This window comes from Salvelinus fontinalis, chromosome 20 (assembly GCF_029448725.1).
Source record: "Salvelinus fontinalis isolate EN_2023a chromosome 20, ASM2944872v1, whole genome shotgun sequence".
Classification (NCBI taxonomy): Eukaryota; Metazoa; Chordata; class Actinopteri; order Salmoniformes; family Salmonidae; genus Salvelinus; species Salvelinus fontinalis.
In genome coordinates, this window is record NC_074684.1 from 28,659,599 (window position 1) to 28,731,687 (window position 72,089).

The 72,089-nt window shown below is 42.4% G+C and overlaps 3 protein-coding genes and 1 pseudogene across 12 annotated transcripts in view; 1 reads left to right on the forward strand and 3 right to left on the reverse strand.

Moving 5' to 3' along the window:
- Nucleotides 1–1,633, forward strand: part of LOC129817650 (transmembrane protein 151B-like) — a 10,664-nt gene extending 9,031 nt beyond the window's left edge. The window contains exon 2 of the mRNA XM_055873102.1: nucleotides 1–1,633. This exon is cut by the window's left edge and continues 3,756 nt beyond it. The gene's annotated coding sequence lies outside the window, so the exon portion shown is untranslated.
- Nucleotides 1,634–7,901: 6,268 nt separating this feature from the next.
- Nucleotides 7,902–22,559, reverse strand: LOC129817653 (dynein regulatory complex subunit 5-like). 4 transcript variants are annotated; one of them, XM_055873114.1, is made up of 10 exons: nucleotides 16,562–22,559; nucleotides 16,349–16,455; nucleotides 15,871–16,061; nucleotides 14,370–14,461; nucleotides 13,018–14,026; nucleotides 12,435–12,640; nucleotides 11,766–12,334; nucleotides 10,836–10,987; nucleotides 10,210–10,507; nucleotides 7,902–9,138 (listed from the first exon to the last, which is right to left on the reverse strand). In XM_055873114.1, the coding sequence occupies exons 6-10, from the start codon at nucleotides 12,613–12,615 to the stop codon at nucleotides 8,968–8,970; spliced, it is 1,371 nt and encodes a 456-aa protein (XP_055729089.1). In that variant the 5' UTR covers nucleotides 12,616–12,640; nucleotides 13,018–14,026; nucleotides 14,370–14,461; nucleotides 15,871–16,061; nucleotides 16,349–16,455; nucleotides 16,562–22,559; the 3' UTR covers nucleotides 7,902–8,967. The 4 variants fall into 4 exon arrangements, with proteins under 4 accessions (XP_055729089.1, XP_055729088.1, XP_055729087.1 ...); XM_055873113.1 differs by having other exon boundaries at nucleotides 15,871–16,074; XM_055873112.1 differs by having other exon boundaries at nucleotides 15,871–16,455; nucleotides 17,861–22,559.
- Nucleotides 22,560–24,232: 1,673 nt separating this feature from the next.
- On the reverse strand, nucleotides 24,233–45,804 carry LOC129817651 (E3 ubiquitin-protein ligase rnf8-like). Of its 7 annotated transcripts, none has more exons than XM_055873103.1 (10): nucleotides 45,577–45,804; nucleotides 42,450–42,503; nucleotides 31,474–31,602; nucleotides 30,936–31,384; nucleotides 30,262–30,475; nucleotides 27,343–27,432; nucleotides 27,161–27,250; nucleotides 26,923–27,030; nucleotides 24,908–25,112; nucleotides 24,233–24,676 (listed from the first exon to the last, which is right to left on the reverse strand). In XM_055873103.1, exons 1-10 carry the CDS (start codon nucleotides 45,700–45,702, stop codon nucleotides 24,474–24,476), a joined length of 1,668 nt encoding a protein of 555 aa, XP_055729078.1. In that variant the 5' UTR covers nucleotides 45,703–45,804; the 3' UTR covers nucleotides 24,233–24,473. The 7 variants fall into 7 exon arrangements, with proteins under 7 accessions (XP_055729078.1, XP_055729080.1, XP_055729079.1 ...); XM_055873105.1 differs by lacking the exon at nucleotides 45,577–45,804 and adding an exon at nucleotides 42,690–45,553; XM_055873108.1 differs by having other exon boundaries at nucleotides 24,538–24,671.
- Nucleotides 45,805–59,023: 13,219 nt separating this feature from the next.
- LOC129817655 (NACHT, LRR and PYD domains-containing protein 3-like) lies at nucleotides 59,024–69,474 on the reverse strand (annotated as a pseudogene).
- Nucleotides 69,475–72,089: the final 2,615 nt, after the last annotated feature.

Consider the following 72,089-nt stretch of genomic DNA (forward strand, 5'->3'; position numbering starts at 1 on the left):
GTAAATAACTCTTTAAATGGTTTTGAAGGTAGCGGTCAAAGGGCTTTGTTGCTGTGATCAAACTAAAGCTAACCCTAGGAGCTGGAGTCAATATGGCCCGGGATAAGAGCTAAGCTGACAGCTAGCCAGTCACTTCTGGCCCAGAGGCCTCTGCTATTTAATAGAAAACAACTCTGATGAATTCAGGGTGACGGCAGAGCTCAGTAATCTATGCCCAGGACTCACACTTACAATTCACACATTGTTATTAGATCTATATACACAAAGGATAGATAGGCCTTTCTCCATTTTATGTATCCTGCTGACCTCAGATTCTCACAGCAGAAATGACTAGAATTATTGACTGATGTGGATATGTGATTGAATTGACTGTAAACATTTGATTGACCACTTAATAATCTAATGCTGTCAAAGATAAACTCATTCTGCTCATTTTGAAAAAAACATACACCTATTTTGTGAAATCCGGTGATCATCCCATGAACAAAAATTGCATTAACAATATACTGGTAGATCTCTTGCAGAAAGTGTAATAGCATTTCTTTCTCTTGATGCGTTTCTTCCTTGCACCCTACTACCTTTATAACGTCACTTGCCACTGGCCATTTTCGGGAACTAGATGCGACGCAATTAAAGGAAGTTGGTCCACCTCAATCCCATTTTCTCGACAACAAACCAAAAACACTTCATCTATACAATAAAGCAGCCAACAAAAAATACACACCAGTCATAACCATAAGACACAGAGTCCTGTCTGGTTAGTTGTGGCTCACCTCATCTAAAGCGCATCTATGCAACCCCGATAACCAACTCAGGAGTGTAGTCAGGATATCCACCTTACATTTGTCATAAATTCTACCCCTTAACCTTTTCTTATTATCCGTGTCAGCTGACTTGACAGTGCCGTTTGATTTGTTTTCCAGATAGGAGGCTATGAGGATGCACTTAAGTGCCCATATTCACAGTCTCAGAGTAGGAGTGCTGATATAGAATAATTTTTGCCTTTAGATCATAATGAAAAAGGGGAGACCTGATCCTAGATCAACACTTCTTGGTGTAGGTCTGCTCTGCAGTTTCTTAAAGTGTCAGAGGCTTTGACCATGTGTATCAGCTGAAATGAATGGTGTCCTTTATGGTGTTTTAATCACAGCATGTGATGCAGCTCTGTAACCATACTGATGCTCCTATAGCAGATGATGGAAGGAAGGTTATTCTAGCCTAGCTGGAGGTCACACACGTCATGGGAAGCACAGTTCACTCAGTCACAGAATGCCCTCTTTTTCATTAGAAGACTTTCAGAGTTTTGATGAGCTCTCTTTGTTTAGATCACTTCTATTATGTCTGAGATGGGTTGAAGTTTGGAAACAACAGATAGTGAAGAGTTTTAGATTTCAACAATGGTCAAAAAAAGATAGTGATACCGGCATTATATTACCAACATTTACATTACAGACTCAATAGTCCATTGCTCACTGACCAGCCTCTCACTAATAAAAAAAAAGTTCAGTTAATGTAGATAAAACAGTTATATCAGATGGCTTCACTGTGATATGTAATTGTGTACAAATAAAAGTGTTTAACAGTGCTATGTTTACTAACCATAAAACAATAAATAGTATACAAGTACAGAAAACCAAGGTTATCAAACTGAGTTTTTTAGTGACAATTCAGAAAACTGAAAATCTTTTCCTACCAGACTGTTGACTTCAAACCCTTTATAATAATGTAACATAGAACTAGGCTTGCAAAATTCCGTTAACTTTCCCCAAAATCCCGGTTGGTAGATTCCCAGAAACAGGAGGGCATAACCAGGAAATCCTGAATCTTCCAACCAGGATTTCTGAAAAACCTGGGAATTTTGAGAAAGTTAGCAGAATTTTGCAACCCTACATGGAACCCTTTATTGTGTGTACAAAGTGGAGTAATACCTTATAATACTGTATGTACTCTCACACCCAGAATGCTTTTGGGGCTCCTCTTTTTATAATGTTGTATAATTTTGTGGCTTAAAACAGGATTGCAGGAGAACGATTTTGTACTGTAAGTAATACAGAGATTGTAGGTTAGGACTGTTGTCGTGTTTCTTGTGCTTAGTCGATTGTTTCACCAATAAATGCATAAAATGTGGTGTTTTATTCACAAACACTGCTAATCCTCAAATGTACTCGACAACAGGGAAGTGTTTCGGGTTTGCAGATCAACAATCGACACATTTCTATATAAAATGGTGTTGTACAAGGAAAATGAATCTTGTAAATACAGTACAATTTCAATTGCAGACCCTGCGGCCAATCTGATGCTGTATGAGCTATACACTTACTTTGCAATGGCAGAGCACTGTTGATTCTTTCCTTCGACGTTATTGATTCGTTGTAACACTCTTTCTTGATAGGGGAAAGGCTGGAAGAGATTACACATTTTTGTATGGAGGTCAAAGCCGCAGATTTGAGTGCAGACAACCTTTTACATAAGGAAGCCAACCGCTGACCTATTTGATCAATATTCCACTATCTTAGACTGTCATTCAGGCTAGTTACATGGGTTACGTCCCAAATGGCACCCTATTTCCTATGTAGTGCTCTACTTTCAAACATATCCTTCTGGGTTTGCAGATCTATGTGTTCTGGGCCTTGGTCAAAAGTAGTACACTCTCTAGGGAATAGGGTGCCATTTGAGACACACCTATTGTTAAGTTTATTCTGATCATACTGAGAACATTGCCCTGCCTGCATTATTCTTACTCTCTCAATGTCATAGATTGCTGGTCCTTGCAGCAAGATCTACAGTCAGGAAACATGTTTTGTACTGCCTAGGTAAGGTGTATCACAGGTTGAGTGTGTGACTACTAAATAATAAATATAGGGGAAAACTGCAAGTTTGCATGTACAGTTGAAGTCGGAAGTTTACATACACCTTAGCCAAATACATTTAAACTCAGTTTTTCACAATTCCTGATTTAATCCTAGTAAAAATTCCCTGTCTTAGGTCAGTTAGGATCACCACTTTATTTTAATAATGTGAAATGTCAGTATAATAGTATAGAGAATTATTTATTTCAGCTTTTATTTATTTCATCACATTCCCAGTGGGTCAGAAGTTTACATACACTCAATTAGTACTTGGTAGCATTTCCTTTAAATTGTTTAACGTTTTGGGTAGCCTTCCACAAGCTTCCCACAATAAGTTGGGTGAATTTTGGCCCATTCCTCCTGACAAAGCTGGTGTAACTAGTCAGGTTTGTAGGCCTCCTTGCTCACACACGCTTTTTCAGTTCTGCCCACACATTTTCTATAGGATTGAGGTCAGGGCTTTGTGATGGCCACACCAATACCTTGACTTTGTTGTCCTTGAGCCATTTTGCCACAACTTTGGAACTATGCTTGGGGTCACTGTACATTTGGAAGACCCATTTGCGACCAAGCTTTAACTTCCTGACTGATGTCTTGAGATGTTGCTTCAATATATCCACATAATTTTCCTACCTCATGATGCCATCGATTTTGTAAAGTGCACCAGTCCCTCCTGCAGCAAAGCACCCCCACAACATGATGCTGCCACCCCCGTGCTTCACGGTTGGGATGGTGTTCTTCGGCTTGCAAACATCCCCCTTTTTCCTCCAAACAGAACGACGGTCATTATGGCCAAACAGTTCTATTTTTCTTTCATCAGACCAGAGGACATTTCTCCAAAAACTACAATCTTTGTCCTCATGTGCAGTTGCAAACCGAAGTCTGGCTTTTTTATGGTGGTTTTGGAGCAGTGGCTTCTTCCTTGCTGAGGAGCCTTTCACGTATGTCGATATAGGAGTCGTTTTACTGGGGATATAGATACTTTTTTACCTGTTTCCTCCAGCATCTTCACAAGGTCCTTTGCTGTTGTTCTGAGATTAATTAGCACTTTTCACACCAAAGTACGTTCATCTCTAGGAGACAGAACGCGTCTCCTTCCTGAGCGGCACGACGGCTGCATGGTCCCATGGTGTTTATACTTTCGTACTATTGTTTGTACAGATGAACGTGGTACCTTCAGGCATTTGGACATTTCTCCCAAGGATGAACCAGATTTGTGGAGGTCTACAATTTTTTTCTGAGGTCTTGACTGATTTCTTTTGATTTTCCCATGATGTCAAGCAAAGAGGCAGTGAGTTTGAAGGAAGGCCTTGAAATACATCCACAGGTACACCTCCAATTGACTCAAACGATGTCAATCAGCCTATCAGAAGCTTCTAAAGCATGACATCCTTTTCTGGAATTTTCCAAGCTGTTTAAAGGCACAGTCAACTTATTGTATGTAAACTTCTGACCCACTGTAATAGTGATACAGTGAATTATAAGTGAAATAATCTGTCTATAAACAATTGTTGGAAAAATTACTTGTAACGTTCCTGACCTGTTTTATGTTGTTTTTGTATGTGTTTATGGTCAGGGCGTGTGTTTTGGGTGGGCAGTCTATGTTTTCTGTTTCTATGTTGGTTTTGGGTTGCCTGGTATGGCTCTTAATTAGAGGCAGGTGTTTTGCGTTTTCCTCTAATTGAGAGTCATATTTAGGTAGGGTGTTCTCACTGTTTGTTTGTGGGTGATTGTCTCCTGTGTCGTCCAATGTATGAACCATACGGGACTGTTTGGCTGTTCGTTTCGTTTTTGATGTAGTCTGTTCCTGTCCGTGAGTTTTACGTTAGTTATGTAAGTTCATGTTCAGGTTTTTCGTCTACGTCGTTTTCTTGTTTTGTAATTTTGAAAGTGTTTTGTTTTTCGTGTTGCCATCGTCGTTACAAATAAAGAGATGGCTTATTTCCCTAATGCTGCATTTTGGTCTACTGATCCTTCTCTCCTCTCCTCGTCCGAGGATGAGGAGAACGACAGCCCTTACAGAATCACCCACCACGCTAGGACCAAGCGGCAAGGGAAAGCTCAACAGGGTATACAGGACTTATGGAGTTGGGAGCAAGTATTTAACGGAGAAGGACCATGGGCTAAAGTAAATCACCGTCCATGGGAACAGCTGGAGGCACTGAGGAGAGCAGAGGCTACCGGAGAGAGGAACCGGAGTTATGAGGGAACGCGTCTGGCACGGAAGCCCAAAAAGCCCGTGAGTAACACCCAAAAATTTCTTGGGGGGGGGCTAAGAGGTAGTGGGCCAAGGGCAGGTAGGAGACCTGCGCCCACTTCCCAGGCTTACCGTGGAGAGCGGGAGTACGGGCAGGCGCCGTGTTACGCAGTAGAGCGCACGGTGTCTCCTGTACGAGTGCATAGCCCAGTGCGGGTTATTCCACCTCCCCGCACTGGTAGGGCTAGATTGGGTATTGAGCCAGGTGTCATGAGGCCGGCTCAACGCGTCTGGTCTCCAGTGCGTCTCCTAGGGCCGGCATACATGGCACCTGCCTTACGCATGGTTTCCCCAGTTCGCCTACATAGGCCGGTGCGGGTTATTCCACCTCCCCGCACTGGTCGGGCGACCGGGAGCATTCAACCAGGTAAGGTTGGGCAGGCTCAATGCTCAAGAGTGCCAGTACGCCTCCACGGTCCGGTATTTCCGGGGCCACCTCCCCGCCCCAGCCTAGTACCTACAGTGCCTACACTACGCACTAGGCTACCAGTGCGTCTCCTGAGCCCTGTTCCTCCTCCACGCACTCTCCCTGTAGTGCGTGTATCTAGCCCGGTGCCTCCAGTTCCGGCACCACGCACTAAGCCTCCTGTGCGTCTCCAGAGCCCTGTACACACTGTATCTTCTCCCCCTACTAATCCTGATGTGCTTGTCCTCAGCCCGGTGTCACCAGTGCCGGTACCACGCATCAGGTATAGAGTGGGCTTTGAGAGTACAGTGTGCCCTGTCCCTGCTCCCCGCACTAGTAGGAAGGTGCTTATCCTTAGCCCGGTGCCTCCAGTTCCGGCACCACGCACCAGGTCTACAGTGCGCTTTATCCGGCCAGAGCCATCCGTCTCACCAGCGCCATCTGAGCCATCCGTCTCCCCAGCGCCGTCTGAGCCATCCGTCTCCCCAGCGCCGTCTGAGCCATCCGTCTGCAATGAGCCTGCAAAGCCGCCCGTCTGCCATGAGCCTGCAAAGCCGCCCGTCTGGCATGAGCCTGCAAAGCCGCCCGTCTGCCATGAGTCTACAGAGCCGTACGCCAGACAGGAGCCGCTAGAGCCGCCCGCCAGACAGGATCTGCCAGAGCCGCCAGCCAGACAGGATCTGCCAGAGCCGCCAACCAGACAGGATCTGCCAGAGCCGCCAACCAGACAGGATCTGCCAGAGCCGCCAACCAGACAGGATCTGCCAGAGCCGCCAACCAGACAGGATCTGCCAGAGCCGCCAACCAGACAGGATCTGCCAGAGCCGCCAGCGAGCCATGAGCAGCCAGAGCCGTCAGCCTGCCATGAGCGTCGAGAGCCGTCAGCCTGCCATGAGCGTCGAGAGCCGTCAGCCTGCCATGAGCGTCGAGAGCCGTCAGCCTGCCATGAGCGTCGAGAGCCGTCAGCCTGCCATGAGCGTCGAGAGCCGTCAGCCTGCCATGAGCGTCGAGAGCCGTCAGCCTGCCATGAGCGTCGAGAGCCGTCAGCCTGCCATGAGCGTCGAGAGCCGTCAGCCTGCCATGAGCGTCGAGAGCCGTCAGCCTGCCATGAGCGTCGAGAGCCGTCAGCCTGCCATGAGCGTCGAGAGCCGTCAGCCTGCCATGAGCGTCGAGAGCCGTCAGCCTGCCATGAGCGTCGAGAGCCGTCAGCCTGCCATGAGCGTCGAGAGCCGTCAGCCTGCCATGAGCGTCGAGAGCCGTCAGCCTGCCATGAGCGTCGAGAGCCGTCAGCCTGCCATGAGCGTCGAGAGCCGTCAGCCAGCCATGAGCGTCGAGAGCCGTCAGCCAGCCATGAGCGTCGAGAGCCGTCCAGCCAGGACCTGCCAGAGCCGTCCAGCCAGGATCTGCCAGAGTATCTCAGCCGGGACCTGCCCCTTGTCCCGGTGCTGCCCCTTGTCCCGGTGCTGCCCCTTGTCCCGGTGCTGCCCCTTGTCCCGGTGCTGCCCCTTGTCCCGGTGCTGCCCCTTGTCCCGGTGCTGCCCCTTGTCCCGGTGCTGCCCCTTGTCCCGGTGCTGCCCCTTGTCCCGGTGCTGCCCCTTGTCCCGGTGCTGCCCCTTCTCCCGGTGCTGGCCGTTCATTTAGGGGGTTTTAGTTGGAGGGTGGTCATTGGGAGGGGTAGACAGAAGCGGGGAGTGACCATGGTGGTGTGGGGACAGCGTCCAGAGCCTGAGCCACCACCGTGGTCAACTGCCCACCCAGACCCTCCCCTGGACTTTGTGCTGGTGCGCCCGGCGTTCGCACCTTGAGGGGGGGGTTCTGTAACGTTCCTGACCTGTTTTATGTTGTTTTTGTATGTGTTTATGGTCAGGGCGTGTGTTTTGGGTGGGCAGTCTATGTTTTCTGTTTCTATGTTGGTTTTGGGTTGCCTGGTATGGCTCTTAATTAGAGGCAGGTGTTTTGCGTTTTCCTCTAATTGAGAGTCATATTTAGGTAGGGTGTTCTCACTGTTTGTTTGTGGGTGATTGTCTCCTGTGTCGTCGAATGTATGAACCATACGGGACTGTTTGGCTGTTCGTTTTGTTTTTGATGTAGTCTGTTCCTGTCCGTGAGTTTTACGTTAGTTATGTAAGTTCATGTTCAGGTTTTTCGTCTACGTCGTTTTCTTGTTTTGTAATTTTGAAAGTGTTTTGTTTTTCGTGTTGCCATCGTCGTTACAAATAAAGAGATGGCTTATTTCCCTAATGCTGCATTTTGGTCTACTGATCCTTCTCTCCTCTCCTCGTCCGAGGATGAGGAGAACGACAGCCCTTACATTACTTGTGTCATGCACAAAGTAGATGTCCAAACCGACTTGCCAAAACTATAGTTTGTTAACAAGAAATTTGTGGAGTGGTTGAAAAAACGAGTTTTAATGACTGCAACATAAATGTATGTAAACTTCTGACTTCAACTGTATATTGACAATATCACAATGTTGCCTTGATGTTGCATAATACAGTTACAATGACCGCAAACCAAATCTGTGTATCTAAAGTGGAAAAAGGCTAACTCAATAAAACAGCTTGTAAAATTGTTGAAACATAATGTGTCTTTTTACATACGACTAATAACATGTACACACTGAAACCCATGTGGTAAAAGAATATAAATCCTATATTTACCAGTATATCCAACTTTCCAACCTAATTTATATGCTAATTGGCTGACAGCCGTGGTATACCACGGGTATGACAAAACATTTATTTTTACAGCTCTAATTGTTGGTAACCCATTTATAATAGCAATAAGTCACCTTGGGGGTTTGTGGCATATGACCAATATACCACGGGCTAAGGGCTGTATCCAGGCACTGCGCGTTGCGTCGTACACAAGAACAGCCCTTAGCCGTGGTATATTGGCCATATACCACACCCCCTCGGGCCTTATTCCTTAAATATATAACTCCACTTTGTACATTTACTAAACAGTGAATACAAACAATGAGTAGCCTACATACAGTGAAGGTGCCCCATAGCTCAGTGGTGGATCTCAACAACCTGAAGTCATCCCAAAATAACACCTATGTCACTATTCATCCCTGACCTTCGGACCAAGCCCATTTATTACATCCTAATAAACTGGGGTTATTTTCCATGGGCCAAAGGTACAGTGGTGTAGCCTATTTAGCTATCTTCTGATTTCAGTGGTAACACATTACAGACATCGCTACATTTAATAACTTTGCAGATATGAAACAAATAGTAGGCATCCTGTCTACAATATATGACAAAGTGGCACTTTGGTGAACATAAATGGGCTGTATGTTTATATGAATGAATGAAAATGTATTTTCATGTCAAATCACCAGCTGGCAACCCATCCCTTACGGGATTAATTGACACATAAACAAACATTACAATAATTCACTGTGATAATTCAGTGATGATTCTTCTTTGTATTTAATAATGCTCTGAAGTTTAGGCTAGGTTCTCTTCTGTGTTGTGTTTCCTGTGTGCTTGGTTCTGATTGTTGCGTACCACCTGGCTGATGCAGTAGTCGCTCTCCTGGCCCACCTCTGTCAGGCGGATATCACACTCCACCATGCTGCTGTTGTGACACATGCCCTCCTCCAACACTTTACCACCATCCTGAATGAACACAGACAACACAAACAAAACACAATGCACACGGCAGTTGGTTAATACACCACAGACATTGTATGATGCCATACGCATCATCATCACCACAGTTTTTGCTCAGCACTGAAAGTGCGCTATCTTGAAAAGCTGACATGGACACTTTTTTAGGATTGTAATAACAGTGGACTAACACTAAAATATAGTTTATTTAAGTCAGATTTTCACTTAGTCTCCCACTGACATCAGTGCATTAAGCGGGAGTTAGGATTCTCACACTGCCTGACATCACACCGTAATCTCACTCTGGAGAAACTTGGAACAGCTGGGGTCAAGGCTACATAGTATGTAATAGGACATGAAGGATGCCTTGAAACCCCTGGCTGAATGTACTGTGGGCTACAGTGTCATACAAGGTCTCTCCAATGGCCTATTGTACTGTCAACAGTGTTTTATTGTCATGTCTGAGACGAGCGTTTTTCTATTTCAGCGTACACTATACCAAGGTCAGGCAGACATTTTGATGCACGTGACAGTTTTGCTATGCGGTTGATTTTTCACCCTGTGCACTCCAGTTCCACTTCCTGGGATGAAACTGACATCTGAAAGGGGAAGCTGCACGAGAGAGAGGGAACAATACATCCCATTGGAAAACAGCTCCTACTTAGCTTTCCATTATTGTGTATTTCTGGCATGCATATGAATAATTGAAGATGCAAACAGCTTGGATTGTAAAGCTAACATTTGCCTGTTTACTTTCCCATTGGAACCAAGTCTGTATAATATGCCCTCTCTTTGTTGCATGTTTGATCCGTTATTTGTAGTTGTTGAACTATAGTACCACCTTAAAGGTGTTTGCAGCAGATATAACGTGGATGCTTCGTTAAGCCTACCATATTACAACTTGACTTTCTGTTAAGTTAGTGATATGTTAAATGTTGAATCAGTAATGTGTTTCACTGAATCTAAAGTTGAATGATCTAAAATAAAACAATGCCAACCTTTAAAACAGTACAGTACTATACAATACAGCAGACAGATCATACGATGTAGTTTGTGTCTGAGGTAAGCGCCAGCACTCACCATACCCAGCCTGTTACAGGACAGGTTGATGCTCCTCAGCGTATTATTCTGGACCAGGACTTGGGAAAGGACCGTGGCTGTGGGCTCTGTCATTCCGTTGCCTCCCAGGTGCAGCCATTTCAGGGTGCGGTTCTTCAGCAGGGCCTGGGCGATGGCCTGGCCCCCCTCGTCCCCCAGCCGGTTCAGACGCAGGTTGAGGGACAGCAGGCTGGAGTTCTTGGCCAGGGCGTAGGCTATAGCCTGGGCCCCCGGCCCCCGAATGTTGTTGTCGTAGACAGTGAGGCTCTCCAGCTTACTCCTGGTTAGTTTCATTTCATTAGCAATAATTACAGGAGAAAATGTGATAAAAGGGAAGGATGAAATAGTATGAAAACATGCATCAAAATAAAGTTTTTAATTAAAATATGTAAATCGTTATTTGAATATGTTGGAAACCCGTTGTATAAAAGTGATAATGCCCTCGAAGCCGGTGTTTGGAGAATATATTGGCACGGTTTGCCAGACCTCGACTTAATCTTGGGCCTAACAACACCAGTGCCATTATATCCTCCTAACACCGGCTTCTCTGGCACTATCACTTAAAGGGAACACATGCAGTTGAGGTAGGCAACCTGACAAAATCACACCTGTTGAGCAGCTTGCCGATGGCCCGGGCTCCCCGGTCCCCGATGAGGTTGTGGGAGAGGTTGAGCTCCTTGAGGGACGGGTGGTCCAGGAGGTTGTTCACAAGCTGACGACACTTCTCGTCATCCACTTTGCTTTGGTGGATCCTCAGCACCTGCGACGATAGCATAGTATGGGGCGGGTAGATCTACGTGTTAAAAAATATATATAAAATAGCAAGCTGGAATCAAACGTCAGTCTTTCCTCTGATAGAACAAAATGTGATGATGTGGGCTATTATCTTTTAACAGTTTTGCCCAATTCATTCTGATCAACCTAGCAATTACGACACACCCCTCACTATTGTCACTGGTTGCACTAATTTAACTGTTTGTCTACATAACCTGGTTCAAGCATTCATGACATTACCCTGAAGAAGGCACAGTGATGTCGAAACCTTGGTGTTTTTTTACCCAATAAATGACTGGGAGGATATACATATGGATTGTGCGACTCTCTTTGTTTTTATAGCTTAGTTAATTTTCCATTAGTCAGCACCTCTACACTAAATAATTTGCTCTGGGTGTGCGCCAGCTCATAATTTTTTATGTGGTATTATGTTATGCCAAGTAGCCAAGAAGCAATGAATCCCTGTGCTGTAGCATAATAACAGTTGTGTCATATAAGGAAAGGTGTTTAGGGTTTCAGCCTCAGGCATTGTTGTACTTCCTTTGATGTAAGTAGAGAATTATAATACGTCTGTGATACTGCAGTTTGTTTCACCTCATTTGAAACAGAATCTTTGTTACGGATGCTTACTGAGGAAGTGTATGACACAGAGCAGAAGAGAAATGCCCCAGACAACCTGACTCCATCCTGTATAGGAAAGCAGAGCAACAAAGCCAAAGGGCACCATGCCAGTGAACACTGATAGGGAGTCGATCGATACTCACCCTCAAGGTCTTACAGGACTTCAAGGCCTTGGCCAGCGACTCGCAGTCGCGGAAGGTGAACTCAAAGAGGTTCCACTCAAAGTTCATGCCGCATCCCTTGACCCGGTAGACCACGTGAAACTCCTCCAGATGGCTCAGCTTGTCCAGCAGGATGCCAAAGTCAAAGTGGTCCATGGATGGCCCATCCATGCCCATGTCGCTGGCCGAGTCAGAGTTGTCGTCGTCCTCTGACTTCTGGGGTTCCTTGATTGGCGGCATCAGCTGTGAGATGTCCAGCCTCTTCACGTAGTTCCGGCACAGAGGCACCATGCCCAGCACCGTCTTGGGGTCAGTGGCATCAGGAATGTAGAGCTCGATGATGTTCTCCAGGTGCCTCTCAAAGAACATTCGTTTCCAGCTGTGGCCATATGAGGAGACGTCACACAGGCCCCAGCGTTGTTTGCAGCAGCGCTTCCAGTAGCCGTCGTCGCTGATCAGGTTGGCAGTGACCTGCAGGGGCAGGGACGGAGAGAGCCTCTCCAGGACATAGTCTTTGTGCCTGGGAAGAAGTTCTTCCAGGATGGGCTTCTCTGTGACCAAGATATAGAGGTTGAATTATGTGATCAAATAAACAACTGACTTGATTAATTGACTGAATAAATAACATAGAACATATATAATAAAACATACCCTCAAAGTTTCTCACTATGTGTTGCAGGCAGAGGTTGGATAAAAGGGGCACTACAGTGAGGGACCACTCTGGATCTTCTGCAATGATCCTGCGCATCTTCCTGGGGTCTGCAGCCAAGTTGAGTTTTGCTATTGGGGGATACATGCCAGCCCCAGGAGACTTGGACATTGTTGCAGTCATGCTTGGGAATTTTGGGGGGAATTACCTGTTCAATATAAGAACAGAGTTTAACCAGAGAGAATTCTCAAAATGCAATGTTAGAGTTTGCAAATAAACCATAGTAAAATATAGTATTACTGCCACATTAATTGAAATATATCACAAACACTTTTGAGCAGGGATTCTGTAACTTGTTAGGCCTATCTATCAGCTACCTTGAACTAATGCTGGCATTATCAGCCCTTCCAAACATGAGAGCTAACGTTAGCCTAACTAAATTAGTAACTTATCAGCTAGCTAGCTAAGTTACTTGACATAGCAGTATAGCTAACGTTAGCTAACCACTGCAATGCATGGCTACCTAAATGCTGCAAATTCTCTATTTATCTGATAACGAGTGGACATGTTAGCTAGCTAGCTTACCTTGTTTTGCCTTTGGTCGACCGACGTTGCCGTGGTTACAAACAAGCACACTTGCTCGTGGGAGAACGCCTCCGGTGGGAAGTGGTTTCCACTAGGATCCACAGCCATAAAGGCAAAATTGGCTATATCGTAAAAATGTATGAAAAAACATTTATGTCTAGTGTTAGGCATACGTTTAGCAGTGTCGTTAGGGTTAGGTTTCACATTGAATTTTAAGAATATAAATTGTAGAAGTAGGCAGAGTTTAGCCATAATTAATACTTTGTTGCATCAGGACAGTCAAGCAGGCACAATCTGGGCATTTAGTTGCAATGCGCGTAATACATCCATATACTGAGTGCATTAATGTTTACCTATTATTTTATTATTTCCAGAACCAGAATTATGCATAATTGTTTTACTTCAACATAAAAGTAACAAATCCCAATTCTTAGGGGTGACCAACATTTATGCAGTAGCCAACAGCAGATGTCCCTCCTGTCTCCATGGTCCCCCAGGAGTCTGCTTCAGTTTTGATGCCAGCAGCCAAAAATAATTTGATTCCATGTGCATAATTTATATTTGCATAAAACATTTTAAATTGGTGGTAGAAGTACTTGCTAGTTACCAGGGGTAGAAAAACCAGTACAAGATGTTGATACCATGTTACCCTACAACCCCAACCTACATCCCTTAATGAATGTAGCCAGTAGATACAATAATTATCATTTATTTTATTGACCTGTCTGTTTTATGAAATCAACAATGAGGGGGTCATGATTCCCCATTCGTGTACATATAATGCATTCACAAAAAGTGTACAATCCCAATCTCAGTAGTTAGGCAAAATGTAATTCAAAAGAAAATCTTGTGAGTTTGGCTTAGATGGCTATAGACAACAGTATTTGCCAGTGTTTCCCTTGCCATAACGGGTTATTGTAGCCGGAGGTCAGTTGATTTCCTGTGGCAGTGAATGACTCAGCCATGTTGGGTAATGTCAACGGCAACCAAGTGGTGTCCATGGGACCTGCTAAAAGAAGAGAAAATCGCAACTTCAATATCTTACTCTCAGGGTGGTAACACCAAAGCCACACAATACCAGTGAGCAGGAACAATGTCTCAATTCAATTAATGGTATAAAGCTGACATCCAGCGTGCCTTTGTCTGAGAATGTGATGTCATGACTGATGATAAACTGTGGACAAAATGTCATGTATTGATAGAAAGTGAACAGTGCTAGCTGCTCACACACTATATGTGTTACGTCTGGCACATATTGTGGCACCTGGTCGTTGACCTTGTTATCCGGCTTGGATATCTTGGTGAGTTTGATCATAGGAAGGAAGTGAGCCTGCCTCGGAATAAAGGGGTACCTCAGGCCGTCGGTCTTCAGACACTTAGTGTGCATGTGGTCACACTTATAACCATAAGGAAAGCACTGGACACCATCCAGACAGCACACGCTCTAGGAAACAGCAATATACAAGTTAATGTTTTGATGTTACACATTTTAAGTAGAAATATTTAACAATGCTGTTTATAGAAATATGCCTAACTTTACTGTGTAGTTACTAATGTAAGTAGAACGTAGCAAGCATTAATTACATAGTAGCCTAATAACAAAACTGAATATCGACAATATATATTTACAATATATATTTATCCTGTTATCCAAGATGTAAAGTTACAGTAGACCAGGGGTCTCAAATTACCGGCCCAGATTCACAAAACACGCAAAACCGACTTACGCGAAAACCATGTAATGACCTTGGTTATATCTAAGTTATAAAATACTTTTATCCGTAGGTTCTTTTCCAACGTGCTACCACCTTTAATAACATAAATGCCAACGAACAAACAGCATGCGACTGAATCCTAAGTAGCCATGCCCCCCCCCCCCCCCCAAAAAAAATGTCAGTTAAGAATACATTTCTTCTTAAGGAACAAATCAAACATTTATTGTGGAACTCGGATTCCTGGGAGTGCACTCTGATGAAGATCATCAAAGGTAAGTGAATATTTATAATGCTATTCTGACATCTGTTGACTCCACAACATGGCGGATATCTTCTGGCTTGTTTGGGCTCTGAGCGCTGTACTCAGATTATAGCATGGTGTGCTTTTTCCGTAAAGTTTTTTTTAAATCTGACACAGCATTTGCCTTAAGGAGAAGTTTATCTAAAGTTCCATGTGCAATACTTGTATCTTTTATCAATGTTTATTATGAGTATTTCTGTAAATTGATGTGGCTCTCTGCAAAATCACCTGATGTTTTGGAGGCAAAACATTACTGAACATAACACGCCAATGTAAACTGAGATTTTTGGATATAAATATGAACTTTATCGAACAAAACATACATATATTGCGTAACATGAAGTCCTATGAGTGTCATCTGATGAAGATCATCAAAGGTTAGTGATTAATTTGATCTCTATTTCTGCTTTTTGTGACTTCTCTCTTTGGCTGGAAAAATGGCTGTGTTTTTCTGTGAATATTTGCTGACCTAACATAATCAGATGGTGTGCTTTCGTCGTAAAGCCTTTTTAAAATCGGACACGGTGGTGGGATTAACAACAATTTTATCTATAAAATGGTGTAAAATACTTGTATGTCTGAGGAATTTTAATTATGAGATTTCTGTTGTTTTGAATTTGGCGCCCTGCACTTTCACTGGCTCTTGTCATATCGATCCCGTTAACGGGATCCCAACCATAAGAAGTTTTAAGAAGGTTTTGTGAATCTGAGCCCTGTGGGCCAAATGCTGTCCTCTGGACTTTGGGGAAGAAGATCAAATGTGGCCCGAAGGCGAAATTAGTTTGAGACCCCTGAACTAGACAATGAAGCCAACATACAAGCAAAAAGACTACTCACAGGGGAAAATAGACAGTAGCTCCACCCGCCCTCGGGGTGACGGCAGCAGGGCAGATATTTGAGCAATCACAGTGCACCATAGAGACAGAGCTCTCCACTGTTGCAGAATTGCTGCAGCATTGCTCTGGGATGATATCAGACTCAAGTGGGGGAAAGACAGGAGAGCGTGGTTCCTCTGCAGCCACCTTGTTCTGCATGGGCACACTACTCTATGGTTGGTAATATTTCACACACATCTGTTCCGTGGTGTTGCAGCTGTATCCAGACAGGCAACAGTGGGTTATGTTAGAGCAACACTACTTACAAACATAGTGAAAATAAAAGTTATGAGGTGATCTGTGAATACCTTGTAATTCATATGTAATGAATCTCTAATACCTCTCAGTGAGCTCTGATGAGGTTCTTCGTTTTGACCGAAAAGTTTATTTCACCATTGAAGAACTACATTTACACTAGTGGTGTCAAATTAGTTTCGTACCCATTCAGGGAAGGGACAGCAGGCGTATCCTCCATTGGTCATACAGCAGGTTGACTGATCAGAGCAGACCCTGCCACCACTAACACCAATGCAGCAAAATTCCACATCTAAGGACAGAGAATAAAATGTTATAGAAGCATTGTGTAATATGCCAAAATTGAAATTAATTATATTGTGACATACTAAATTATTTCAAATTGCAATTTCACTTACCAGGTAAGATAAGCCTATGAAACAACGTAAAGGGCGACTCCTCAAACAACGCAATTAAACAACGTAAAGGGCGACTCCTCAAACAACGCAATTAAACAACGTAATTAAACAACGTAATTAAACAACGTAATTAAACAACATAATTAAACAACGTAATTAAACAACGTAAAGGGCGACTCCTCAAACAACGCAATTAAACAACGTAAAGGGCGACTCCTCAAACAACGTAAATAAACAACGTTAAGACAGACTCCTTAAACAACGTAATTAAACAATGTGAAGGACGACTCCTCAAACAACGTAATTAAACAACGTAAAGGGCGACTCCTCAAACAACGCAATTAAACAACGTAATTAAACAACGTAAAGGGCTACTCCTCAAACAACGTAAATAAACAACGTTAAGACAGACTCCTTAAACAACGTAATTAAAAGGACGACTCCTCAAACAACGTAATTAAACAACGTAAAGGATGACTCCTCAAACAACGTAATTAAACAACGTAATTAAACAACGTAAAGGTCTACTCCTCAAACAACGTAAATAAACAACGTTAAGACAGACTCCTTAAACAACGCAATTAAACAACCTAAAGGGCAACCCCTCAAAAACAACACATCTTTTTAAGCTGCATAGTAGATTTAATCCAACCACTTTTAATAAGGACCTAACCTGATGTCAATGATACTGACCTCAATTAGGGCTAATTTCTTTATCCAGTGTGTTTTTAAGTTGCCGACACCATTCAAACCAATGAGGGTTTGGAACGTTATAGCCAATTATCTCAGAATTATATTTTTGCAGATAAAACCTTATAGTCCCAATCTTTCAAAATTGGTTATTGATGAATATCAAATGTTCAATTATGCAACAAGGATATTCCATTGCCCTCATTAGTTTAACTGGGTGAGGATTAAAGGTGAGGTGAGGATTAAAGCCTAAAAGCACTATGAACAAGACAATTTCAGCCAGTAGAGCTGATTCTCGTCAGCGAAAACCTTTTCCCTGATTTATATTCAGCTGAAGCTTGGCTGGCAGCTCAAAGACATCCCTGCAGGGAACCTGCACGGTCATGTCACGCCACGTCTCACAACAAAAGACTATACACGTGTAATTACAATTACTGTCTGCCATCTTTGTTTCTGTCTGTAATGCAACATTATATAAATTACCTGCAAAGCACTCGTTTGAGTAAATTACTACTATCCAATCATGTAGACCTACTGCTCTTATTAAAACAATGATTTGATTACATCACACCAAGCTACAATGTATGTTATAAGTATTATCAATCTTACTCAGAGGCTGCCTTAGCAAGGCAATTGGGAAAGGTGAAGAAGAAAAGGACAGGGCTTGGGCAGTGAGCTGTGCTTGGTGCAGAGTGGAGTGGACAGAATAGCTTACCCTGCATGCTACGCAACACATACTGTACACACTCAACACACAGAACTGTAGAGGCAGTGCAGCTGTGTGCCATGATCCTGCTGTGTGGACCATTTGTGAGCTAGCTGGCAGATGGAACGAGGATTTTGGATAAGATGCATTTGGAGAGGATCCATCATCCATCCCAAAGCATCTAAACAAGCAGATTCTCTAGTCTAAAACCGTGGTGGTTACTACAACACATTAATGTCTTGCTGCTGCAAGAAAGGCTTTATCATGTGTTGAATGAAAGAATCACACACCAAAACATAACATATCTTAAATCTAATCAAATCTACTCAAATTTTATTTGTCACATGTGCTGAATAGAACTGGTGTAGACTTAACCGTGTAATTCTTGCTTACGAGCCCTTCCCAATGATGCAGCAGAGTAGATTTGACAAATAATAATACAAATGAAAGTAACACAAGAGGAATAAAATATCATACACAAGAATGGAATAATATACAGGAACTACCAGGAAAGATTCAATATTTATTTTAATTTTATTTTACCTTTATTTAACTAGGCAAGTCAGTTAAGAACAAATTCTTATTTTCAATGACGGCCTAGGAACAGTGGGTTAACTGCCTGTTCAGGGGCAGAACGACAGATTTGTACCTTGTCAGCTCGGGGATTTGAACTTGCAACCCTTCGGTTACTAGTCCAACGCTCTAACCACTAGGCTACCCTGCCGCCTGCAAAGGTATGAGCTATTTGAAGAAGATATGTACATGAAGGGTAAAGTGACCAGGCATCAGGCTATATATATAATAACAGAAAAATAAAGAGCAAAGTACACGTTTTTTTTGTACTTACACGTTAGTACAAAAACAAGAAACACACAACCCAATAATGATGATCGATTCAGAGCCATGAAGCCTATCTGAAGAGTTGGACAATAAAACCTAAACAGGGGAACTTATGTTAAATCACTTTAAGGTTACACTTTACATACTATACATTCTCCCAGACACCGCAGAATATATAATGAATTGCAGTCATGAAACACAAAAAAAAACAGCTAGATCAGCCTTAGCCTTACAAAATCCCCCAATTATGCCATCCTCAGCCTATAACAATAGTCACCAAGGCCTGGAGTTGACCGTCTATGACAGGAGCCAGTGCTAGTAGGTCTTATCATCAGTTGCAGCACTAGGGAGGCGCCGGAGAGGAGGGGCTGGGACAATAACAAAAAGCCGATGGGTCCTAATGTTCTGTCTGTTACCCTCATCTGGAGTCTGTGTAGCTACCTCTCCCAGATTCCCCCTGCACTCTGTTCTACTGCAGCTACGGTTCATTGAGTGGAGCTTGTTTCTTCAAAGGGTTTGCAGCGAGTTCAGAGGCATGTCAGTTTGGCACAGTAGCACTATGCTGATTCTCCCAACAGCCCCAAGCTAATATAGAAAAGTCGTAATAGTATGTTTACTTAACTTAAAGCTTACCATTTGACAGTATGCATCAATGACACGTCATATACACATTCCTATTAGTATTTAGGTTCTAAAATATAGGACTAAATTATATGGAATGGGGGAAGGGGTTAGGCAGGGGGAAATGCTTTACTTTATCATGACACTGAAAGCCTAATGACATAATATGGTGTATTACGAGGATATTCACTTAATTATGTAATAAGATGTGTAATCCTACTTAGTAACTTAATGGGACATGACCGGTCACATGGTGCGACCCAAACGCTTCAGCATGCCAAGGGGGGGGGAGCAAGAGAGAGAGGGTAACTGTTCTTTTCATGACACATCATGGTAGAAGCTCCTGGAGGAGGGATGGAGTGAGGGTAGCAACGACTCTGACTAGGGCCCCGGGGCTGACCGTCACTGTCGCCCTGGTGTAACGCAGTCTGACAGACACACGCTTTCCTTGCTCTTGGCTTCTACTGGACTGGCATAACATGGGCCTTCTCCACGGAGCAGTGGGTCTCCGGAAGCAGGCACTGAAACGCGCTCGGGATATCAACCTAGTGGGGGGGGGTGAATCAGTGTTGGGGATCCCAGGCTGCATCTGCTCTAGCCTGGAACTGAAGAATAATGTGTGGGGAAATCCAGTGTCATCTATGAGTCTTGCATGGCTTAGTGATGTTGTTAGTTAGGCTTTGCTCTTTTAGTGCAACCTCTTATCCCCATTGCTTTGTGTCTGAAGAACCCAAAAAGATCTGTAACACAGTGGGGAAAATCTGCATGTTGATAAGACTAATCAAAGTAAATTAATTAACAAACCATATAACCACAATTTATGTTGGTAGTTAGAGTAGAATTGACAGGGGACACATCTATGGTTGAAGTGCAGCGATAACACTGACTGCATTCTCTATTGACAGGTTAAAATATGAAATGCCCACACATTTCCAGAAGTGCTAATGTCATTACGTTCCCAGTTAAAAGCCAATTTAGGCTGAATCCGAAAATGAGGTGGAGGCACCATATAGATGGTCTGACACAATCACAGAGCCTCTGGAGGCGTAGAGTGCAAATTGAACTCCATACCACAAATGTTGCAACAATGGGGAGGGGGCCCCGTATAACTACGCATTGACATGACCGTTTATACAGGACCAAATGTCAACCACACTCACTTCACAACAGCTCTGCGTTGCTTGGCAAAGCGCAAGAAGTTTGAATGCCTTGATTTCTGCAGAGGCCGTATCACCATAAACGCTTCATGGCCACCGCAGGCGTCCAATTGACCATGTGGCACCTTTAACAGTGCAGGGTTCCCCTCTGCTGCATCATACAACACAGTAGGATATTGGCCCATATATCTCACCTAGTACTGCCTGTTTCATACAGAAAAGAGCTTTGCTATTGGAAAATGCAGTAGATGCCATCTTTACTTACAGAATTTACAGTGCCTTGAAAGTGTTCACACCCCTCTACTTTTTCCACTTTGTTATTACAGTCTGGATTTAAACTGGATTAAATTGAAATGTGTGTAGAACAGTGACACAAATACCTCAGTCATAGTGAAATTATGTTTTCAGAAATGTTTAACAATTAAATTCAAAAGGAAAAGCTGAAATGTCTCAAGTCATTAAATATTCAACCTTTTACACCAAGCCTAAATAAATTCACAAGTAAACATTTGCTTAACTATGCCCATAAGTTGCATGGACTCACCGTGCACAAGTGTTTAACAATCTTGAAATGACTAACCCCTCTGTACCCCACATACAGAATTGTACAAGCAGTGAATTTCAAGCACAGATTCAACCACAAAGACAAGGGAGGTTTTCCTATGGTTTGCAAAGAAGACTATTGATTGTTAGATGGGTAAAAAAAACATTTAATATCCATTTGAGCATGGTGCAGGTAAATTGTACACTTTGGTGTACACCCAGTCACTACAAAGATACAGGCGTCCTTCCTAACGCAGCTGCCGGAGAGGAAGGAAACTGCTCAGGGACCTTACCATGAGGCCAATGGGGACTTTAAAACAGTTAGAGTTTAATGGCTGTGCTGGGCAATAACAGAGGATGGATCAACAATATTGTAGTTATTCCACAATACTAACATAAAATAACAGTGAAAAGGAAGCCTGTACAGAATAAAAAATATTCCAAAACACATCCTGTTTTCAATAAAGACACTATAGTAATACTACAAAAAAAATGTGGCAAAGAAATACATTTTTTTGTCCTGACTACAAAGTATTATGTTTGGGGCAAAGCCAACACATGACAGGGTACCACTTCAAATATTCAAGAATGGTGGTGGCTGCATCACGTTATCAGTATGCTTGCCATTGGCAAGGACTAGGGAATTTTGGGGGGGGATAAAAAGTCAGGTAAAAGCGCTAAGCACAGGCAAAATCCGAGAGGGAACCTGGTTTAGCCTGCTTTCCAACAGACACTGCGAGACAAATTCACCTTTCAGCAGGTCAATAACCTAAAACACAAGGCCAAATACACACTGGAGTTGCTTACCAAGCCAACATTGAATGTTCCTGAGTGGCCTAGATAGTTAACTTAAATTGGCTTGAAAATCTATCGCAAAACTTGAAAATGGCTGTCTAGCAATGCTCAACAACCAACTTGACGATTTGTTTTTCAAGAACGGATATATATTGTACAAACCTAGTGTGCAATGTGCTTAGACTTACCCAGAAAGACTCAAAGCTGTAATCACTGTCAAAGGTGATTCTAACATTGACTCAGGGGGTTGAATACTTATCTAATACACTGCTCAAAAAAATAAAGGGAACACTTAAACAACACAATGTAACTCCAAGTCAATCACACTTCTGTGAAATCAAATTGTCCACTTAGGAAGCAACACTGATTGACAATACATTTCACATGCTGTTGTGAAAATGGATAGACAAAAGGTGGAAATTATAGGCAATTAGCAAGACACCCCCAAAAAAGGAGTGATTCTGCAGGTGGTGACCACAGACCACTTCTCAGTTCCTATGCTTCCTGGCTGATGTTTTGGTCACTTTTGAATGCTGGCGGTGCTCTCACTCTAGTGGTAGCATGAGACGGAGTCTACAACCCACACAAGTGGCTCAGGTAGTGCAGTTCATCCAGGATGGCACATCAATGCGAGCTGTGGCAAAAAGGTTTGTTGTGTCTGTCAGCGTAGTGTCCAGAGCATGGAGGTGCTACCAGAAGACAGGCCAGTACATCAGGAGACGTGGAGGAGGCCGTAGGAGGGCAACAACCCAGCAGCAGGACCGCTACCTCCGCCTTTGTGCAAGGAGGTGCACTGCCAGCGCCCTGCAAAATGACCCCCAGCAGGCCACAAATGTGCATGTGTCTGCTCAAACGGTCAGAAACAGACTCCATGAGGGTGGTATGAGGGCCCGACGTCCACAGGTGGGGGTTGTGCTTATAGCCCAACACCGTGCAGGACGTTTGGCATTTGCCAGACAACACCAAGATTGGCAAATTCGCCACTGGCGCCCTGTGCTCTTCACAGATGAAAGCAGGTTCACACTGAGCACATGAGCACATGTGACAGAGTCTGGAGACGCCGCGGAGAACGTTCTGCTGCCTGCAACATCCTCCAGCATGAGCGGTTTGGCGATGGGTCAGTCATGGTGTGGGGTGGCATTTCTTTGTGGGGCCGCACAGCCCTCCATGTGCTCACCAGAGGTAGCCTGACTGCCAATAGGTACCGAGATGAGATCCTCAGACCCCTTGTGAGACCATATGCTGACACATGCACATTTGTGGCCTGCTGGAGGTCATTTTGCAGGGCTCCGGCAGTGCACCTCCTTGCACAAAGGCAGAGGTAGCGGTCCTGCTGCTGGGTTGTTGCCCTCCTACGGCCTCCTCCACGTCTCCTGATGTACTGGCCTGTCTCCTGGTAGCACCTCCATGCTCTGGACACTACGCTGACAGACACAACAAACCTTTTTGCCACAGCTCGCATTGATGTGCCATCCTGGATGAACTGCACTACCTGAGCCACTTGTGTGGGTTGTAGACTCCGTCTCATGCTACCACTAGAGCGAGAGCACCGCCAGCATTCAAAAGTGACCAAAACATCAGCCAGGAAGCATAGGAACAGAAGTGGTCTGTGGTCACCACCTGCAGAATCACTCCTTTTTTGGGAGTGTCTTGCTAATTGCCTATAATTTCCACCTTTTGTCTATTCCATTTGCACAACAGCATGTGAAATGTATTGTCAATCAGTGTTGCTTCCTAAGTGGACAGTTTGATTTCACAGAAGTGTGATTGACTTGGAGTTACATTGTGTTGTTTAAGTGTTCCCTTTATTTTTTTGAGCAGTGTATTTATTTCCTGTTTAATGAAAAAATATATATAATTCCACTTTGACAGAGTATTTTTTGAAGATCATTGACAAAAAAATACAATTAAATCCATTTTAATCCCACATTTGGAAAAAGGTAAGGGGTGTGAATACTTTCTGAAAGCACTGTAAATTGTCTTAATATCTTCAAAGATCCCTTTGTGTAAAGGAATTCAAAACCCAGCACAGAGAGAAAGACCACCCATCCGTTTATCAATGAAGAGTGCCGGCAGTATTTCCTGCATTATTGTTGGGATGGTGGCACAATCACACTTCTCTATTTGCCTCCATTGCATTAGCTGCTAGGCAATGTGGCAGTGTGTAAATTGCCAAAGAGTAGGTGGAAGGTGTGATTTGAGAAGTGGAATTTACAAAAAGATAGATAAACCAGTTTCACACCCACAAAAATAGTATATATTTTTTTACTGGCGCCACCTTGTGTCCATTTCTGTGCAGAGACATTGTGACACTTCAAATTAATGAAGAAACTTTATTCTGTTTCAATGGGAAAATAAATGAACACAAAAAGAAAAAGACACTGTTACCAAATATATGAACACTAACGTAATTTAATTGTACAATATTGAGTGCCTTAGTTTCCTGTCAAGGACTGGCTTTTTCCTCTGCACTCCCCACGGCCGTCTGACAACCTTACAGGACAATGCGTGTAACAGAAAAAAGAAAAAAAGTTACGTGAAACACCCAACGTCAAATTGGCTAAAGATCAACATTGTCCACATCTGAATCATCACTGATATAAGATGCAGGGCTGGAGCTCCAAATGACGCTCCCTTCCAGGGAGATGACGGAGCTGAAGCTATCCATGAAGAGGTCACTGTTACTGCTGCTGCTGCTGCTGCTACTACTACTGCTGCTACTACTACTACTGTCGTCGATCACCATCACCTCCTCTGGCTGGGCTGTGTGGAGAGACAGTAGTAGAAGGCACCATGAGAGCCCTTCAGACCCACACTGACCTGGGTCGTGTTCGGTAAGGCACTTGTTGACTAACTTTGATTTGACTTATCACTCACAAACATCCATCCATCCATCCGTCCTTCCATCCATCCACCACATCTTCACCCATGAGTTCCAAGGCTTCCCCTCAACAACTTCATCAAACTTAGGAGTGGGGTGAACGCACCTCTCACCTTTCCTCTCAGTGATGAGCACCAGTCGTCTCTGCTTCATGTCTGGGCTGAGCTGCTCCACCATGCGATCGATGCAGTTGTCCAGCACCAGCGAGCGGGTCTGAGACAGGATGGCCTGCCGGCAGATGGGGCACTCGTCCTTCCGCTTGCGCCACTCACTGATGCAGTGCAGGCAGAAGCTGTGGGCGCAGTTAAGGGTCACTGCCTGTAGGGAATATATGAACAAAAGATCGAAACATAACAGCTCAGATTAAAGGCTCACAGCATTCCAAATTCGGTTTAACCTGTGTTTTGTATCATATTAAAACTGTAAAAGTGTTAGTTTCTGGTTAAAAATAGGACTAGGCGATATATCAAATTGTTTTAGCGCGATGTTCCAAATGCCTGTATTGTATTTTTTTTTTTTTTTATGAGTGTTCTGTGTCTTTTTGGTCTCATCCTTAGCTCCTTCTGTGCACCTTCCCACTTGCAGACACGAAGCCCCTTGCCCTGCCACTCACAACAATGACGAAAGATGACCTTCTTCCTCTCTGACAACAAGCAGTATAAGGGATACATTGGGATTTTGGCACTTTCCCAGAGTCAGATGAACTCGTGGATACCAATTCTATGTCTCTGTGTCCAGTATGAAGTAAGTTAGAGGTCGTTTTTGCGAGCCAATGCTAACTAGCGTTACCATAGACTTCCAGTCATTGCACTAGCGCATGTTAGGAACGACCTTCAAACCTCACGCAGAGAAATAAAAATGGAATCCATGAGTTCATCTGATTCTGGGAAGTAGATTAAGGGCCTCATTGCCAAAATCCCTTTAAACTATTTGCATTGGAGGTTTGGTCAAACAAAAATCAGTCATATGGACACCGAAATGCTTTGACATTATTTTACTGTAACAGTTAAGAACTTAAAAAGGATATCGTTAGAAAGGTTGTGTTTCAACTCCCAAAATGTAGAACAAAGCTGACCCTACTAAACCAAGATTATCAATGAACATGATTGCTCAGTTTGTCGTGCATTGCAGTACTGCTAGCAGCATTTTAGACAGACTTATGTGCTAGCTATCTAGTCCGTTTTATAAAAATGTGCAATGAGCATAAAAACATACATTTAAATGAGGAATTGGCAACTTGTTCTCCTTCTGAGAAATAAGCATCTTCTTCACTAGGTAAGCCACTTGATTTCAATATCTGAAAGTGAACAGGCTGTGTTGTTCAAACAGTTGGAGGCGGACAGGAGGGTGTATTCATAACAGTTCAACTGTTCTACCTTATTATCAAGCAAATGGATCCAAATTGGCAAGACTTTAAATATGAAAGATTAGCTGTCTACTCACTAGCACGTGGGCTTTTACTTAATAGATTTATTATGAGACCTATGTACATTTTCTAGAATGCCTGCTACAAGTTGGTCATTATTAGTGGATGTGCATGGGTCTGGTTACATTTGTAACAAAAATAGCATTTTCATAGAGACTTGAAAGGTAGATCAGTGCTGGGGGCGTCACTAGACCCTGGTTCGATTCCAGGCTGTATCACAACCGGTCGTGATTGGGAGTCCCATAGGGTGGCGCACAATTGGCCCAGCGTCGTCCGTGTTTGACCGGGGTAGGCTGTCATTGTAAATAAGAATTTGTTCTCAACTGACCTACCTAGTTAAATAAAAAGTTAAATAATTAATATTATACACATATATATAGTTTTAAAATCAGCAGGTTTAAACGGGTGGAGTTTTGGCTTGTCCGGTGACATCAACAAACGGTATAAGTTAATAGAAAAATAAAGAGTTCCAAGCCTCTCTGCCAATAACAGATAAAAATGATTTGATATTGCGATAAAAACAGCCGCATTGGGACTTCACCATAAGCTTTCGTTGTGATAACATTGGAATTACAGATTGAGATTACAGTACAGCGTCTTCCAGTCAGTAGCTATACTCCCAAACAGAGATGTAAACTTAACTGTACATGAGACTGTTATTGATATCCAATGGGAACTCGATAAAACGGTCAAAATATTTACCCTAATGAAGAGCTCAGAACAAATGATGCATTGAAGTTCGTTCTCCAGCACCTCCGTCATTTGTGTTACCACTTCCTCCTTTTGAGTTCTCGCCCTCTCCTTCTCTTCCTGCAAGACAACACATTGGTTTGAAACCTCACCAATTTATTTTAATCCAGGCATCTCAAGTGAAGACCGTTTCATTCAAACGAGTTAGGAAATTCAATTGAGTGAGGAAGTCACGCTGAAGGTAGCTTACCTTTGTCACCTCCAGCTCTTTGTCTTTGGCCTTGAGGACGTCCTCGAAGCCTTGTCGAGAGAGTGCAAGTTCCTCTATGACTTTTCTTTGCTATACGGATTGCAACAGATTCAAGATTGGTTACACAAATAATAGAGTTGTCAGGCCTTTAATACAAGAGCTTAATGTTTTATGTTGCTTACCTCTTGCAATGCCTCCTCCAGCTGCTTTTTCAAACCCTTCTCCTCCAACTGTTTTGTCAAACCCTCCTCTTCATGCTGTGTTTTTTGCACCTTTAAAAACAACAAACACATTTGCCAGTGTTAAATTAGTCATCATTCTGGAGCACACCGTGATCATTATCAAATACATATTTGCTCTACTATACACTCAAATACATTTGTGTAAGATTCCTCCTGAAAGGTCTTGTCAAAGTAGTATAATATATGCAGTGCCTTCAGAACGTATTCATAACCCTTGACTAAATCCACATTGCCGTTACAGCCCGAATTCAAAATGGATTAAATGTTTGTTTTCTCTCGCCCATCTACACACAATACCTCATAATGACAGTGTTTTTTGTTGTTGACATTTTAGCAAATTTATTGAAAAAGAAAATGCAGAAATCCCATTTACATACAGTAAGTATTCATACCCCTTTGCTATGACAATCCAAATTGAGCTCAGGTGCATCCAATTTTATTTGATCATCCTTGAGATGTCGCTACAACCTGTGGCCAATTCAATTGTTTGGACAAGATTTAGAAAGAAACACACCTGTCTATAAAGGTCCCACAGTTGAAAGTGCATGTCAGAGCAGAAACTATAGCAATGAAGTCCAAGGAACTGTCCGTAGCTCTCCAAGATAGAATTGTAATGAGGCATACAGGACCAGTCTCAAGTTTGGACACCAACTCATTCAAGGGTTTTTCTTTATTTTTACTATTTTCTACAATGTATAATAATAGTGAAGACATTAAAACTATGAAATAACACATATGGAATCATGTTGAAACCAAAAAGGTGTTTAACAAATCCAAATATTTGAGATTTGAGATTCTTTAAAATAGCCACCCTTTGCCTTGATGACAGCTTTGCACTCTCTAAGCACTCTCTCAACCAGCTTCATGAGGAATGCTTTTTCAGTCTTGAAGGAGTTCCCACATATGCTGAGCACTTGTTGGCTGCTTTTCCTTCATTCTGCGGTCCAACTCATCCCAACCCATGAAGAAACTTTATTCCGTTTCATTGGGAAAATAAATGAACACAAAAAAGAGACATTGGGTTGAGGTCAAGTGATTGTGGAGGCCAGGTCATCTGATGCAGCACTCCATCCATTTCCTTCTTGATCAAATAGCCCTTACACAGCCTGGTGTGTTTTGGGTCAATGTCCTGTTGAAAAACAAATGATAATCCCACTAAGCTCAAACCAGATGGGATGGCATATCGCTGCAGAATGCTGTGGTAGCCATGCTGGTTAAGTGTGCATTGAATTCTAACTAAACCAGACAGTGTCACCAGCAAGGCACCCCCACACCTCCATAATTCACAGTGGGAACCACACATGCGGAGATCATCCATTCACCTACTCTGCATCTCACAAAGACACGGTGGTTGGAACCAAAAATCGCAAATTTGGAGTCGGACCAAAAGACAGATTTCCACTAGTCTAATGTCCATTGCTTGTGTTTCTTTGCCCAAGCAAGTCTATTCTTCTTATTGGTGTCCCTTACTAGTAGTTTCTGTGCAGCAATTCAACCATGATTCACACAGTCTCCTCTGAACAGTTGATGTTCAGATGTGTCTGTTACTTGAACGCTGAAGCATTTATTTGGGCTGCAATCTGAAGTGCAGTTAATTAACGATTTCTGAGGCTGGTAACTCCAATGAACTTATCCTCTGCAGCAGAGGTAATGCTGGGTATTCTGTTCCTATGGCAGTCCTCATGAGAGCCAGTTTCATCATAGCGCTTGGTTTTTGCGACTGCACTTGAAGAAACGTTCAAAGTTCTTAATTTGCTGGATTGACGGACCTTCATGTCTTAAAGTAATGGACTGTCGTTTCTCTTTGCTTATTTGAGGTGTTCTTGCCATATGGACTTGGTCTTTTACTAAATAGGGCTATCTTCTGCATACCAACCCTACCTTGTCACAACTGATTGGCTCAAACGCATTAAGGAAAGAAATTCCACAAATGAACTTTTAACAAGGCACACCTGTTAATTGAAATGCATTACAGGTGACTACCCAATGAGCTGTCATCAAGGCAAAGAGTGGCTACTTTGAAGAACCTCAAATGTATTTTGATTTGTTTAACACTTTTTTGGTTACTACCTGATTCCATGTGTTATTTCATAGTTTTGATGTCGTCACTATTATTCTACAATGTAGAAAATAGTAAACAAAAGAAAAACCCTGGAATGAGAAGGTGTGTCCAAACTTTTGACTGGTACTGTATAACTGGGAAAGGGTATAAAACAATTTCTAGAGTAATGAACATTTAAGAGCACAGTGGTTTCCATCACTGGTAAATGGAAACGTTCCAACAGGACAACCAAGCATACAGCCAAAGCAATGCCGGAATGGCTTCAGAACAGTGGCCCAGCCAAAGCCCAGACTTGAACCCCATTGAAAGACTTGAAGAGTGCTGTTGATTGCCACTCCCAATTTAACTTTACAGACTGTGCGAAAATCCACAAATCCAGATGTGCGAAGCTGAAACAGATACCCAAGACGACTGAAAGCTGTAAACGCCTCCAAAAAGGTGCTTCTACAAAGTATTGAATGAGGGCTATGAATATTTATGTAAATTTCATATTTATGCATTTCATTTTCAATATACATTTAATATAATTTCTAAAAACATGTTTTTACTTTGTCATTATGGGCTACTGTGTAGATGGGTGAGGGAGGAAAAACTATTCAATCCATTTTGAATTCAGGCTGTAACACGTGGAATAAGTCAAGGGGTATGAATAATTTCTGAAGGCACTGATCACAACAACAAAAAATAATAAGGCTAGCAACGGGGTATAGGTCTGTAAATTTTATGTGATTGGAGGATAATCTTATAAAAAGCAGGAATTCTGGATGAATCCCTGATATCCCCTTACTGAGGCTCACCTCCAGGCGGTTCTCAGTCTCGCTGATGGACCTCTCCAACAACTCCATCCTGTGCAGCTGGCCCCTCAGCATCTCCAGCTGGCTCTGCAGCTCCCTCACCTGCTCCTCCCGGTGAGGGTCGTCCCTCTGTCGCCGCCCCTCACCCTCCAGGGCCTCCACCCGCCGCTGGGTGAAGTTCATCCGCTCCAACAGCACCAGCATGTTCTGGCTGTACCTAGCAGCCAATCAGTACATTTTTGTTTTTCAGTCTGGATGTTAATAATGAGAACACCTGGCCTTTTCTACAAATCTGTCCTCCTTTCTTCTTTCATCGTGCTGATCTAGGGTTGCAAGATTTTGCTAACTTTCACAAAATTTCCCAGGTTTTCCAGAAATCCTGGTCGGAGGATCCGGATTTCCTGCTTATTCCCTACCGACTCCAGAAATCTTCCTAACAGGATTTCTGGAAAAGTTACCAGAATTTTGCAACTCTTTGCTGATCAAAATAATTGACCTGGTGAAAGCCAGCCTAATGATGAGCTTCCATCATATTGTTTCACCTGTCAAGTCTTTTCCAATCAGTGCTGACAAGGAAAGGAAACGAGGACTGATTTCTAGACAATTGAGAAAGAGACATTCTTTTATATAGAACCTGCCCAATATGTTATAAATGTAGCAGCAGGAGACAGACGTACATTTGCAGGCTGGACAGATTCCTGCTAGGACTGCTGGGTCTCTCTATAGGCGAGTCCAGCATCCAATGCTGCCGCACGCTGGGCCCGGCCTCCTCCCGTACCCTGGTCCCTGGCCTGTCCCGGGGCTCGTCTGTGGGGCAGGGCTGGCCCTGGGACTTTTCTGTGGCAGAGTGGCGGTAGAGCTTGGATTTAGATGAGGTTGAAGGCTCCAGTTCAGAGTTAAATTTCCTCTTCGTCTTCTTGATTCTGGATGTGGCGCATGCCCCTTCACTAGGTCCCGTCACTAGATAGGGTTTGATGTCCTCGAGGCGCTGCCGAACAAGTATGTACTCATACTCCACTTTGGTGCCGACGATGGGCACCCCCAACTTTATCGAGTCCCCAAGCCTCAGCGGGTGAGCTTTGTCCACAGGAATTCGTTCTCCATTCACCCACACACCATTAAGGCTCTGGAAAAGGAATAAACTGCTCAAACTTTTTTTTTTATATAATAAAAACACCATTTCATTTTAAAATTGGATATATGGAGAAGCTGTACCTTCTTATCGGTCACCGTCCATTGGCCTCCGTCTCGTTGCTTGAACATACAGTGCATTCTGGATATCATTAGGGGGCAGCTTGGGGACACGAGCTGGTGAGTGACATTTAAGCCACGTCCAATTGTGACCTGAGACAAGAATGGAGCTTAGGGCATTTCATTCACACAGTAGCTGGTTATACTTTTTTTGCATAATGTTTACAATACTATTTATTTGCATAGAGTAGAATTAGAGTCCCTAGTTCTCTGTATGATAGAATAACATCACTAGAACATTTCTCTATGTGACATCTGGCGACCCGCCATTCAGGGCAAGTCGGGCCAGTTTCGTATGTTATTTTAGCATTAATAGATGTAATATCAGTTTGCAAACAATGTAAAGCCACATACAAAAATGGTCTCTTTTTCTTGAGTAAAGCATCTCCAAAATGCAGGTGTTTCAACCTAGCTCAGAGCTTCTATGGTGGTGGAGTAGCAAGTGCAAAATATGGAGCGTAAGGGTTGGTAACAAATCAAATTTGATTTGTCACATACACATGGTTAGCAACTGTTAATGCGTGTAGCGAAATGCTTCTGCTTCTAGTTCTGACAATGCAGTAATAACCAACGAGTAATCTAACCTAACAATTCCACAACTACTACCTTATACACACACACAAGTGTAAAGGGATAAAGAATATGTACATAAAGATATGAATAAGTGATGGTACAGAACAGCATAGGCAAGATGCAGTAGATGGTATCGAGTACAGTATATACATTATATTAAGTGGCATTGTTTAAAGTGGCTAGTGATACATTTTTGATCAATTCCCATCAATTTCCATTATTAAAGTGAGCTGGAGTTGAGTCAATATGTTGGCAGCAGCCACTCGATGTTAGTGGTGGCTGTTTAACAGTCTGATGGCCTTGAGATAGAAGCTGTTTTTCAGTCTCTCGGTCCCTGCGTTGATGCACATGTACTGACCTCGCCTTCTGGATGATAGCGGGGTGCAGGCAGTGGCTCGGGTGGTTGTGGTCCTTGATGATCTTTATGGCCTTCCTGTGACATCAGGTGGTGTAGGTGTCCTGGAGGGCAGGTAGTTTGCCCCCAGTGATGCGTTGTGCAGACCTCACTACCCTCTGGAGAGCCTTATGGTTGTGGGCGGAGCAGTTGCCGTACCAGGCGGTGATACAGCCTGACAGGATGCTCACGATTGTGCATCTGTAGAAGTTTGTGAGTGCGTTTGGTGACAAGCCGAATTTCTTCAGCCTCCTGAGGTTGAAGAGGCGCTGCTGCGCCTTCTTCACAACGCTGTCTGTGCGGGTGGACCAATTCAGTTTGTCCGTGATGTGAACGCTGAGGAACTTAACTTACTACCCTCTTCACTACTGTCCGGTCGATGTGGATAGGGGGGTGCTCCCTCTGCTGTTTCCTGAAGTCCACAATCTTTGTTTTGTTGACGTTGTGTGAGGTTATTTTCCTGACACCACACTCCGAGGGCCCTCACCTCCTCCCTGTAGGCCGCCTCGTCGTTGTTGGTAATCAAGCCTACCACTGGAGTGTCGTCCGCAAACTTGATGATTGAGTTGGAGGCGTGCATGGCCACGCAGTCGTGGGTTTATAGGGAGTACAGGAGGGGGCACAGAACGCACCCTTGTGGGGCCCCAGTGTTGAGGATCAGCGGAGTGGAGATGTTACCTACCCTCACCACCTGGGGGAGGCCCGTCAGGAAGTCCAGTATCCAGTTGCACAGGGCGGGGTTGAGACCCAGGGTCTCGAGCTTGATGACAAGTTTGGAGGGTACTATGGCGTTAAATGCTGAGCTGTAGTCGATGAACAGCATTCTCACATAGGTATTCCTCTTGTCCAGATGGGTTAGGGCAGTGTGCAGTGTGGTTGCGATTGCGTCGTCTGTGAACCTATTGGGGTGGTAAGCAAATTGGAGTGGGTCTAGGGTGTCAGGTAGGGTGGAGGTGATATGGTCCTTGACTAGTCTCTCAAAGCACTTCATGATGACGGAAGTGAGTGCTACAGGGCGGTAGTCATTTAGCTCAGTTACCTTAGCTTTCTTGGGAACAGGAACAATTGTGGCCCTCTTGAAGCATGTGGGAACAGCAGACTGGGATAAGGATTGATTGAATACGTCTGTAAACACACCAGCCAGCTGGTCTGCCATCTGGGCCTGCAGCTGGGGATGCCGTCTGGGCCTGCAGCCTTGCGAGGATTAACACGTTTAAATGTTTTACTCACGTCGGCTGCAGTGAAGGAGAGTCCGCAGGTTTTGGTAGCGGGCCGTGTCAGTGACACTGTATTGTCCTCAAAGCGAGCAAAGAAGTTATTTAGTCTGTCTGGGAGCAAGACATCCTGGTCCGCGACGGGGCTGGTTTTCTTTTTGTAATCCGTGATTGACTGTAAACCCTGCCACATATCTCTTGTGTCTGAGCCGTTGAATTGCAACTCTACTTTGTCTATAGTGATGCTTAGCTTGTTTGATTGCCTTGGAGGGAATAGCTACACTGTTTGTATTCGGTCATGTTTCCGGTCACCTTGCCCTGGTTAAAAGCAGTGGTTCGCGCTTTCAGTTTCTCGCGAATGCTGCCATCAATCCACGGCTTCTGGTTTGGGAATGTTTTTATAGTTGCTATGGGCACGACATCGCCGATGCACTTTCTAATGAACTCGCTCACCGAATCAGCGTATTCGTCAACGTTGTTGTTAGACGCAATGCGGAACATATCCCAATCCACGTGATCGAAGCAGTCTTGAAGCGTGGAATCAGATTGGTCGGACTAGCGTTGAACAGACCTGAGCGCGGGAGCTTCTTGTTAAAGTTTCTGTCTGTAGGCTGGAAGCAACAAATTGGAGTCGTGGTCAGCTTTTCCGAAAGGAGGGCGGGGGAGGGCCTTATATGCGTCGCAGAAGTTAGAATAACAATGATACAGGGTTTTACCAGCCCTGGTAGCACAATCGATATGCTGATAGAATTTAGGGAGTCTTGTTTTCAGATTAGCCTTGTTAAAATCCCCAGCTACAATGAATGCAGCCTCAGGATATGTGGTTTCCAGTTTACATAGTCAAATAAAGTTCGTTCAGGGCCATCGATGTGTCTGCTTGGGGGGGGGGATATACGGCTGTGATTATAATCGAAGAGAATTCCCTTGGTAGATAATGCGGGCAACATTTGATTGTGAGGAATTCTAAGTCAGGTGAACACAAGGACTTGAGTTGCTGTATGTTGTTATGATCACACCACGTCTCATTAATCATATGTTGTTATGATCACACCACGTCTCGTTAATCATAAGGCATACCCCCCCGCCCCTCTTACCAAAAAGATGCTTGTTTCTGTTAGCGCGATGCGTGGAGAAACCAGCTGGCTGCACCGACTCCGATAGAGTCTCTCGAGTGAGCCATGTTTCCGTGAAGTAAAGAACGTTACAGTCTGATGTCTCTCTGGAAGGCAACTCTTGCTCGGATTTCATCAACCTTGTTGTCAAGAGACTGGACATTGGCGAGTAGTATGCTAGGGAGTGGTGCGCGATGTGACCGTCTCCGGAGCCTGACCAGAAGACCGCTTCGTTTGCCCCTTTTACGGCTACGTTGTTTAGGTTCGCCGGCTGGGATCAGATCCATTGTCCTGGGTGGAAGGTAAAACACAGGATCCGTTTCGGGAAAGTCATATTCCTGGTCGTAATGATGGTGAGTTGACGTTGATCTTATATTCAGTAGTTCCTCCCGACTGTATGTAATAAAACCTAAGATTACCTGGGGTACCAATGTAAAAAATAACACGTAAAAAAACAAAACACTGCATAGTTTCCTAGGAACGCGAAGTGAGGCGGCCATCTCTGTCGGCGCCGGAAGGACGTGTCAAGTGGATGTTCTCTAGTTGCGCCGTGATTGGCTCAGTGTTCTGCCACTCATTATGGACATTACCTCACCTCAATCTACGGGTAGAGCTCGAAAATTCAAGCCCCTTGAATGCTGCCATAGAGTTACATTAGAAGTGCACATCCAAGAAGCCTCAAGGTCATTTGCCACAGATAAAATGACATCAATTCAGTTTACATCTACCGTAGCCTTGATTGGACTTATGTCCAACCTCATACTCCTAAAATCTTAGCTAGCAAGCTAGAAAAGCAGTCATCGTCCTGAATAAAGTCGACAATCTACTGGCAAATCCTTTTCAATCCTTGTCATATGAAGAGAAATTACAGATAAAACGTATCAGTGCTCATCGGCAATAAACATTACACAACAAGCTGGAAATCTCAAATACAACAATGAGTGGAAGGAATCAGTGGCTAACTGCAAGCGTTGCAAAGCAAATCACTAGCCTACTATTAAGCGGAGTGGGTGTGTGGTCCAAGTCTGGGTTAAAGGGTCTCTTTCCTAAACTTAAAATAATAAACATGCAACACCATTGGCCATAGAAGGTTGAATACATTGGCCATGCTGTTAATCCAGCATGACTTCTGCCGTGTTCAAAACACTTGGAAACTCGGAATTGGAAAATCTCCAGACTTCGGTGAGTTTAAGCCAACTGGGAACTCTGGGGGTGGGAGAGCTCCAAATCGGGCCTCTTTCTAGAGCGCCGGCCTGAAGATCACTGACGTCATGATTCAACCTTGTTTATGTTGTGTAGTAAGCTGTCAGTAGCCCATGTGCCTCCCCCTAATAATTTGTTGCACTACATTAAAAGTGCTGAACAAATAGTTATTAACTACGTCTGTCCTAGCTCGCTTATTGTCTTAACCGAAATTACAGATCGCCTCTTATTCAATCGACACCTTATGCCATAATTTGTACATCAATTGTCAGTAGAAAACACATTTGTTTAAGCAGGTCAGCCATATCAGCTATGTTTTTTCATAAGGCAGAAAATGAGGCTGAATGAACTGTTTTGCTGCCAGACAAGGCTACGCTAGAAGCCAGGTGTAGTAGTGGTAAGGATTCACTCCATGGTGCTGAAAAGTAAGCTCTGCTGTTGGGACAGCTTTATGTAGGCTCTAACAGTTTGTGGGCGCGGTTCGCCACCGTTATAGTGCAATTCAAGTATTGTTTAGTGTTGTGGCTTTGCTGGCATGCAGTGGTGAATTGAGCATGTAAATCTTGGCGGGGCAAACGCCCACTTTTATGCATGCCAACAAAGCCACGACACTAAACAATACATTAATTCCACTATAACGGTGACAAACAGTGCCCACAAACTGTGAGCCTACATAAAGCTGTCCAAACACTAGCACTGCTACACTTGACCAAATAACCTAGTTAGCTAATAAAAGTTTATAATAGTTTTCCTATTGATATCTGGATCCTGTGTCGCAGTTAGCATTAACGCTTCGACCGCTGATATATGTCCCGGGATCCATGCTCAAACAAGGTGGTACCACATTGACAAAGGATCTAGCTTAGCTGTTAGCTATAAAGCTAGGCAACCTGGTCTACTTCTGCTGGATAGCAAGCCCGCTAAGCAGTTAGCCCTTGTGGCTAGGGCGGCACGTCGATTGTCTTGGGCTTAGGACAACTTAGGATTTCTAGAGTGTTCTCCTGCCGGCGTCATTCATTTTACGGAGTGAATAGCGGGCTCGCCCTACTATTAGTACTTCTATGCCTCAGAAAAAAGACGAGGATCATATCTGTTAGGCAGTTACATGAACTCATGAAGAAGCAGAAAGTATAAGGAAACTATACTTCAGCAGGAAAATAACTTTAAAGCTTCATACAAATTTGGTATTTTATTAGGATCACCATTAGCTTTTGCAAAAGCAGCAGCTACTCTTCCTGGTGTCCACACAAAACATAATACAGAACGACATAATACAGATCATTAGACAAATGATCATGGAGTCTACCAACAAACGGCTGGAGGACCTGACTAAAGATGTACAAGACATTAACACAAGCCTTCAGTTCACACAGAATGATGTGGATGTATTGAAGACAACATAGGATACACTTCCCAGAAACTGTTCCTCTATGCAGAATGAAGTCACCACAGTCAGGGAGGGCCTCCAGAACATGTCTGGGAAGGCTGATTACATGGATGGACAATCGAGGAGAAATAATCTTGTAATACATGGTATCCAGGAGAAACAAAGTGAGACACAGGCTGAATCAGAGGAGAAAGTATGAAAGCTGTTTTCCGAGGAGCTACAATTGGATCAACAGGTTGAGCTGGAACGTGCTCACCGGTATGGGAAACCAGAGGGCCCTGGTGGTGTCAATGGAAGCAGACCCAGGCCAATTGTAGTGAAATTCCTCAGGTTCAAGGACAAGCTTGCAGTCTGAAAAATCCAAACGCATCAATGAGGATTTCTCTGATGCAATCCGTCAAAGAAGAAAGGAACTAATACCAGCTATGAAGGCTGCAAGAGAACGAGTTGACATAGCATACCTGAGGTATGCTAAACTGATTGTTCACCCTCACTCCCAAGGAGTTCTTCTTTTGAGGCTGCCGAGATCTCTCTATACATGGATACAATTTGTTCAGGAGGGACAGAAATAGATATGGGGTGGAGTTACAGTTCACATCCAGAGTCATATTCAAGCAAAACAACATAAGGACTTAATGTTGAATTGATTAGAGGCACTTTGGGTACAGGTGCATTTACCACTGTTGGAATCAGCTAAACTTTGATCATTGAGATAGTAAATGAATAATAGGAAGTGAAAGAGACTGGGTTATGTCAGAAGTTAATGGTTCTGAAGACAGATGGCTTCGGAATGTGAGGAGAGCAACGTGTGGAACAGGGGAGACAGAAGGACATCTGTGGATTAGATGAAGGAGGGGTTGAGGTGAGGACAGATTCTCTTAACTTCTTATGGCTGAAGGGGCAGTATTGAGTAGCTTGGATGAAAGGTGCCCATTGTAAACGGCCAGCTCCTCAGTCTCAGTTGCTAATATATGCATATTATTATTAGTATTGGATAGAAAACTAAAGTTTCTAAAACTGTTTGAATTAAGTCTGAGATTAACAGAACTCATATGGCAGGCAAAAACCTGAGAAGTTCCACTTCCTGTTTGTATTTTTTCTGGGGGTGCCATATTTTCAACCAAACTCTTATTCAAAATACAGAGACATATGGATGAGTTTTCACTTCCTACGGCTTCCACTAGATGTCAGCAGTCAATAGAACTAAGTCTGATGACTCTAATGTGAAGGGGGGGACGAAGGAGACAGAATTTAGTATGAGGTGCCATGCATTCAACACGCGCGTTCACGTGAGAGGCAGCTCTGTTCCATCTCTCAATTGAAGTCGATGTAGTTCTCCAGTTGGAACGTTATTCAAGATGTATGTTAAAAACATCCTAATGATTAATTATGTACTTAGTTTGAAATGTTTCTTCGACCGGTAATATCATTTTTTGAAGTTATCCGATATAACGCTGACCAGAATTAGCGTTTGGATATGTAAACCAGACACGCTAACAAAAGAAGGTATTTGGACATAAATAACAAATTTTTCCGAACAAAACAAACATTTATTGTGGACCTGGGATTCCTGGTGTGCTTTCTGATGTAGATCAAAGGTAAGGGAATATTTATCATATATTTTCTTGTTTATGTTGATGCCATCTTTGCGGCTGTGGTGTTTTACTTTTGAGCGCTTTCTCAGATTATAGCGTGGGTTTCATTTTCCGTAAAGTTTTTTTGAAATCTGACACAGCGGTTGCATTAAGGAGAGGTATATCTATAATTCCATGTGTATAACTTGTATTATCATCTATATTTATGATGAGTATTTCTGTTGAAACGATGTGGCTATGCAAAGTCTTGATGTTTTTGCAACTAGTGAATCTAGTCGCCTCAATGTAAACTCAGATTGATATAAATATGAATTTAATCAAACAAAACATGCATGTATTGTGTAACATGAAGTCCTATGAGTGTCATCTGATGAAAATAATCGAAGGTTAGTGATTAATTTTCTCTATTCTGTTTTTTGTGAAGCTATCTTTAGCTGGAAAAAATGGCTGTGATTATTGTGGTTTTGTGGTGACCTAACATAATAGTTTGTAGTGCTTTCGCTGTAAATCCTATTTGAAATCGGACACTTTGGTGGGATTAACACAAGATTACCTTTAAAATGATATAAGACATGAATGTCTGAGGAATTTTAATTATGAGATATGTTTTTTTTTATTTGGCGCCCTGCACTTCGACTGGCTGTTGTCATATCGATCCTGTTAACGGGACTTCAGCCATAAGAAGTTTTTAAGGCAGTAATAAAGGTTTGTTATCCTGTTAGCCTCTATATTAGCTTCCCGTGGAGACAAACTAAGGATTGGAGAAGGAGTGTTTTAAGTAGGATGTACAACTGTGAAGTGAGAAATGTTTTGCTGTCCGATTACAGCTGTACAGAACCTTTGGGAAGAATTAAACTTGGTTAAAGGTTTTCTAGTGTCCGTGAGTTATTTACTCTGAAAAATAAGAACCTAACACCACATTAGAAACATATACTAGTTGGTTGCTGCTATAGGGCACCTAGTGCTGATGTGAAATATCTTGATGTAATATGCGAAATGTTGGATTAGATATCTGATGAAAATAGGTAAATATATTTTTGGGGAGAACACCAACTGCCAAATAAGAAACACACTTCTGTTGCCAATGTATGTAACCTGACCCAAGTTATGACATTTACAACAGCAGGGGTGGAAAAAGTACCCAATTGTCACCTTGAGTAAAAGTTTTGATACCTAAATAGAAAGTTACTCAAGTAAAAGTCACCCAGTAAAATAATACTTGAGTAGAAGTCTAAAAGTATTTGGTTCTAATTAACTTAAGTATCAAAAGTAAAAAATAATTTCAAATTCCTTTTATTAAGCAAAGCAGATGGCACCATTTTCTTGTTTTTAAAATGTACTGATACTCCAACATGATTTACAAACAATGCATTTATATTTAGTGAGTCTGCCAGATCAGAGGTAGTAGGGATGACCTCCTGTTCTCATAAGTGCGTGATTTATAATTTTCCTGCCATGCTAAGCATTCATCATGTAAAAAGTACTTTTGGGTGTCAGGGAAAATGTATGGAATAAAAAGTACATTATTTTCATTAGGAATGTAGTGAAGTAAAAAGTTGTACACATTTATAGTAAAGTCATGTACAGATACACACCAAAATACTTTTGTACTTTAAAGTACTTTTACACTACTGCCAACCAGAACGTTCACTAATAGGTCCGTTATCACATCATCAACTTGTATCGATCACATTTTTACTAACATGGCTGAACATTGTTCTAAAGCTGTATCAGTGCCACTAGAATGTAGTGATCATAACTTGGTTGCACTCACTAGGAAAACAAGCTACCGATGGTCCTACAGAGGGTTCAATCAGGGATTGAAAAGGGATTCAATCAGCACAAAATAAATGTGTGAAGGGTGATGGGGAAAAACTGGAAAATGTTGAAGGCCATTCTGGGTAGGAATTCTAACATGTCTGCCTCTGTTGAATCAGAGGGTATATTCATTACAAAACCACAACATCGCAAACTACTTTAATATTTTACAGGCAAAGTGGAAAAGTTGAGGAATGCTATGATTCCAACTGACGGCTCCATGTCATACACCCTAATAAAAGATTGAATCATGACGGAGAGGCAATGCATATTTAAATTTCACCAAGTATAAAGGGGTAGAAAGGATGCTGTTGTCTCTCACCTGGTACAGATAATCTTGACGCCAAATTGCTTAGAGTTACAACTAACCAAAAACCTACCCCAATCTCTCAGTGCTTGATGTATGGGGTGTGCACAGAAGTCTGGAGAGAGTCAAAGGTTATTCCACTAAGGATTAAAAAAATCTGCATTCACTCACTGGTCCTAATAGTCGTCATATAAGCTTGCTATCTGTGTTGTATCTGTAAAAATCAAGGATTATTTCTCAAGTAATGGTCTGACAACAGGTTTCCAGCACGCATACAAAGGGCATTCTATAAGTACGGCCTTAACACAAATGACAGATGACTGGTTAGAGTATGGATGACAGGAAGTTAGTGGGTGCAGTGTTATTTGATTTCAGTGCTGCTTTTCATGTAATTGATCACTAACTGTTACTAGGTAAACTCAACTGTTATGGTTTTAAGTCTACAGCTCTATCCTGGACGGAAAGCCATCTATCCAAGAGAAGGTAAAACATGTTCTTAAATTAGTAGATTTTCAAACAGTAAAGATATACACTGTAGTGTTTCTCAAGGAGGCTGCCTAGGCCCACTTCTCTTCTCTAGCTTTACCTTCAGTAATGAACAAAGCAAGAGTGGTAATGTATGCTGATGACTCTACAATGTATAGCGAAACATCAGAACGTAATGAGCTAACAGATGTACTGAGTAGTGAACTAAGAACTGATGTGAACAAATAGGTGTTGAACATTTCTAAAACTAAATGTATTGTATTTGGTTCAAGATATGCTTGCTGATGAAACCCAATTGAATTTGTCGATGAATAGATATCATGTAGAGCAAGTGAAATAAACAAAACTACTAGGCGTCATGTCGGACTCAGCTTTACAGCTTTATCATGGTCAGAACACATAGATAATATTATTAAGATGGGTAAGGGAATTGCTGTTACAAAGAAAAAATTCAGAGTACGTAACATATAGCACTCAATCAGGTGATTCAATCCCTAGTCCTATCACACTTAGAGTACTGACTGTCCAGTTATATGGTCATCTGCAGTAATAAAAATATTAAAAAATATATTTAATATTAAAAATATTAAAATCAGGGCTGCCAGATTAGCCCTATCGGTATGAATATTATCCAAATGCACCAGAATCTCTCATGGCTTAACATTGAAAACAAATTACTATCCAGTCTTCGGATTTTCTTTTTAAACAGTTTTTTTTTCAGGCCAGTTAGTACATACTAGTGACATGCATAACCAACAAACCAGACAGGTAATTCAGGGCACTTAAGACAGTGGTTACCAAACATTTTATAGTCCCGTACCCCTTCAAACATTCAAATTCCAGCTGCGTACCTCCTCCTGCACCAGGGTCAGCGCACTCAAATGTTTATTTTTTGCCATTGTAACCTGCCACAAAAACACAATACATTTATTAGACATAAAAACTCATTCTTATGTCACAACCCAGCTTGTGGGAAGTGACAAAGAACTCTTATAGGACCAAAGTGTAAATATAATCAATAATTTTTCTCTATATTTAGCCATCTTACATATAAAACTTTATTTGTTCATCGACAATTGTGAATAACTCACCACAGGTTAATGAGAAGGGTGTGGTTGAAAGGATGCACATAACTGGAGAGTCAGTCTTAAATCATTTTCCATACACAGTCTGTGCCTGTCTTTAGTTGTCATGCTAGTGAGGGCTGAGAATCCACTCTCACATAGGTTGTGGTTGCAAGGGGTATCAGTGTCTTAACAGCCGATTTTCCAAGGCAGGATACTCTGAGCGCAGCCCAATCCAGAAATCTGGCAGTGCCTTCGGTTAAATTAAATTTTCACAGAACAGCTTGTTGCAATTTCGATGAGGCTCTCTTGTTCAGATATCGGTAAGTGGACTGGAGGCAGGGCATGAAAGGGATAACGAATCCGGTTGTTTGTGTAATTCGTTTCGGGAAAGTACCTGCGTAATTGCGCACCCAACTCACTCAGGTGCTTCTTCTTGAAAATAGTTGGAGTCCCTGTAATCCTAGATTCAGATCGTTCAGGCGAGAAAAAACATCACCCAGATAGGCCAGTCTTATGAGAAACTCATTATCATGCAAGCGGTCAGACAAGTGAAAATGGTCAGTCAATGGTCAGTCAATACCCTTGATGACCAGCGCACTTCTGTATGTTGTAAAAGCGTTATATGGTCGCTGTCCATATCATTGCATAGTGCAGAAAATACACGAGTTCAGAGGCCTTGCTTTAACAAAGTTACCCATTTTCACTGTAGTGTCCAAAACGTCTTTCAAGCTGTCAGACATTCCCTTGGCAGAAAGAGCCTCTCGGTGGATGCTGCAGTGTACACAAGTGGCGTCGGGAGCAACTGCTTGCACGCATGTTACCACTCTACTATGTCTCCCTGTTATGGCTTTTGCACCATCAGTAGAGATACCAACATGAGCAGCAGCTACATTTGGCTACATATGGACAGTAAGTAGAATTCCCGTGAGAGAGTAACGGTTAATTAGATTGAATGTTAATTATTTGATTAGACTACCTGTAATTGACATTGTGTTGTTATTTCGCTGAACTCTAGAAGGTTTAATTTAATTTCTGGCAGTGAAACATTGATACACAGGTAAGAAAAAAATCATCACTCAAATGTATAGCCCCGTTGAACAATATAAATGGACCGTTTGAAAATGTGAAGTAAAAAAGAAAGTGAATGTCATTTTTATTTGGCATACCCACGACAGGCATTGCACGTTTGGGAATACCCGATCTAAGACAACCCAAGGACAAATCTCCTTTATAGTTTTATATAGAGCCATAGCTGAATGTTGCTCTTTACCAATCCATATTTCTCAGGCAGAAAGTAAAGCCCACCTTCAAGAAAGAAAAAATTAAGTTCTAATGCGAGAAACAATATGACTGGACAGGAAATAGATTGTCTATTTGTTAAACGTTTGTAAAGTAATTAGCTAATGAGGATCCTAATAAAAATTCACAAATACACACCCGGCTATCAGCGAAGCCTTGTCTAGCAGTGAACTAGTTCATTCAGCCTCTTTTACTGCATTTGGGAAAAAACATAGCAGAGCCCCACCTGCCTTGAACGACGGGTCACCACTGCTGGCATGAATCTAAAATGTATTTTTTGCTCCACCAAGATTTACATGCTAAAATCACCACTGGTGACATGTATTGTATGTAAGGGTTGTAATGTAAAAACAATGAATTTGTGTTTAGTGAGTCCGCCAGATCAAAGGCAGTAGTGTGACAAGCGAATGACAAGGGATGTTCTCGATAAGTGTGCAAATTGGACCATTTTCTATCCTGCTAAGCATTCAAAATGTAACGAGTACTATTGGGTGTCAGGGAAAATGTATGGAGTGAAAAGTACATCATTTTCTTCAGGAATGTAGAAATAAAAGTAGTCAAATATAAATAGTAAAGTACATATATCCGCCCAAAATACTTTAGTATTTGAAAGTATTTTTACCACTGTTAAGAGCCAATTGTATATTTTTCCTCCCGGAACAGCATTGTTTAATCATTATGAAAGACAAACACGGAGATGGAGGAAGCTTGTCATGAAGTGCTAGGCGTCTTATGACATGTCTAACGTTACATAATTATACCTACGGCTTTTATGGAGGAACTTTGAACTCCCGAGTTGGTTTAATGTTGGACCTTGCCAAACGTTAAACTTGTGTGTGCAGAGCAGCACTAGAATAACAAACACGTCTTACCGTTTTGTAGTTAGTAAATCCAATGTGAAACGTGATAACTATAGTACCCTTTACTAGCATTGAAAAAGTAAATTTTCTAAACATCCAATATAATTGTAACATGTTTCGTAAACAGGTGTATACTAACAGTGAAATGCTTAATTACGGGCCCTTCAACAGCGCAATATACAATAATACAGAAAAAACACGTATAGTAACACGAGGAACAAATACACAATGAGCAATGATAGCTTGGCTATATACATGGGATACCAGTAAGTTACCAAGTCAATGTGCAGGTGTACGAGGAAATTGAGGTAACGTTACAGGATAGACAATAAACAGTAACAGGATAGACAATAAACAGTAGCAGCGTATGTGATGAGTGTGGAAGGGTGTGTCGAATGTGTGCACGTGTAATTTATGAATTAAACTAGTAACGTTGTCAGTACTAGGCTACAGTAACCTATGCTTCAGATGGTAGCCTACACTGTACACACCCATTGGCAAATATAGTATTTCCAGCTGACAGATGCTGGAATAAGTTTGAGTGACAGAGGGCTTTGCATACTGAACAGGTCTCAGCCCTTGACTACCATTTCGCATTCAAGAGGGATTTAGCTAACACTCTAGGTAGCTAGCTAGCCAGTAGGTTGAGGTTCAACTTCAGCAACAAACAGCTAACTATTTAAAATGTACATACATGTATGTTTGATTCGCAGCTACATTTACTAACGGCTAACTATCGTTAGCTACTGTACCTCTGTATTCTCGAACAAGCGGAGCCAGTCCAAATCTTTCCCGACTCGTGTCAAACACCATACTAATTTATTCGCAGATTCATCTTCCTCAGCTGTAGAGAAATTTGAGCTTTCTATTTGGTCCATTTTACAACATATTACAGCCAGATAGCTGAGCAAAATATGTTTCGTTTTTCCTTCTTAGGGGGTGACAGAGTCTTCAGAGGAAAATAAATCACGTGACTTATATAAAAAAAGTCCCACAATGCCTCACTCCAAAACTTGTTGGGTTTCCACTACTTACCCAAGCCACAAAGTCAACATCGTAAAACTTAATTAAAACAAACATTTGCTTTTCTGTCTCAATTTAAGGTTAGGGTTATGCATAAGGTTAAAAGTGCGGTTAATTTAAGTGTTAGGTTTAATATTACATTTTAAGAAGATACATTTAAGAAATGGGCGGGGTTTATAACTTTGTGGCTGTGGTAATTAATGACGACCAACCTTTTTCTTCATGTCTGGACCATTGATTGTTCTGGAAAAGGGCTCCAACAAGTCGATCGCGAGCTCGTCAAACAATTCTGAAAGTGCATGTATGGCATAAACAAATCTCACAAGTATCAGACACCTCAAGCTCCCGGCTACTATCCAATCAAATCCACATTGACATTATTAAACCTATTTAGCAACAATAGGCCTAAAAAGTCAAAGGTAACACATCTGCCAATTAATTGTATAGCAACATTGCCCCTGTAAGCCAAATCAAATGAATGATAAGCTTGGAGGGTACTATGGTGTTGAAGGCTGAGCTATAGTCAATGAACAGCATTCTTACATAGGTATTCCTTTTGTCCAGATGGGATAGGGCAGCGTGTAGTGCATCGTCTGTGGATCTATTGGGGCGGTATGCAAATTGAAGTGGATCTAGGGTGTCATGTAAGGTGGAGGTGCTATGATCCTGAGCTTGCCTCTCAAAGCCATTCATGATGACAGAAGTGAGTGCTACGGGGCGATAGTAATTTATTTCAGTTAACTTTGCTTTCTTGGGTACAGGAACAATGGTGGACATCTTGAAGCAAGTGGAGACTGCAGACTGGGATAAGGAGAGATTGAATATGTCTGTAAACACTCCAGCCATCTATTCTGCGCATGCCCTGAGGACGCGGCTAGAGATGCTGCATCCTCAGAGCCTTGCTAGGGTTAACACGCTTAAATGTCTTACTCACTCGGCCATGGAGAACAAGTGCTTACAGTCCTTGGGAACGGGCCGTATTGGTGGCTGTCCCCGGGGACAGACGCTCAGAGAGGTGGGGTTGACCAAGGCCACCAGGGGGCGCCACTAAGCCAAAGCCCTGGGGAAGCTCCCTTCGCCAGGGCTTTGGGGGGAAAGGGCCAGATGAGGTGGAGGCTGACCCATGGAGGGGGCCTACCCCCGCCAATGGCCACTAGGGGGCACCAGTACATCCAGCCAGCTCCCTGCACCAGGAGGATGAGGGGAGAGGGCTGAGGCCGACTAAGGGAGGGGTGGGCCGTCCCCCATAAAGGGGTCCGACCCCTGCCCAAGGCAATCAGGGGCGCCAACACATCCACCCAGCTCCCTTCCCTAGGGAGGCTGCCCGACCGCCACCAGCGGCCATCAGGGTGCGTCACTACATCCAGTCAGCTGCCTGCCCCAGGGATATGGGGGAGAGGGCCAGAGAGGGCTGAGGCCAACCCAGGGAGGTCGGCCGACCCCCACCCAAGGCAACATACACCTAGCTCCATGCACTAGGGAGGTCGGGGGAGAGGGCCAGAGAGGGATGGCGCTGACCCGGGATAGGGGGGACCAACACTCAGGGAGTGGGGCCAACCCTCACCCACGGTCACCACTACATCCACCCATCTCCCTGCACCAGGGAAAGGGTGGGGGGGACGGCCAGAGAGGGCTGGGGCCGACTCAGGGATGGGGGCTGACCCCCGCCCGTGGCCACCAGGGGACGCTACATCCAGCCAGCTTCCTGCCCAGGGAATGGGGGGAGAGGGTCGGAGGGTGCTGGGGACGACCCAGTAAGGGCGGCTAACTCCTGGAGAGGGGGCCCAATCCCCAACCACGGCCACAAAGTGGAGCCACTAGATCCACCCAGCTACCTGCACCAGGAAAAGGGGGGGAGAGGGCCGGAAAGGGGTGGGGCCAACTCAGGGAAGGGGGGCCGACCCCTGGAGAGGGTGCCTGATCTCCGCCTACTGCCAAGGCCGCAATGGGGTGCCACTCCATACAGCCAGCTGCCCCAGCTGTAGGCCTCAGCCTGCCCTCCACACAGCATAGGCTCAAAAAGGGTGACAGAGCAGACAACCTCAACAGAGGAACATATAGAACGCTCCGTAGTTCCTTTTGCATAGAGTGTGTAGAGTCTTTAACCATAACCCTATTTTCACTGCAATTTCAACGTATGATCATGTTGACATTAGATTGATGTAACAACCTGTTAGTCAGGTTAAGTCATTGTTTTTTAATTTAACTTTTACCCTAATTTCAATGTTTACAACGCTGGTTGAAATTAGATGAAAACCATACTGGTTGATGACTTTTGCACATCCAAATGTGTTTTCAACGTAGATTCCACACATTAGGCCGACAATAACGTTGAAACAACATTGATTCAACCAGTGTGTGCTCAGTGGGCTGGAACTGTTTGGCGGCCATATTAGAAAATGTGTACCCTATGATTAAATCGGTAATAGCTAGGCATCATTGTTTAGACTTCCCCTAGCTTTATGTACAATTTGGTGCACTCATTATGAAGAAATTTTTTGAAAATGGTGGTATGGAAATTCTTACACAGGGACATTCGAAGTCAATCTTAAATGACTCATTGTTTATTGTCAGCGCGTTGGAGAGGTTCCAACCAACTCAATGCACCATAGTACACATGTCAATCAGGAGCTCTCCCTTGGCAGACCCAGCAGTTGTCTTATATACGGCTATACACAGACAAGTTATATTTGCATGATTTAGCATAATTAATTCATCATTACCGTTTTTTTCCATTCATGTGACCGACCAATACTGTTTCATAACATGTGACAGACCAACATCTCATGAGGCTTCTCCTCTCTAAGCTGAGACCTTGAAACTGAGATATCTTTCGTTTGTTCTCAAAACAACGTAATTCGTTCTCAAAACACGGTCTGGGCGTACTGCCAAATTGCAGCTACTGATAGTGAGGATTTATACAGTCAGCCACTTATCTCAGCACACTGGTCACCATAGCAACACCCATCCATAGCACACGCTCCAGCAGGTATATCTCACTGGTCATCCCCAAAGCCAACACCTCTTTTGGTTGCCTTTCCTTCCAGTTCTTTGCTGCCAATGACTGGAACGAATTGCAAAAATCACTGAACCTGGAGACTTATATCTCCCTCTCTAACTTTAAGCATCAGCTGTCAGAGCAGCTTACCGATCACTGTACCATCTGTAAATATCACACCCAACTACCTCATCCCCATATTGTTATTTTTTTGTTGTTGCTCTTTTGCACCCCAGTATTTCTACTTGCACATCATCATCTGCACATCTATCACTCCAGTGTTAATTGCTAAATTGTAATTTTTTCGCCACTATGGCCTATTTATTGCCTTACCTCCCTAATTTTACTACATTTGCACATACTGTACATAGATTTTTCTATTGTGTTATTGACTGTACTTTTCTTTATCCCATGTGTAACTCTGTGTTGTTGTTTTTGTCGCACTGCTTTGCTTTATCTTGGCCAGGTCACAGGTGAATATGAGAACTTGTTCTTAACTGGCCTACCTGGTTAAATAAAGTTGAAATTTAAAAAATTTAAAAATGAACACAGAAATTGGTTTATAGAACAGCACATGAATAGAACACAGAAATTAGTTATACGAATATTATTAGTTATAAGAATAGCACAAGCATAAACATTTCCCTTACAATGTACATCTTTGCTGGACGTAATGCATTTCTATGGGATTTCATATAGGGTGCAATGTACTGGGAGCTACTTAATGTTAAAGTTATAGAATCATATTGAATATAATTTTAATCAATAGAAATACAGTACCAGTCAAAAGTTTGGACACACCTACTCATTCAAGTTTGTTTAAATTTTTTACTATTTTCTATATTGTAGAATAATAGTGAAGACATCAAAACGATGAAATTTTATTTATTTTTATTTTTTATTTATTTTATTTTATTTCACCTTTATTTAACCAGGTAGGCTAGTTGAGAACAAGTTCTCATTTGCAACTGCGACCTGGCCAAGATAAAGCATAGCAGTGTGAACAGACAACAACACAGAGTTACACATGGAGTAAACAATAAACAAGTCAATAACATGGTAGGAAAAAGAGAATCTATATACAATGTGTGCAAAAGGCATGAGGTAGGCAATAAATCGAATAATTACAATTTAGCAGATAAAATAATAATAATAATAACACATATGGAATAATGTAGTAACCAGAAAAGTGTTAAACAAATGAAGATATATTTTATAATTGAGATTTTTCAAAGTAGCCACCCTTTGCCTTGATGACAATTAACACATGAGCCTTCTTAAAAGTACATTTGTGGAGTTTCTTTCCTTCTTCATGCGTTTGAGCCAATCAGTTATGTTGTGACAAGGTAGGGGTGGTATACAGAAGATAGCCCTATTTGGTAGAAGACCAAGTCCATATTACGGCAAGAACAGCTCAAATAACCAAAGAGAAACGACAGTCCATCATTACTTTCAGACATGAAGGTCAGTCAATCCCGAAAAATTAAAGAACTTTTGACGTTTATTCAAATGCAGTCACAAAAACCATCAAGCGCTATGATGCAACTGGCCCTCATGAGGACCGCCAGAGGAAAGGAAGACCCAGAGTTACCTCTGCTGCAGAGGATGTGTTCATTAGTTACCAGCCTCAGAAATTGGTAATTAACCACCTCAGATTGAAACCCAAATAAATGCTTCACAGAGTTCAAGTAACAGACACATCTCAACATCAACTGTTCAGAGGTGACCCAAGACACACCTCCAGGCTGTGTAAGGGCTATTTGACCAAGAAGGAGAGTGATGGAGTGCTGCATCAGATGACCTGGCCTTCACAATCACCAAACCTCAACCTAATTGAGATGGTTTGAGATGAGTTGAACAGCATAGTGAAGGAAAAGCAGCCAACAAGTGCTCAGCATATGTGGAAACTCCTTCAAGACTGTTGGAAAAGCATTCCTGGTGACTACGTCATGAAGCTGGTTGAGAGAATGCAAAGAGTGTGCAACGCTAGAGCTAGGGCTTGTAAGTAAGCATTTCACGGGAAGGTCTACACTTGTTGTATTCGGCACATGTGACAAATAAAGTTTGATTTGAAGCTGTCATCAAGGCAAAGGGTGGCTACCCCGCCTAATAGGAGGTTAAAGATATACTGTAGAATTGAAGTCGGAAGTTCACATACACTTAGGTTGGAGTCATTAAAACAAATTTTTCAACCACTCCACAAATTTCTTGTTAACAAACTATAGTTTTGGCAAGTCGGTTAGTACATCTACTTTGTGCATGACACAAGTACTTTTTCCATTCAATTGTTTACAGACAGATTATTTCACTTATAATTCACTGTATCACAATTCCAGTGGCTCAGAAGTTTACATACACTAAGTTGACTGTGCCTTTAAACAGCTTGGAAAATTCCAGAAAATGATATCATGGCTTAAGAAGCTTCTGATAGGCTAATTGGCATCATTTGAGTCAATTGGAGGTGTACCTGTGGATGTATTTCAAGGCATACTTTCACACTCAGTGCCTCTTTGCTTGACATCATGGGAAAATCAAAAGAAATCAGCCAAGACATCGGAAAAAAATTGTAGACCTCCACATGTCTGGTTCATCCTTGGGAGCAATTTCCAAATGCCTGAAGGTACCACGTTCATCTGTACAAACAATAGTACGCAAGTATAAACACTATGGGACCACGCAGCCGTCATACCGCTCAGGAAGGAGACGCGTTCTGTCTCCTAGAGATAAACGTAATTTGATGCGAAAAGTGCTATCAATCCTAGAACAACAGAAAAGGACATTGTGAAGATGCTGGAGGAAACAGATACAAAAGTATATATATCCACAGTAAAACGACTCCTATATCGACATACCTGAAAGGCCGCTCAGCAAGGAAGAAGCCACTGCTCCAAAACTGACATAAAAAAAGCCAGACTTCGGTTTGCATCTGCACATGGGGACAAAGATCGTACCTTTTTGAGAAATGTCCTCTGGTCTGATGAAACAAAAATAGAACTGTTTGGCCATAATGACCATTGTTATGTTTGGAGGAAAAATGGGGAGGCTTGCAAGCCGAAGAACACCATGCCAACCGTCAAGCACGGGGGTGGCAGCATCATGTTCTGGGGGTGCTTTGCTGCAGGAGGGACTGGTACACTTCTGAAAATTGATGGCATCATGAGGAAATAATATTATGTGGATATATTGAAGCAACATCTCAAGGCAACAAAGTCAAGGTATTGGAGTGGCCATCACAAAGCCCTGACCTAAATCCTATAGAAAGTTTGTGGGCAGAACTGAAAAAGCATGTGTGAGCAAGGAGGCCTACAAACCTGACTCAGTTACACCAGCTCTGTCAGGAGGAATGGGCCAAAATTCACCCAGCTTATTCTGGGAGGTTCTGTAAGGCTACCCGAAACATTTGACCCAAGTTAACAATTTAAAGGCAATGCTACCAAATACTAATTGAGTGCGTGTAAACTTCTGACCCACTCAGAATGTGATAAAAGAAATACAAGCTGAAATAAATCATTCTCTCTACTATTATTCTGACATTTCACATTCTTAAAATAAAGTGGTGATACTAACTGACCTAAGACGGAATTTTTACTCGGATTAAAAGTCAGGAATTGTGAAAAACTGAGTTTAAATGTATTTGGCTAAGGTGTACGTAAACTTCCGACTTCAACAGTACATGTCCTGAGCAAATAATTCAAGCCATTGCACAAATAAAACATAGTGAATAGGCATATTTTATGATTTGTAGGTGACTAATATGCCCAAGCAGTAAACTAGGTCATGACATATGTTATACAATATATAAAATGTATACACTACCGGTCTATGCTAAGTTTTAGAATACCTACTCATTCAAGGGTTTTTCTTTATTTTTTACTATTTTCTACATTGTAGAATAATAGTGAAGACATCAAAACTATGAAATAACACAGGAATCATGTAGTAAAGTGTTAAAGAAATCAAAATATATTTTATATTTGAGATTCTTCAAATAGCCACCCAGTGCCTTGATGACAGCTTTGTGTTATTTCATAGTTTTGATGTCTTCACTATTATTCCATAACGTAGAAAATTGTAAAAACAAAGAAAAACCATTGAATGAGTCGGTGTTCTAAAGCTTTTGACTGGTACTGTACATTTAAAAAAAAATCACCACATTGGGGAAAGTAAGTAGTGTGGACACTTTGTCACTGGTGTAACATTCCAAATGCACGTTGATGTGCTAAGCTGTGTTCGTGACCAATACACTTTTATTTTATTTAATCACTATTTGAAGCCACCATTGCCACAGCAATTCAAGTGTAATTTAATTAAGAATAACTGACATAAAATAGCTTTTTTTAAATACAGTCAGCCACCTTGCATACATCATTCACAAAAACAACAAAATAATCATAGGAATTTACAATATCCCAATCCAAATCCAAATAGTGTTCAACATAAATCAAATCAAATGTATTTATATAGCCCTTCTTACATCAGCTGATATCTCAAAGTGCTGTACAGAAACCCAGCCTAAAACCCCCAAACAGCAAGCAATGCAGGTGTAGAAGCACGTAAGTAGCATAAAAGACAAAACATCTGGAATACAACAACTCCACGTGCGCAGCTAACTCTGAAGATGGTGTGGTAGGGCATAGCCATTACTGTGATCCTATACCTGCCCCTATACTCTCCCTTCCTCAACCCTATTGAGCAATTATTTTCAGAATGGAGGTAGAAGGTGTACGATCGCCATCCCCATGAGCGTGCCACCCTCCTTCTGGCCATGAATGAGGCATGCGACGACATCAATGCAGACCAATGTCAAGCTTGGATTTGCCATGCCAAAAGGTTTTTAGCATGAGGACATTCATTGTGATGTGGATGAGAATTTAGGGCCAAATGCTCAAGACAGACTTGCTGCAAATGCGTGCTAAACGTAATTGTTTTATTTTCATGAATTTAATTTGTTTAATTTAATTTCTTTCATTTTATTACTGACAGTACACCTATGTTGCAATTATATCTGAAAAATACAAATACTCTTTTTGCATGAATGATTGTAAAGGATCTTCATTGATCACACCTTTGATTACACATTGGATAGATATTATGGAAATTATCGATTTCCTGTTAATTTAGACATACAATAGACATACATTGGGTAATGTATATCTATTGCCTAATGTGAAACTGTGTAATCTACTGTAAATTACAGTACTGAAGCATATTACTTTCAGCACTTCTTAGGGAGATTTGAAACTAGTTTCTTGCATTGTTTGCTATTGGATTATCTGTAACGATCGTCGTATAGAGGAGAAGGAGAAGACCAAGGTGCAGCGTGGTAAGTATTCATAATTCATTTTAATGAATACAAATACTAGAAAAAAACAACAAAAACGATAAACGAACAGTTCTGCAAGGTGACATACACTAAACAGAAAACAACCACCCACAAACACAGGTGGGAACAGGCTACCTAAGCATGATTCTCAATCAGAGACAACGATAGACAGCTGCCTCTGATTGAGAACCATACCAGGCCAAACACACAGAAATACAAAACAAGGACAACATAGAACACCAGATATAGAATGCCCACCCCAACTCACGCCCTGACCAACCAAAATAAAAAGGATCTCTACGGTCAGGGCGTGACATTATCTGGTAGTTAATACGACTAAATTGAAATTATCTAATTATGTTGTTTTGGTGATTAAACCAAAGTTCTATTTACATCTCACAATAAATGTATATGTTGAATCAATGGTTGTGTGGTGAGATGTTTACAATCCAAATGAATGCACAAGGACAGGTTTTAAATGAAAAACTGGCCAGTTTGGAGTTTTATACTTGGAGTTGTGAAAATGCACCACATACTTGTGAAAATAGTACCAAAGTGATTACAAAAAAAACTAAACATGCCATTAGCTGGGTGTAACTCTGTAACTAAGCATGCCATTAGTTGTGTGTAACTCTGTAACTAAACATGCCATTAGTTGGGTGTAACTCTGTAACTAAACATGCCATTAGTTGTGTGTAACTCTGTAACTAAACATGCCATTAGTTGGGTGTAACTCTGTAACTAAACATGCCATTAGTTGTGTGTAACTCTGTAACTAAACATGCCATTAGTTGTGTGTAACTCTGTAACTAAACATGCCATTAGTTGTGTGTAACTCTGTAACTAAACATGCCATTAGTTGGGTGTAACTCTGTAACTAAGCATGCCATTAGTTGTGTGTAACTCTGTAACTAAGCATGCCATTAGTTGTGTGTAACTCTGTAACTAAACATGCCATTAGTTGTGTGTAACTCTGTAACTAAACATGCCATTAGTTGGGTGTAACTCTGTAACTAAGCATGCCATTAGTTGTGTGTAACTCTGTAACTAAACATGCCATTAGTTGTGTGTAACTCTGTAACTAAACATGCCATTAGTTGTGTGTAACTCTGTAACTAAACATGCCATTAGTTGGGTGTAACTCTGTAACTAAGCATGCCATTAGTTGGGTGTAACTCTGTAACTAAACATGTCATTAGTTGGGTGTAACTCTGTAACTAAACATGCCATTAGTTGTGTGTAACTCTGTAACTAAACATGCCATTAGTTGTGTGTAACTCTGTAACTAAACATGCCATTAGTTGTGTGTAACTCTGTAACTAAACATGCCATTAGTTGTGTGTAACTCTGTAACTAAACATGCCATTAGTTGTGTGTAACTCTGTAACTAAACATGCCATTAGTTGTGTGTAACTCTGTAACTAAACATGCCATTAGTTGTGTGTAACTCTGTAACTTAACATGTCATTAGTTGGGTGTAACTGTAACTAAACATGCCATTAGTTGGGTGTAACTGTAACTTAACATGCCATTAGTTGGGTGTAACTGTAACTTAACATGCCATTATAGTGAACATGCAGTACATGTGATTGAAGTCATGGAATGGTCTGGGGAGTTTGAGGTGTTTCAGGTGGAACTTGTATGAATTACAGTGTGTGTGTGTGTGTGTGTGTGTGTGTTTGTTTTTGTATAAGTCGTATGAGTAAGCAGTGTTAGCTACCTGTCTAGGCTGGTAGGGAAGGCAGGAATGACTATAGATATGTTTTAAAGGCTAAACGATCTTTGTACCTCCTAGGTCAGCCCTCATTCTCTTCAAATTCTGCAGAGCCTCATCCATAGTCTTCTGGCTGTAGTCCTCACTCTTACTGACGTCCAGAAAGACACACACAAGGTCAAAGGGTCATCACCACAACATATTGAAAGGCCCAAGACATAGACATTTAAATATGTTGCCTACCTGCTACAAATTATTAGATGTAAACATTAACTGTCAAACAATGTCACTGTTTACCTTTGGATTTAGATTAACACCAAACAGAATGACATGGCTAAATGTGTTCGTAAACAACTTGAACTGACTTGAGACAAGGGTTGGAAGGAGAGAACACTCACAGAAAGAAGGGGAACTCTGGGTACAGGCTCAGCATGACCAGTGGGTCGCCCATCAGAGTGCCTGGGAGGGAGGGTGGGGAGAGAGAGAAGTGAAGAGAGAAGAGGAGAGGAGAGAGAGAGACAATAGAGAACGAAGAGGAGCCAGATAGGTCTGGTCGACCGGCTGGTCAGATAGGACCGGTCTGGCCGGGCAGATGGAACCAGTCGGCCTGACAGATGGAACCAGTCGGCCTGACAGATGGGACCAGTCGGCCAACCAGATAGGGTGCTCCGACCGGCCAGATGGAACCAGTCGGCCTGACAGATGGGACCAGTCGGCCAACCAGATAGGGTGCTCCGACCGGCCAGATGGAACCAGTCGGCCTGACAGATGGGACCAGTCGGCCAACCAGATAGGGTGCTCCGACCGGCCAGATGGAACCAGTCGGCCTGACAGATGAGACCAGTCGGCCAACCAGATAGGGTGCTCCGACCGGCCAGATGGAACCAGTCGGCCTGACAGATGGGACCAGTCGGCCAACCAGATAGGGTGCTCCGACCGGCCAGATGGAACCAGTCGGCCTGACAGATGGGACCAGTCGGCCAACCAGATAGGGTGCTCCGACCGGCCAGATGGAACCAGTCGGCCTGACAGATGGGACCAGTCGGCCAACCAGATAGGGTGCTCCGACCGGCCAGATGGAACCAGTCGGCCTGACAGATGGGACCAGTCGGCCAACCAGATAGGGTGCTCCGACCGGCCAGATGGAACCAGTCGGCCTGACAGATGGGACCAGTCGGCCAACCAGATAGGGTGCTCCGACCGGCCAGATGGAACCAGTCGGCCTGACAGATGGGACCAGTCGGCCAACCAGATAGGGTGCTCCGACCGGCCAGATGGAACCAGTCGGCCTGACAGATGAGACCAGTCGGCCAACCAGATAGGGTGCTCCGACCGGCCAGATGGAACCAGTCGGCCTGACAGATGGGACCAGTCGGCCAACCAGATAGGGTGCTCCGACCGGCCAGATGGAACCAGTCGGCCTGACAGATGGGACCAGTCGGCCAACCAGATAGGGTGCTCCGACCGGCCAGATGGAACCAGTCGGCCTGACAGATGGGACCAGTCGGCCAACCAGATAGGGTGCTCCGACCGGCCAGATGGAACCAGTCGGCCTGACAGATGGGACCAGTCGGCCAACCAGATAGGGTGCTCCGACCGGCCAGATGGAACCAGTCGGTCTGACAGATGGGACCAGTCGGCCAACCAGATAGGTTGAGCCTCGACACAATCCTGTCCCGGAGCTCTACGGACAATTCCTTCGACCTCATGGCTTTCGCTCTGACATGCACTGTCAAGTGTGGGACCTTATATATAAAGGTGTGTGATTTTCCAAATCATGCCCAATCAATTGAATTTACCATAAGTGGACACCAGTCAAGTTGTAGAAACATCTCAAGGATGATCAATGAAAACAGGATGCACCTGAGCTCCATTTGAGTCTCATAGCAAAGGGTCTGAATACTTTTGTATCTAAGGTATTTCTGTGTTTTTTATTTATTTGATAAATTTGCTAAAATTTCTAAAAACCTGTTTTCACTTTGTCATTATGGGGTATTGTGCATAGATTGATGAGAAATAAATCATATTTAATCAGTTTAAAATAGGGCTGTAAAGTGACAAAATGTGGAAAAAGTCAAGGGGTCTGAATACTTTCCGTGTGTGTTACAACACTCCTATTCGGCTGGAGTGTCGTAAAGCATTCTGGAGCAGTGGAAACGCATTCTCTGGAGTGATGAATCATGCTTCACCATCTGGAAGTCGGATGGACGAACCTGGGTTTGGCGGATGCCAGGAGAACGCTACCTGCCCCACTGCATAGTGCCAACTGTTTGGTGGAGGAGGAATAGTGGTCTGGGGCTGTTTTTCATGGTTCAGGCACCTTAGTTCCAGTAAAAGGGAAATCTTAACGCTACAGCATACAATGACATTCTAGACGATACTGTGCTTCCAACTTTGTGCCAACAGTTTGGGGAAGACCCTTTCCTGTTTCAGCATGACAATGCCCCTGTGAACAAAGCGAGGTCCGTACAGAAATGTTTTTTTTGAGATCGGTGTGGAAGAACTTGGCTGGCTTGCACAGGGCCCTGAACTCATCCCCATCGAACACCTTTGGGATGAATTGGAACGGCGACTGAGAGCGAGGCCGAATTACCCAACATCAGCGCCCAACCTCACTAATGCTTGTGTCTGAATGGAAGCAAGTCCCCGCAGCAATGTTCCAACATCAAGTGGAAAGCCTTCCTAGGAGGCTGTAATAGCAGCAAATGGGGGACCAACTCCATATTAATGCTCATGATTTTGGAGTGAGCTGTTTGACGAGCAGGTGTCCACACATGTCAAATGAGGTACTGGCAAATTACACTATGAAGGAATTATACTTTGAAATCTGTCAATTTTCCACTTGATCACTTCCCTTTACTGGAATGACTGGTATAAACTAGCCCATACCACCACCATTTCAATGCTATTAGATTTGTGGGATGTAGTGAACAAGTTTACACTTTGGGATGCATCCCGGTTTGCGACAGGTAGCCTAGCAGCTAGAGCAATGGGCCAGTAACCGAAAGGTGGCTGGTTCAAATATTATGGGTGTCTGTCCTGTTACAGCACCAAAAATTATCAGCTAATAGGGTAAAACATTTTATATCCTGTGTTTGATGACAGATGTAAAATAATAATTCCACAAGTGACAAAGGCAAATTATAAATCTGTTAATGCTTCTTTATTGAAATATTGATTGAACATGCATAACTGGAAAACAAATAACAACGTACCATAGTGATGTGCCTGAATAACCGTCCCAGCCTCTAGACTCATCGCATACATTGAAAAATGAACAGGTTGTAGAAAAATCACCCACATAATAAAATATCTACAGACATGTAAGAATTAATCCGCTCAGTACACTGTGTCTTTGGATACAGGCAGTCATTCATTATGTCATAAAACATCTACAGATAGGTACAAACATCTACAAATATTTATCAGTACAAATATATATCTGCTCTGTACATTGTGTTTTTGGATACAGAATTCATCCATTATGTCCTTCGATCATTTCTCTCTCCCCACAGGATAAGGCCATGCACTGTTGATAGATTGATAAACATAAACAATCATTCAGGTCAAAGATACAGATACCCATATTTGATTAATGTCCCAAAAGAATGCAACTATTGATCAACATTAATATCAAAATACCTGGGTTAAAATAACAATTTGAAATCTTTCAAATACTTTTAGTGTTTGATGTTGCCTTCCAATAGTGCCAGCTGGGAAGGGTTTGCACTCGACTATTCTATTGATTCTATTGATAAATGAAAGTACAAATCAAGCCCAGCTAATGTATTTCAAATGACTTCAAAATAGTATTTGAACTCAGATCTGATATAGATTACCTGGACCCAGTTTTTCCAAAAACATTTAATCCAGATCAAAAATGTGTTGTATTAAATTCTGATCCCCCTCCAGCTGTGGTCCCTTTTTTATTTTGGGATGTCGTATTAAGACAAAATGAAAAATCCCATTATATGCTACAAAAAATATGTTATATGACATTAAGTCTAAATATTGTCATCCTGTGTGTTTCCAAAATCGAATGGGGGAAACCGGATTGAGACAGCACAGGATAATTTTGATTTGGATTAAATGTTTTTGAAAAACTGGGCCCTCAACAATTCAGAAGCCCTAACCTCAGTGTCTCCAGCTTAAAGGTCGGGTCCTCCATTACGGCAGAGAGCAGTCTCAATCCAGAGTACCCAGGGTAGTTGTTGTCTAGATTAATTTCTCTCAGGTGTGACGGGTTGGACAACAGAGCTGAAGCCAGAGAAGAACATCCCTCATCTGTGATTCTACAGCGTGACAGTCTGCAGAAAAAGTGAGTGAGGGAGGAGAAAGACCAAGGAGGGAGAAAATATGAAAACACTGTCTGTAAGCCCTAGTTACATTGCTCAGATAAGCAGACTCAAAACAGCAATTCTGTAATCAAGTATTATTACCTAAAGGCATGGTAATTGACTTGCCAGCAAAGAGATTAATATTACATGTGAATTAGAAAAGAATGTACTGTATGTGTGTTCTCGCCACCAGAGGGAGAAAAGGCGTAGATAAAACACCCAGGTTTCCTCACACACACATTGTGTGTTAGTGTTATGTGTATACACTTGTGTATCTTACAGATATCCACCTGCTGCCTTCACCAGGGTTGGGGTAAATTCCAGGCAACTCAGAAAGTAAACCAAATCCCAAATTTTCCTAATTGAAAAACATTGCGAGAAAATAATGATAGGAATGTCAGTGTACTTCCTGAATTGACTGGAATTGACCCCAACCCTGGCCTACACCGAACCCGGCTCAGAAATCAGTGTGATTGAATGTGACTGAATAACCTGATTGAATGTCTCAGCATAACATTATCTTCCAAAGTGTAGTCATTCTGATGTACTGTTTTTGTTGTGGTGTTAATGTATGTTATTCAAGTGGATGATACCATAGAATTGGAATTAGCCAATTAGCCATAGTCTGAGGGTATGTGTTAATTATATTTCTATGGAGCTTACCTGAGTGTCTTCACTTTACAGTGAGGACTCCCCAATCCAACACAGAGCAGTTCCATCCCTGAATTCTTCAGCTCGTTGCCACTCAGGTCCAGCTCTCTCAGACTACAGCACTTTGAGCTGAGAGCTGAGGCCAGGGCACCACAACATCTCTCAGTGAGATTGCAGTCCTTCAAGCTAAAGGAAATACCATTTTTGTTTGGAATGTGTTAAAATCTCTTCAGTTAAAATAACATATACCTTGTAATATGGTGGTCACAATACGTACTGCAATGTCTCCAGATTACAATGTAGATTCTCCAGTACAGCAGAGAGCAGGTTTACTCCTGAATCTCCTAGACTATTCCCACTCATGTCCAGCTCTCTCAGGAATGAGGGATTTGTCTTGAGTGCTGAAGACAAGAAGGAAATCCCGTTCGCTGTGACACCACAATCTGACAGCCTACAGAGAGAAGGATAAAAATTCAGACAGTCTTGGACTTCACACAACTTATCTTTGATAAATTGGGATAAGACATATTTATCAATGTATCATAATCATCCAATAAGTAGTAGTGTATCATTTGTAGATTCAATACGATCATCCAATATACTGTACATTGCAATACATCATTTGTTGATTCATATACATTGTTAAAAAATATGAATAATCTGTCACCTTCATGATTGTCTAACTTCTCCATTATCTAACTCAAGTTTAATCAATCAAAGTGATTAACTTTGTGATACTTCATTTTAGGACACATACACTATATGACCAAAAGTATGTGGAAACCTGCTCGTCGAACATCTCATTTCAAATTCATGGGCATTAATATGGAGTTGGTCCCTCATTTCCTGCTATAACAGCCTCCACTCTTATGGGAAGGCTTTCCACTAGATGTTGGAACATTGCTGCGGGGACAACTCGCTTCCATTCAGCCACAAGAGCATTAGTGAGGTCGAGCACTGATGTTGGTCGATTAGGCCTGGCTTGCATTCAGCGTTCATCTCAAAGGTGTTCGATACGGTTGAGGTCAAGGCTCTGTGCAAGCCAGTCAAGTTCTTTCACACAGACCTCGACAATCCATTTCTGTATGGACCTTGCTTTGTGCACGGGGGGCACTGTCATGCTGACACAGGAAAGGGCCTTCCCCAAACTGTTGCCACAAAGTTGGAAGCACAGAATCATCTAGAATGTCATTGTAAGCTGTAGCATTATGAGGGCCCTAGCCCAACCATGAAAAACAGCCCCAGACCATTATTTCTCCTCCACCAAACTTTACAGTTGACACTATGCTTTGGGGCAGGTAGCGTTCTCCTGGCATCTGCCAAACCCAGATTTGTTCATCGGACTTCCAGATGGTGCAGCGTGATTCATCACTCCAGAGAACGCATTTCCATTGGTCCAGAGTCCAATGTCGATGAGCTTTACACCACTCCAGCAGAGGCTTGGCATTGCGCATGGTGATCTTACGCTTGTGTGCGGCTGCTTCGCCATGGAAACCCATTTCATGAAGCTCCCGACTAACAGTTATTGTGCTGCAGTTGCTTCCAGATGCCGTTTGGGACTTGGTAGTGAGTGTTGCAACCGAGGACAAACTATTTTTACATGCTAAGTACTTCAGCGGACTCGTTCTGTGAGCGTGTGTGGCCTACCACTTCGCGGCTGATCCGTTGTTCTAGACGTTTCCACTTCACAATAACAGCACTTACAGTTGACTGGGGCAGCTCTAGCAGGGCAGAAATTTGACGAATTGACTTGTCGGAAAGATGGCATCCTATGACAGTGCAACGTTGAGTCATTGAGCGCTTCATTGAGCGCTTCAGTAAGGCCATTCTACTGCCAATGTTTGTCTACGGAGATTGCATGGCTGTATGCTCGATTTTTCACACCTGTTGCTGAAATAGCCGAATCCACTTATTTAAAATGGGTGTCCACATATACATGATACTTTTGTGTATATATAGTGTAATTTAGCTCTCTTACCTCAGTGTTGCCAGATTACAGTAGGTATTCCCCAGTCCAACAGAGAACAGCTTCACCCCCACATCGTGGAGATTGTTTTTCCCCAGGTCTAGCTCTCTCAAACTTGAAGTGCTGGAGCTGAGAGCTGAAGCCAGCGCTTCACAGCATTTCTCAGTGAGGTTGCAATCATTCAACCTAGGGAGATATAGAACAGATCCGTTATTGTTTATTTGACCAAACCTCACAACACACACACCCAGAAGGGTGGAAACAGAACAGCGTCAGCCGCAGAGCAGTGCTGCCAAACCAAATGCAGTCTGCCGGTTCAGTTCCGACTTTTTGCCCTGCTTGAACCAACCACCATGAGGACACAGTCTTTACCTCAGTGTTTCCAGTGTACAGCGTTTATCCTCCAGTACAGAAGAGAGTAGTTTTACTCCTAAGTTACCAGGTTGGTTCTCACTTAGGTCCAGCTCTCTCAGGTGTGATGGGTTTGGCCTCAGGGCTAAAGCCAGAGCCAGAGCAGCACAGCCTTCCACTGTGAAAGTGCATTTTTTAAGCCTATGGAGAGAAGTGAACATTTTTTAAGATTGGTAACATGAGGTGCATATTTGTTAATAAGTCAATGAGATGCATATTATTTCATATGCATTGCTATATAGTCTAGTTAATGTAAAATAAGACCATAGTGTTCAATTGAAAATATCAATAACATAAAATATTATCTATGAAAATATTTCTCAAGTGCTCAAAATAATGAGTTGTTTACAACAGTTTTTCAAGTTTGCACTGTGGATTCTTCAAAACAACTGTCAGGCGTTCTAATTCGGAGTCTCCTAAGTTATTCCCGCTCAGGTCCAGCTCTCTCAGGTGAGAGGGGTTTGACGTCACAGCTGAAGCCAGAGAAGCACAGCCTTCTTCTGTGATACTACAGTTTGACAGCCTGCAGAAAGAAGTAATAACGCCGTCACTCTTCACTCAGAAATATGAGATACTGTAGAAAGAAAAGACTATTCAATTATTCACCTCAGTGTCTCAAGTTTACAGTGTGTATCCACCAGTACTGCAGAGAGCTTCTCCACTCCTGAGCCTCCAGGGCCATTCCTGCTTAGATCCAGCTCTCTCAGGTGTGAGGGGTTCGACGTCAGGGCTGAAGCCAGAGATGAACAGCCTTCTTCTGAGACTGCACAGCCTGACATCCTGTGATGATAGTTAATGTAAAAACATTCAACTCTTTGCCTCAAACGATTATTCACATTTAGAAAATATTCAGTGTCATTGTGAATAGAAGTAAAGCATTGTAGTTATACAAAAATAATTCATATTCATGTTAATTATGGAACATTTGGCTCGAAATGGGTCACTTAAAATGGCCAGTAATATTACCCAGAAATGATATTTTTGGGTAGGAAGGGGCACACATAGCCACAACCATGAGCAAAAACATATGTTAGCTAGGGCTGTGATAATACCAGTATCGCAATATTTCTTCTATGGCAAAAATTCAAACCTGAAGCAGACCAAACTGTCTGGTCCTTTAGAAACCTGCTGAATAGCTTGGAAAATAAATACAAGTGACTCTGGATGACAACATAATGAGATTTGTTTCCAACATTAGGGCTGTTTTCCTAAAGAAGTTACATCTGCTTTGTATTTGTTTCCTTGCCACGATACTGTCGCAATGCTGGTATCATCCTGGCCCTAATGCTAGACTATAACTGGTTTCATGAGTTTAAAGAAATCAATGATTGTTATATATGTTTATATGAACCACACAGGCAACACTCATGCCATAATTTGAGGAAAACAATTAGCAACTAAACTTCAGATTTGATGAGGTAAAAATTCCCGGTTTACTTTACGTGAATTCTGCTGCTTGTGTTTAGACAGGTGCATGCTGAACATGTCTTAATCCTGTATTAAGGTGTACTGTGGAAGGTGTACTGTCCTTAATGTTGCACATCAAATGGTCTTCTGTTTGTTTTCTCCTCATGACAGAGGAGCATGTCTGATTTACATTTCATATATCTATTTGGACATTCTGAATACATTTTTATCAAATTAGTCAAATCTACTACGAAACACACATTATTGAATGTGTGACAGTCTAAAAGCATATCGACTTTCAACTTTCTGTTGATGTCTCCATAAGGAAGGGAAAGTAATGGTAACGTGATAAAAAGGTGAAACCAAGCTAGGATTCAGACTCAGGTGTTCCTTCGGCGGGTCAATGGGAATCTACCTCCACAGTCACCTTTTTCTAATGCAATTGTTTTTGTTTAATTCCACTGATCAGAATACTCACCTCAATTTCTGCAGTTTACATTGTGGATCTTTGAGTACAGTAGAGAGCATTTTTACACCCGAGTCTCCTGGGTTATTTCCACTTAGGTCCAGTTCTCTTGGGTGTGATGGGTTTAACCTCAGTGCTGAAGCCAGAGAAGCACAGCCTTCCTCTGTGATATTACACTGAGACAGTCTGAAGAGAGACATTCTACAATTAAATGGCATACGCTTAACCACAGGGCTGTGCACTAAATGGTAGTAAAAATCACAACTTATTGTTGGCCGTAAATATGGTTATCTAGCATTTAAAATCTAATTTCACGCTCAGAAGATTGTCTTACTTCAGTGTGTCTAGTTTATTGAGTGGATTCCCCAGTCCAGCACAGAGTTTTTTCACTCCTGAGTCCTGCAGGTTATTGTTTCCTAGGTCCAGCTGTCTCAGACTAGAGGACTTTGAGCTGACAGCTGAGGCCAGTGCTTCACAGCATCTCCAGGTAAGTTTACATCCATTGAGTCTGGGAAAATATATTGTCAAATGTAATGAGTTATCAGGTGACATCTTCTGTCTCCAAAACTTCCTTCATAGCGCGAAAAACACTGCACAAATGAACCATGGCATTTTAAAGAGACAGTACATATTGGTGTCCTATCCAAAACAAATTTAGAACGGGTAACATGGTGGTTACTTATAGAACTTAATTATCTTCACTTGAATAGATCAGTAGTATGGTTTCGTCCAGGGACTACGAAATTGAATTACCATCAAGTAATAGCATATTTGGAATGTTCATTTGCTAACCTTCAGTACATCGATTTGACCAAATACTCACAGAGCGGTTCTAGAAGCTTTGACCACTGGCAGCAGCCTCAGAAGACACTCATCCGATCTGATGTATTTCTTCAGGTCAAACACTTCCAGCTCGTCCGTGGAAGTCAGCAACACAAAAACCAGAGCAGACCACTGTGCAGATGAGAGTCTGGCAAACAAGGAACTTCCAGACCTTATGTAGCTTTGGATTTCCTCCTGTAAGGAATGGTCATTCAGCTCATTCAGACAGTGGAACAGATTGATGCAACACTCTGGAGAGGGCTTCTCCTTGATCTTCATCTTGATATACATGGCTGTTTCCTCATTGGTCTGTGAGGTGCCTGTTTTTTCTATCAGTAGACCTTGTAAGATATCTTGATTGCTCTTCAGCGAGAGGCCAAGAAGGAAGCGGAGGAAAAGGTCTAGGTGCCCATTCCCACTTTGAAGGGCCTTATCTACTGCACTTAAGTAGAAGTCTTTGCCTTTGGAGCAGTGTTGTTCTTCTAGCATTGGATTTTCATTGCTGGTTTTGAATGAGATGAAAACATACACAGCAGCAAGAAACTCCTGGATGCTCAGATGCACAAATTGGTACGTCTTGCTCTCGTACAATCCAAACTCTGTATTGAACATCTCTGAACAAACCCTTGAAAAAATGGACCCCTCTCTGACATCAATGCCCCACTCTGTCAGATCCTCTTCAAAGAAGGTCCGATGGCCTTTTTCCAGTTGCTGATAGGCCAGTTTTCCCAGTGACATGATGCTCGCTTTATACCAGAGTGGATCTCGCTCATTTTCTCCAGGGTACTTTCGTTTCCTTAGCATTCTCTGGATGTTCAGGAAGTGTGTGTACATTTGGGTTAGGGTTTTGGGGATCTCTCCACTCTCTGTTTTGCTCATTCTCTCCAGGACAGTGGCTAAAATCCAGCAGAACAAAGGTATGTGACACATGATGTGGAGGCTCCGTATTGACTTAATGTGTTTGATGATTCTGTTGGCCAGTTTCTGATCACCGAATCTCCTTCTGAAAAACTCTTCCTTCTGTGGGTCATTGAACCCTCGTACCTCTGTCACTCTGTCAACAAACTCAGGGGGGATGCGATTGGCTGTGGCTGATTGGGAGGTTATCCAGATGCGAGCAGATGGGAGCAGATTCCCCTTGATGAGGTTTGTCAGCAGCACATGCAATGAAGTTGACTCTGTGATGTCACTCAAGATCTTGTTGCTCTGGAAGTCTAGAGGAAGTCGACACTCATCTAGACCATCGAAAATAAATAACACTTTGTGTTCATTGTTGTTGAGGATTCCTGCTTCTTTTGTCTGAAGAAAAGGATGAAGAATGTCCATCAAACTTTTATTCTCCCTCATCAAATTTAGATCCCGAAAATGAAGTGGAAAGATGAATTTTATATCCTGATTTGCTTTTCCTTCAACCCAGTCCAAAACAAACTTTTGCAAAGAGACCGACTTTCCGATGCCTGCGATTCCTTTTGTCAGCAGTTCTGATAGGTTTGTCTTTCCCAACTATGGATCTGAAGATGTCGTTGGATAGGATTGGAGTTTCTTGTAAAGCTGTTTTTTCAAACGGTCTTACCTCATGCTCATTATTGACCTCTCCACTTTCCCCCTCTGTTATATAAACCGCTGTGTAGATGTCAGTAAGCAGTTTGGAGTTTCCATGCTGAGCTAAACCCTCCTGAATAGTACTGATCTTTCTGTTAATCTTCAGATAGTCTTTTAGTTTTTGACAGTGGTCTTCAACATGTATATCTGAAAGAAACAAAATTACAGAAAAATACATCAAAACATGAAGACGATAGATTTGATTGTCAACAGAAATCTATGCTCAGTAGCTTGTGCGTGCCCTTTTATTCAAAGGGCTGTGACATCCACCAAAAATATATAAAGATTCACACACTTAGTGTCTGATTTGCATGTAAAGTTAAAAGTAATTACTGTATAAAAAAAATAAACTTAGATGGTCTGTAAAGGGTATTATTACCTTCAGAATGAGGAGACGTCTCTTCATCTGGAACGAGAAAAAGTGAAAGAGAGAGGAAGGGAGAGAGCGACAAAAAGATATGGGACGTGTGTAAAATCTCCCAACACCAGATAGTAAGTAGTACTTTATGTATTCAATTTAATGAGTCAGAAGTTTAAGGTAACTTACCACCACCCTTCGAGGCCACACTGATGTAATAATTAATGTCTCTTATTTGGCTGCCAGAGATCGTGGGTGATATGACATTGCTGCCATCTTGAGCAGTGTTGTTGGACTGGAAAGAAGTTCCTTGTGTAGGTATGGAGAGATCTGGCCTCTTTGCAGGGCCAGCCTCCTTAAAAAATAAACGTTCTGAGAGAGGAGTCAGACAGGGAAAATAGATGCATATATATAGGAGCATAACAAATTCCAGACTTGATTCCATTTTAACCAGTAGTCCTGTCCTCTGTATAACACAACGTTTATATAACTAACGTTAGTACCGGTAGCTTATTCTACAGTTATGGCCTGTATAAGGGTTGAACATTTGAACAATTCTGGTTAATTACCTTTGGAATCCATAGATACAATCTCAGCTGGGCTGGCATGGACAGACAAGGACTAACCTGGAAAACAGAGAAAAAGCAAGAAAGATATGTAAATATTTTGGCTATTAGCTTCGGTGCACATTTATTTAATGTTCCAAATGCAGGTTGACGTTTATGCTTTAGCCAACACTTCAAGATGGCGGACTGAACACAATTATGTAGACCACCTCATGATAAAAACGAAATATTAAATATCGGTAAATTAGACTAAATATTAGCGCTACACAATCTGGTGGGTAATAACCTTCAATCTGGATAACAACACAAAACAAATCATAACACTAGAGAAATGTATCGACAAATATTACGAAAACAAGCAACACCCAAACATAACGGAGAGTAAGAACCTATTTCAAAACGGAAAAGTGACTCTTCTAGACACAGACGATTTAATATTTTCACCACCGTGAATGGCAAATGGTCGAACCCGATCTGTTCAAATCAATAAATGACAAACTGGGCATACTTGAACTAGTCAGTAAGGATATAAAAGAGTTGAAGGCAAGTTTCAAGACGAGTGACGAAACACCTGCGACATTGAAGAAAGACACACACAAGCTAAAAGGGATAATAAGGGACAATAAGATTGAAACTGAAGTTAATTAACTTAAAAGGGAGAACATCGTTCTGAGAGAAGCCTTACTTGACATATAGACTAGACCCATGAGAGAAAAGCTGGTACTTACAGACCGAGGTAAAGACAGTTTCAGATTGGATATTCGCCTGTAGTTTTCCTTGCGTCCACCAACAGCAGTTAGGGATGTCAACAAAGTGACACATTTTTCAAATTTCAATAGCTCTTTAACCTTTACTCCTAAAACTTTCAAAACTGGTTGTAGCTAACCCGATGGCATAGACACACACTTTTATTTGTCGATTTACATCTTGCACTATTTTCAATTATGTATTTACATTTTTGAATTTCAATAGCTCATTGGTCATGTGACCAACTGACTTCAAAACAAGGTTCAGAATTCCACTGTGGGCCTACACATTGCACACCCTTTAGTTTGTCCATTTTCATCTCACTCGATTTTACATGAATTTTTCAAACTTTAAAATTTCAATAGCTCCTTGGTCATGTGACCTACTGACTACAAACAAGGTTCAGAATGTCCACTCATTGGTCCTACACATAAGACCACTTTTTCCAACATCATGACACTTATTTGGAGTCTGTGGCTCAAGTGGTTTGAAAGCTATTGAGGTTTGAAAGCGCGAATATCCAACAACTGTCTTTGCTTCAGTTACTTACAGGTATCCAAGAGAAAGACGTTCCTTAATGTGTAGTTAGAGAGTTCCTCTTTACAGCGCTTCAGATCCCACGCGAAGCTATTGACAAAATCTAACTCGAACGTGTACACAGCTTCAGGCAGAGGTATGAACGCCCAATCGTTGCCTAATTTGCTTTCTTTAAAGATAAAATATTGTTTAAAAGCCTGGGTAAAATACTTGCTGGCATGAAAATAGGCATGAATGACCAGTTCCCGAAGGAAATTGCAGAATGGCGCAAAGTTCTGTATCCAATTTTCAAGGAAAATAGGTTGAAAGGTGTCACGAGAATTTCCAATCCCAATGATAATAACAATCAATCACTAGCTCTGACCAATTTCCGAGGTTTGTAAGACCATGCGTATAATAATAATTAGTCAGACTCAGTTTATGCAAAAGGTTAGTACAGTTTATTCAGAGAACGTTCTAAAGTCAAGAACACAAAGACATCCATTTTATAGCTGCGCACATACATACACACAAACAGATATCCTACGCACATACATACACACAAACAGATATCCTACGCACATACTGTCTCACTACCCAGCCGACAGAGATTAGGGAGACCTTGACCTTGAGACGTACTCCCCATTCTCTCCCAAATCTCTAGTCAGGTCGGCACCGAATTTTGCTCAGACAGTCTGTGTTTAAAATACCATAAAGACATAAACATGAGCTATATTGTTTTACCCTAATTCTGACTAGGACTACACATTTATTGATTATGATTTTATACATTCTGATAAATTCCATACAATTATATGTTTCAGGGTGGAATATTCTAATAATTCAATGAACAGATAAATCCCATTAACAAAAGGGAAACCCGTAGCTCTTGTGGCTGAAACTATATATTGATAACCAGTTGTTCAGAGACACAATGACTACTCCATGGCGATTCTAAAAATGTGTAAGTTCTCATAGAGGACGCAAATAATGAAAAACACAATTCTAGCCCTGTTATGGATTGTAATAATACAACAAAAAAGAAAAGAAAATATAACTAATTGGAACACAAAGGAAGGAAATTCTCAAAGCTGCTATTGAGAACCTTTACGACCTTGTACCTAGCCGGTGTGGGTTCCGGTGGGGTGCCCCCACCCAGGCAGTGGCAGTGCTGGCAACACTAGCTGCAGTAACCCATGGGGAGGGGGTCACACTCGGACATTCAGAGAGAGGCATATTATTGTGGTCATGGTGGCACAAAATCAAAGGTCTGACTGCACGGAGATGCTTGTGAATATGGTCACTACGGGGGACCATGTGTGGGTGTTTCAGGGTCTCAGGAGAAGGGGGTATATCTGACCTCCATCACCTAGGACGTGACAATGGTTAATCAATTCTGCCCATTTTTTTGCTCAGTTTTGCAGGCCTTCTCATACAGCTGCAACTGTATATGCATTCGTAAATCAAGACCTTTCTTGAGTTGGGCTCTGGGATGGTGCAACTGTTAACAGTTGAGAATCTGAGTCTATGGTTGTTGTGAGGGAAAGGGGTTGTGTGTGTATCCCACAACTGTTGCGAAGGAGTAAAGATGTTAGGGACAATATGATGAATCACTATAATTGTTTTCCAAAATAATAATTGCTTGCCATAATGTAATTTTGACAATGGCGAGACTGGTGAGAGGTAAAAATCCTTTGCATAAACTGCCTACATTACTACAAATATTAATAGCTAATTATGGAAAATAAGATAAACATGATTTTTTAAATATATGTATTTTTAATGGCTATGTATAATACAAATCGAGGTGAGGGTGATGGAAATGCATTTGGCTGTTGATCTGCTTATGTTCTGTGGGTGGCACTATGTGCTCTTATCGAAGGATGGGTCCCGGTCTTTCCGGGGCCATGGGATCTGGGGGGGTCGGGGGGGGGGGGGGTCTTCCGGGCATTGGGATGACAACCTGATGAGGGGTTTTAGCGGGTGGAATAGTGGGGACCAATTGGAGGTTTGCTTAGTAGCAATGCAAATATCATGGTACAGCTATATAGACACTTAATCATCATGTTACTTTTTAATGGTTCGTTTACAAACATATATTATGATTAATAGAATTGAAACTTGTATCTCATTATGTTAATTGGTGAAATAAGTATAGCCAGGCTTAGCAGATAATAAGAAAACACAATCAGTATTTACCTGGCTAAAAGAGAAGGAATATAATATCTATTGTTTACAAGAAACTCATTCAACAATTTTAGATGAAGTTCTATGGAAAAAGGACGGGGGGGGGGACAAAATATATTTCTCCCATGGGCAAAGAAATTCAAAAGGGGTGACGATATTAATTTACAGTAA

Bases quoted from the DNA above. Each gene is read 5' to 3' on its own strand.
- LOC129817651 (XM_055873103.1), bottom strand. From the start codon at position 45,702: ATGGACCAAATAGAAAGCTCAAATTTCTCTACAGCTGAGGAAGATGAA. The intron at 27,251-27,342 runs GTAAGCAACATA...CAATCCGTATAG, and splicing joins TGGAGGAGGCATTGCAAGAG to CAAAGAAAAGTCATAGAGGA. The intron at 27,031-27,160 runs GTAAGCTACCTT...GTTGTCTTGCAG, and splicing joins AAGAGCTGGAGGTGACAAAG to GAAGAGAAGGAGAGGGCGAG.
- LOC129817653 (XM_055873112.1), bottom strand. From the start codon at position 12,615: ATGACTGCAACAATGTCCAAGTCTCCTGGGGCTGGCATGTATCCCCCA. The intron at 10,988-11,765 runs GTGAGTATCGAT...CTATCGTCGCAG, and splicing joins AGTCCTGTAAGACCTTGAGG to GTGCTGAGGATCCACCAAAG. The intron at 10,508-10,835 runs GTGTGATTTTGT...GAAACTAACCAG, and splicing joins ATCGGCAAGCTGCTCAACAG to GAGTAAGCTGGAGAGCCTCA.